General features: G+C 50.6%; 1 protein-coding gene and 1 long non-coding RNA gene across 3 annotated transcripts; one reads left to right on the top strand and one right to left on the bottom strand.

The window, feature by feature from the left end:
- Nucleotides 1-40,002: 40,002 nt before the first annotated feature.
- Nucleotides 40,003-45,882, bottom strand: LOC125161533 (uncharacterized). The gene is made up of 2 exons (XR_007150660.1): nt 45,671-45,882; nt 40,003-40,069 (listed from the first exon to the last, which is right to left on the bottom strand). It is a non-coding gene; the product is annotated as an uncharacterized LOC125161533 (long non-coding RNA).
- TFAP2C (transcription factor AP-2 gamma) lies at nt 45,117-54,761 on the top strand. Of its 2 annotated transcripts, XM_047851199.1 has the most exons (7): nt 45,117-45,410; nt 47,031-47,516; nt 47,633-47,684; nt 48,878-49,094; nt 49,656-49,774; nt 51,596-51,740; nt 53,171-54,761. In XM_047851199.1, exons 1-7 carry the CDS (start codon nt 45,363-45,365, stop codon nt 53,454-53,456), a joined length of 1,353 nt encoding a protein of 450 aa, XP_047707155.1. In that variant the 5' UTR covers nt 45,117-45,362; the 3' UTR covers nt 53,457-54,761. The 2 variants fall into 2 exon arrangements, with proteins under 2 accessions (XP_047707155.1, XP_047707154.1); XM_047851198.1 differs by lacking the exon at nt 45,117-45,410 and having other exon boundaries at nt 46,575-47,516.
- The last annotated feature ends 15,461 nt before the right edge of the window (nt 54,762-70,222 follow it).

The following is a 70,222-nucleotide window of genomic DNA, read 5'->3' as shown; positions in this document are numbered from 1 at the left end:
CTATTCAACAAATCAGAGGAAGAATATCAGAGTAAACCCAAAGAAAATGGGAAGAAGAGAATGAGAAAATAATAAAAATTAATTAGAATCAATTCTGAGTATCAACAAACCAAAAGTTGACTCTCCAAAAATAAAAACAGATAGGGGCACCCGGGTGGCTCAGTTTATTAAGCATCCGAATCTTGATGTTGGCTCAGGTCATGATCCCAGGGTTGTGGGATCGAGCCCACATTGGGCTCTGCACTGAGCATGGAGCCTGCTTAAGATTCTCTCTCTCTCTCTCTCTCTCTCTCTCTCTCTCTCTGTTCCTCTCCCCAGCTCATGCACTTTCTCTCTCTCAAAATAAATAAATAAACTTAAAAAAACACAAATAGATAAAACTTCAATGATACCATTTATTGTTTAAAAAGAAAATAGATATTTTCAAATGACATATCAGATAAAGGGTTAGTTTCCAAAATACATAAAGAACTTATCAAACTCAAGAGTCAAAAAACAAATAATCCAGTGAAGAAATGGGCAAAAGACATGAATAGACACTTCTCCAAAGAAGACATCCAGATGGCCAACCGACACATGAAAAAATGCTCCACATCACTCATCATCAGGAAAATACAAATCAAAACCACAATGAGATACCACCTCACACCTGTCAGAATGGCTCACGTTAACAACTCAGGCAACAACAGATGTTGGCGAGGATGCAGAGAAAGAGGATCTCTTTTGCACTGCTGGGGGGAATGCAAACTGGTGCAGCCGCTCTGGAAAACAGTATGGAGGTTCCTCAAAAAATTAAAAATAGAACTACCCTACGGTCCAGCAATTGCACTGCTAGGCATTTATCCACAAGATACAGGGGTGCTGTTTTGAAGGGACACATGCACCCCCCAAGTTTATAGCAGCACTATCAACAACAGCCAAAGTATGGAAAGAGCCCAATGTCCATCGATGGATGAATGGATAAAGAAGATGTGGTATATATACAACGGAGTATTACTTGGCAATCAAAAAGAACGAAATCTTGCCATTTGCAACTACGTGGATGGAACTGGAGGGTATTATGCTAAGTGAAATGAGTCAGTTAGAGAAAGACAAATATATGACTTCACTCATATGAGGACTTTAAGACACAGAACAGATGAACGTAAGGGAAGGAAAGCAAAAATAATATAAAAGCAGGGAGGGGGACAAAACAGAAGAGACTCATAAATATGGAGAACAAACTGAAGGTTACTGGAGGGGTTGTGGGAGGGGGGGATGGGCTAAATGGTTCAGGGGCACTAAGGAATCTACTCCTGAAATCATTGTTGCACTCGATGCTAACTAATTTGGATGTAAATTAAAAAAAAAAAATTAAATTAAAAAAAATTAAATGAAAAGAAAATAGAAATTTTAGGAATGAAAAAAGGAGCAGTACAGATACTCTAGGGGTTAAAAATAAGAGAACACTGTGAGTCAGACTTATACCAACACATGTGAAAATTTAGAGGAAATAGACAATTTTCTGGGAAAACAGAACCTTCTGGAATCACCTAAGAGGACTACAATAAACCTGTATCCATTACATTACTGTGTCCGTTACATTATCCATTACCGTATCCACTTGTGCCAGTAGCTTAACATCCAGCCAGTGGAGACTGCACAGGACCCCAATGATTTCCAGAGAAAGTTCTAGCAAACCCAAGATAATCCTTGTATGGCTCCAGAAGCTTAAAAAAATGAGAGAAAACTGCCCATCTCTTTTGCTGAGGCTAGATTTACCTGGATGTGACACCAGAGAAGAAACTGTAAGAAATAAAAACTATGTCCAATAGATTCAAAAATCCTACATAAAGTGTCATCGCGTCAACCGGGACTGAGGATGTAGAACATACGTGAAAATGGGTAGAGACCTCCTGCAGATGCCTTGGAACAGGGTGGGGAGGCAGCCCAGCAGGGGGTGGTGTCCACTTAAGGAGGGTGCCTGAGAGTCAGGGCCAGTGTGGTTCAGGAGATTCACTGCACACAGGGGATTGGGAAAATAAATGAATACACTGAGACCCAGGGGATCCATGTTTCTTACTATTAAGGAAAAGAGGTCCAAAATGGAGGAAAGGAATTGCTACAAAGAATCCCATGGAACTGACTTAGAACGGGGAAAGGATTAGAGTGCCTGGGTGGCTCAGTCAGTTGGGCGTCTGGCTCTTAATTCTGGCTCAGTCACGATCTCATGGTTTGTGGGTTTGAGCCCCGTGTGGGGCTCTGTGCTGACAGCCTGGAGCCTGCTTCAGATTCTGGATCTCCCTCTCTCTCTACCCCTCCTCCTCCCTTGCTCATGCTCTGTCTCTGTGTCTCTCTCAAAAATAAACATTTTTTAAAAATTAAAAAAAATAAATAAAATAAAATAAAATGAGTTGCAGGGCTCCTTCTGGAAGCTTTAGGGGAAGATCCATTTCTGTGCCCTTTCCAGCTTCTGGATGCTGCCTGCATCCTGGGCACAGGGTCCCTGCCTCCACCTTTAAAGTTACCAGCCTCTGTTTCCATCACACCTGGCTCTGACTCTGATCTCCTCCCGTAAGGATTCTTGTGATGACACCAGGCCCACCCTGGATAATCCGGGATGATCTCCCCATCTCAAAATCCTTAACTTAATCACGTCTGCAAAGTATCTTTATTCAAGGTTCCAGGGGTTTGGATGTGAATGTTTTGGGGGGGGGGGGCATGATCACGTCTACCACATTTAGTGATTTATGTTGAGTGAAATAACAAGAAACATTTTCAAATGCTTTCCTAGACTTTGATTCCACCAGAAAAACCTGTTGATCAAGCAAAACTGGGTTTATTAGACCTCCTGCAGTAAAGGACAACACTGGCTTCCACAGAGTCTCAAATTAGGAAAATGAGGGATGGTATTTATAGGGTTTTAGGGCCCTGGCTGGGGGATTTTGAAGTGGGTCTTGCACAGCAAGGAACAGGTGGGGACTGGGCAGAGTTTCTGACATAAGAGCATTGGAATGGTGGGCCAGGGAGGTGGGGTTTGGAAGTGAGAGCTGAGGCATCATCTTATCTCCCAGGAGCAGGCATTTCCTGGAACAAGCAGTGTGGTGACTTTTGCCTGATCCCAGGATTGCTTAACCAAAGGATCACGGTGGCTGCAGTTCTCACTATTCACGCTATAAAAATAGTTCTTATTTTTTGAAGCGCCTCCTGCAGGCCAGACAGCTCGGTTACCTTTCAGCAACTAAACAACCCTAAAGGCAAGCATTTCAGCCTCATGTCAGTATAGTAATCCCCTTCTTAGATCCCGGGAGTCAAAAGCTCCTGCATAAAAATCGTGGTTCGTCCACCCACTTTCCAGGGGGGATATGGACAGGTGAATTCTCTGGGCCAGGCTCCATTTCTTCATCTGTAAAATCGCGACGGTACTTCCTGCTCCGAGGACTAAGCCATGTATCCAGGGGCTCTGGCTGGGTGCACAGCGTGTGTCCGCGTGAATGTCCAGGGTCCACGCACCCCGGCTGCCTGCAGGAGACCCGGTTCACGCCTACCCTTCTGGCTTCATTATCAATAGTGCCTTGGTATGATTCTCAAAAGTGTTCTTCTGTAGATGATAAATTATACGGGCACAGGTCAGTACAATGAAGCTATGGTCATTATTTCTACTCTGTAGGTGAAAAGGGGAAGGGGCAGAGAGGTTCGGTGCCCTGCTTCCAGGTCTGAGGGGGCAGAATTTGCCCAATTAAAGGTGCATTTGTAGGTCAAGTGCCATTCTTGCTGGGAGTGATGGGTCCCCCCCCTCCCCCACGCCACACTTTGTGACTACGTATTTGTGTGGTTTTTATATTAAATCCATCTTTCCTATTCGATCAGGGGCCCCGCACGAGTGCGAAAACTGTGTCATCCTGACAGTACAGGGGTGCCCAGGGCAGCTCTTGTCCTCCCCAGATGCTTGTCATTTGCATGCAAACGTTCAGCCTGCTGCCCGGTGAGTGTTCAAAAGAAAGGGTGTAACTTAACAGGGGCAGCTCTCCCGTTAGAGACAGACCCAGCTTCAGAGGGGCCGCCCCAAAGTTCTGGGAGGGCCCACCACCCCGGCCCGGACACTCCATAGTAGACAAGAGCTGTCCCATCACCCACCAGCCGCCTCCCAGTGCGCACCCGGGAGTTGGCGAGTACCCGGCGTTGGTCGTTCGTCGCTGGGACCATCCTCCACCCGACGGGGCTCTGATAACCATCCACCCTCCACAGTCGGGTAGACACAGGAAGCAGGAGAAAAGCGCCCACACGCTGGGCTCTCTCGGGCGCGGTGTATGTGCCGGGCTGGGGCCTGACCCCAGTGTCCCCAGCAAACAGGATTTTTTCCTGTAATTACCATACCTTAGGCTTGGCCCTCACAAAGTTATCGCCGTGCAATCAGACGGGAGGTTTGGGCTCTGATAAAAGTGTCTCTCCTTAATAGTAACAGACGTTAAGGAATGCTTAATGCCTGGTCTTCCTTTGACTCCCAGGAGGAAATTAACGCGCATACGTATGCATTTATTTAGGCTAAGATAATAGACGGCTCTGGTATTGCAACTTCAACCACCGCGGAGAGTTTTTAAGCAGTCTAAGATCTGAGCAGACCCCGTGACTCGGCAGTTTCCGTCCCCGACGGTCCGCTGCAGAAACGCTCCGGACCAGCAGGTGTGCGCCAGGGCGCCCCTTTTATCTTTTATTGGTAATAACAGGAAAAACTGGAAGAACCTCAGGTCCCTTAAGGGGGGAAGGGGCTAATGACCGAACATCAGGGTATATGCACACAATGGAGGGCCTCCCCGGGGCCAAAAATAAGGAGGCCCAGGGAAGACGACGTCCCGGGCCGAGCGCAGAGAACAAAGCGAGCGTTGGCGCATTGATATTCATGGAACTGCCCCGATGAGGGCCTAGAAATGCAAATTCGCTGAATCTGTTACCTCCTCGGCAGTAACAAAAAAGATTGTATTCAGGTACGACTCGGTCACTTGAAAAACACACAGCATTGAAAGGAACGGGAAGGTGGCAACCTTAAATCGGGGGGCGGAGGGGGGCGCAGGGGGGTGGGGGGGGGGCGCTTAGCTGGGCAGCCTTCCATCCGGGGCAAATGCGGGTGTAACCAACTCGGGAGCTTCCCGGGTTCAGTTAGATGGTTTTTTGGTTTGGTTGTCGCCGTTGTCGCTGTTGTTGTTTTTCCAGGGCTAGGCGGCTGCAGAAGGAAATTAAAATTACGATAAAAATTTCACCCAGGGGCGCCTGGGTGGCTCAGTCGGTTAGGCGTCGACTTCAGCTCAGGTCATGATTTCACGGTTTGTGGGTTCCAGCCCCGTGTCGGGTTTTGTGCTGACAGCTCGGAGCCTGGAGCCTGCTACTGATTCCGTCTCCCTCTCTCTCTGCCCCTTCCCTACTTGCGCGCTCTCTCTCTCAAAAATAAACAAACAGGGGCGCCTGGGTGGCTCAGTCGGTTAGGCGTCCGACTTCAGCTCAGGTCACGATCTCGCGGTCCGTGAGTTCGAGCCCCGCGTCGGGCTCTGGGCTGATGGCTCAGAGCCTGGAGCCTGCTTCGATTCTGTGTCTCCCTCTCTCTCTCTCTCTGCCCCTCCCCCGTTCATGCTCTGTCTCTCTCTGTCTCAAAAATAAATAAAACGTTAAATAAATAAATAAATAAATAAACATTAAAAAAAAAAAAATATATATATATATATATGAACACCCGTAGTAACTAACACCGTGAGCCTGAATCGCATGCCTTTGCAGCTCAATTGCCACCTTTGCTGAAATCTGGGCACCCAGCATTCTTCTTTCCGTGGTCCACTTGTATTTCCCAACTTTTCCTTAAGGCCAAAATAAAACTGGGAAGCTGTGGGCAGTGGGCAAAGCCCTGGAAGGTATTTGAATGAGATTCTCCTGAGGGGCTGTCAGCCAGTTCTGGATTTTTCCACTTGAACAGAATTGTTTTTCAAGATCTGACCATTGCTAGAAGGGTGGTTTCTCCCTTGCCCTTGTATGAATAAGTATGGAGTGCGTGACTGTTCCCGGGACTGAGGTGATCCCTAAGGACACAGTAGTGAACCCCTTAACAGAGCCCCTCCCCGCCCCCCAGGGGCTCTTATGCTGCTGTGGAGGCCAGTGGGTGTGGGTGTTGACAGTGACCCAACAGGCAATAAGAACGTGACGAATAAAATACTGCAAATTGTAATAACTCAAATGCCTCCTGGGAGGCCCTCGAAACTCTCCTGTTGAAATGCCAGCCCATGACTGTCCCTGCCCCTCTCACCTGCCTGTCCTTCTCCTGGGTTCTTGGCAGGCTCTGATTCCCGGGTCCATGCAGACTTTTGCTGGCTTAGACTCCCACCAAGTCCCCTGACCTGCGTCCCCGAGTACAAGTGGACTGGATGAAGGAGAAAGAGATGTGGCGTTCAGACTGGGAGACAGCTGTCCAAGAGGCCCTCTTCTCCAGTGAAGGAGTCAGAACCACCGAGAAGTTCCACGAAATTCCTGGCTGGTGCCCCAGCTAACCTCTTGCTCCCTAATCCTGCTGTAAACCCTAACCCAGAGCTCCTGGAGAAGGGATTACACAGGCAGTGGGACACTATGCACCCTTTATGGGTTGTTTCAACCTTGTGTACTACAAACATATGTCTTTTTTTTTAATTACTTTTTCTTTAATGTTTATTTATTTTTGAGAGACAGAGCGCGAGCAGGGGAGGGGCAGAGAGAGAGGGAGACACAGAATCCAAAGCAGGCTCCAGGCTCTGAGCCGTCAGCACAGAGCCCGTTGCGGGGCTTGAACTCACAAACTGCGAGATCATGCCCTGAGCCGAAGTCGGATGCTCGACCGGCTGAGCCACCCAGGCGCCCCTAAATATATGTCCTTTTGGTAATAATACCGATCATTCCAGCGTTTGATCGAAAGGAACATAATGTGGTTGTTAGTAAAAGGAAAAGTAGACAACACAGTGGGGGGGTTGGTAAAGGGTAAAAGGTGTCATTTCATGTCAGTGGAGAATTGGTTATTTGAAAAGGTAATGTGGAAAGACATCAAAAAAAAAAAAAAGAAAGAAAGAAAGAAAGAAAGAAAAAGACACTTTATTCATTCGTCCCAAAGAAAGGATAGGTTGGGCAAGTTTGTAAATGCGTGATGCAAAATCGCCCTAGGAAAATGGTAGGGAGAGAAGCGATCACAGAAACACCAGGAAGGGGAAGGTAAAGGCTGACCCATTTCACCCCAGAAGGATTTCAAATGTGAAATATTTCAGGCAGGAAGCAAGACGGGGGAACGATACATAGCGTGACTTGCTGTCTGCTCAGCTCCCGGCGCACGACAGAGGCCACCCCCAAAACCCTGCGAGCTCCACAACCTACACCGTCCGCCCAGCCTTCCCGCTGCAGACTGAATTTGGAGTTTTCTTCCCCTTCCTGTTTTTGTCCTTGCGTTTCCTGCGGAGGTACTGATGCCTCTTCTGCAGGTTTTAAAATTGCTATTGGGCAGGGCGCCTGGGTGGCTCAGTCGGTTAAGCGTCCGACTTGGGCTCGGGTCATGATCTCGCAGTTCGCGGGTTGGAGCCTCGCGTCGGGCGCTGTGCTGACGGCTCGGAGCCTGGAGCCCGCTTCGGATTCTGTGTCTCCTTCTCTCTCTGCCCCTCCCCTGCTCACACTTTGTCTCTGTCTCTCAAAAAAATGAATAAACGTTAAAAAAAATAATAAAAGAAAATAAAATTGCTATAGGGGCACCTGGGTGGCTCAGTTGGTTAAGGTCTCAGCTCAGGTCATGTATCTCAGGGTTCGCGGGTTTGAGCCCCGAGTCTGGAAGTGTGGAGCCTGCTTGGAGTTCTCTCTCTCTCCTTCTCTCTCTGCTCCTTCCTCTCTCTCTCTCCCTCTGTCTCAAAATAAATAAGCTTAAAAAAAAATAAAATTGATAAAAACACTATCATATGGATATCACATTTTTACATTGAGGTAAAATTCATATAAAATCCACCATGTTAACGAGGTTAAAGTGTACGATTCTGTGGCGTGTAATACGTTCACAATGTGGGGCAACCGTCACCTCTGTCTAGTTCCAGAACATTCCGTCACCCTGAAACGGAACGCTGGGCCCATTAAGCAGTCACCCTGTGGATTTGCCTATTCTGAATATTTCCTATAAATGGAATGATAGCACAAGTGACTGGCTTCTGCCACTCGCTGTTATGTTGTTGAGGTGCATCCCTACCGTAGCCATCCTTCACGCTTCGTTTCCTTGGATAGATGTGCCACATTTTGTTTGTCCCTCCGCTGACGGTCATTTGGGTTGTTCCCACCTTTGGCTACTGGGCATAGTGCTGCTATGAACTTTTGTGTACACGTTTTTGTTTGAATGCCTGTTTTTATTTATTATTATTATTAATGTTTATTTCTTTTTAAAGAGAGAGACAGAGTGCGAGCCGGGAAGGGGCAGAGAAAGGAGAGGGAGGGAGACACAGAATCCGAAGCTGGCTCCAGACTCTGAATTGTCAGCACAGAGCCCGACGTGGGGCGCGAACCCAAGAACGGTGAGATCATGACCTGAGCCAAAGTCAGATGCTCACCCGGCTGAGCCCCCCCCACAGGCCCCTGAATGCCTGTTTGTAATTCTTTGGGGTATATACCTAAAAGCGGAATCGCTGAGTCCCATGGTGGTTCCGTGTTTGACTTTTTCAGAAGCGTCCAAGCTTTTCCACGGTGGCTGCAGTGTTCTGCGTTCCCACCAGCAGCAAGGAGGGTCCCGAAGTGTCCCGTCCTCACCGCCCTGGGGGACGCGTGCCAAGTCGTTGAAAATGTTTTTCTTAGCAACGATCTGCCTTACCAGTGTCTGTGTTCCTATGTGTGGCTTTGCCACAGAAGCACGTAAGGCCTTGATAGAGTTCGGAACGTGCCGCCCCAAAATATACTGCTTTGGCCTATTGATTCTTTTGAGCTGTCGGCACTTAAAGAATCAGATTCAGGCAGGGCTCCCTGACCTCCCCCTTCCTACCTGAAAACAGGCCGTGAAATTTCCCATAAGGAAGGTACCGTCCCTGTACTAGGAAGTCGAGAACATTCCAGAGGCTAGGAATCAGTGCCGAAATGGATCTGTTCAAACAAGCCTACTAACATCGGCTTATCTTCTGCGGGCCCCTCCTCCCCGTGTACCTCCCAGCGACTTCCTGCAGCTGGCTGGCTCGAACCTCTTTGTCTTGTCCTCTGTTCCTGACTCTATCGTTTATTGCAAAGGTATAAAAGCTTCCTGCTCTGGTCCCTTCTTAGGGGGCCTTCTTTCCCTGATGAAGACCCCCAAGGACATGGAAGAATTTACTGGAACTCTTGTGTCCGTCTCCTGATCATCTGCCTTAGGTCAGAAGGATTCTCAAGCTCAGCCGGAGACCCTCCGAAGGTGAGGAAGGTTTTCTCGTCGCCTCCAGCCTCAATAGTAGCTGGGGGTGTCGGAAGAAGCACCTGCCAGCACTGTGCCCAGCTCCCCACATACGTCACTTACACCAATTCGGTGATGCTGGTGCCCTTGTGCTCCCCATTTGACAGACGCAGTGACTGAGGCCACGATGTCAACTGGAAACTCCATTCGAAGAGACAGCCCCTGCCCCTCACTCATCAATAATCGTTTTTTTTCTCCTAAAACCCGCATCAAAGCTAAAGACTTTGTCCTAAGTTGTGTATAGGTTAATGTTGTATAATTTTTTTTTTTTTTTTTTTTAATCTGAGAGATTTGGGGAAAACAGACGCTGTCCTCAGCAGGACGTGCTCCCGGGTGGGTGATGGGACCAGCAGTGGGCGGAGTCAGCTGGGAAAAGGCAGGAACTGAGCCCTGCTGCTGGGAATTAGCCCATTGACCTGACCTGAGGACCCAGGCTGTGCGGACACTCACCCAGTACTCTCCAAGTGTACCTCTCGACAGGACAAGCCCAGGTGCTTTTCAGCACAGGTTCTGGCATGAAGTAGGTCCTTACGGAAATAAGGAAGAAGAGACCCTCTCTGTACTCAGGGAAGCTGGGGTCTAAGGGGGAGACCCAGGAGCACAAAGGTGCGTTTTCCTGCCACACCCCCCCCAAAAGTGGGAGCTTGCCTGAGTCTGAGCATGCCTGGGGCTCGGGGAAGGGCATGTGCTAAGGCCATTTCTGATGGGTTCTTATGCCCTTGTGATTGGTCTCTTTAGTCTTAGTTTTATTTTTTTTAATCTTTTTTTTTTATTAAAAAAAATTTTTTTTAATGTTTTTATTTATTTTTGAGACAGAGAGAGACAGAGCATGAGTGGGGAAGGGGCAGAGAGAGAGGGAGACACAGAATCTGAAACAGGCTCCAGGCTCTGAGCTGTCAGCACAGAGCCCGACGCAGGGCTCGAACTCATGGGCCGTGAGATGGTGACCTGAGCCGAAGTCGGACGCTTAACCAACTGAGCCACCCAGGCACCCCTAATCTTTATTTATTTTTGAGAGAGAGAGAGAGAGAGTGCAAGTGGGGGAGGAACAGAGAGAGGGAGACATAGAATCCGAAGTAGGCTCCAGGCTCCGAGCTGTCAGCACAGAGCCCGACATGGGGCTCAAACTCACAAACCGGGAGATCACGACCTGAGCTGAAGTCAGACGCTTAACCGACTGAGCCGCCCAGGTGCCCCTGGTCTTAGTTTTAATGAAATAATTGTTTTTCAGATATAAAAGCAAGATATGCCCGTGATCCAAATAAATCAAATCCAAGGGCACACAAAGGTCGAAAATAAAAGGTAAGTTCTATCCTACGTCATTCACCCCCTGATTTTATTTCCTATGATTTTGTAAATTTTCAAGTATCTTATTAGCTAATTTGCAAATGGGTGATGAACAACATCCTTATCCCCACACCCGGGCGTGAGGGAGGCTCCTTTATAAAGCTGGGTTCAAATCTCCATCAAGACTCTAGAAAGTACATTTTTTTTTTCAACATTTTTATTTATTTTTGGGACAGAGAGAGACAGAGCATGAACGGGCGAGGGGCAGAGAGAGAGGGAGACACAGAATTGGAAACAGGCTCCAGGCTCTGAGCCATCAGCCCAGAGCCTGACGCGGGGCTCGAACTCCCGGACCGCGAGATCGTGACCTGGCTGAAGTCGGACGCTCAACCGACTGCGCCACCCAGGCGCCCCTAGAAAGTACATTTAAAAATGTATCAGGGGTCACCTGGGTGGCTCAGTCGGTTAAGCGTCCGACTTCGGCTCAGGTCATGATCTCATGGTTTGTGAGTTGGAACCCCATGTCAGGCTGTGTGCTGACAGCTCGGAGCCTGGAGCCTGCTTTGGATTCTGTATCTCCCTCTCTCTCTGCCCCTCCTCTGCTCGCGCTCTGTCACTCTCTGTCTCTCAAAAATGAACACACGTTAAAAAAAGTTTTTTTAAAGAAAAAGAAAATGAGAGAGAATTTAATGTTTAAAAGGAAAGAAACAAAAATGTCATTATTCATTGATAATATGACTAAATCAAAAATCCAAGAGATTCAATAAACCATTACAACAAATAAAGATACTCAGTAAGATTACCGGAGAAAAGATTCATATTTAAAAAGCAGTGGAGCTTCTATACACAAGGAAATAAGAACTGAACTTATAGTTAAAGGTATATAAAAGCAAGAAAGGTATATAAAAGGTATATAAAATATATATAGGTATATATAAAGGTATATAGGGGCGCCTGGGTGGCGCAGTCGGTTAAGCGTCCGACTTCAGCCAGGTCACGATCTCGCGGTCTGTGAGTTTGAGCCCCGCGTCGGGCTCTGGGCTGATGGCTCGGAGCCTGGAGCCTGTTTCTGATTCTGTGTCTCCCTCTCTCTCTGCCCCTCCCTCGTTCATGCTCTGTCTCTCTCTGTCCCAAAAATAAATAAACGTTAAAAAAAAAAATTAAAAAAAAAAAAGGTATATAAAAGCAAGAAAAAAATGATAAGGAACAAATCTAATCTAACAATGTACAGTTTTTTGGATAAATGTATAGCGGTTTACTAAAAACCTATAAGGTAATTTTACATAAAGGTCAATTTTACTCAAGTTAATTTTTAAACTCACTGGAAGCTAATAAAAAAAATTAATAAAGGGTTGACCAATAAGCCTAGCAAGGATGATTTTTTTTTTTTTTTTTTTTTTTAATTTTTGGGACAGAGAGAGACAGAGCATGAACGGGGGAGGGGCAGAGAGAGAGGGAGACACAGAATCGGAAACAGTCTCCAGGCTCTGAGCCATCAGCCCAGAGCCCGACGCGGGGCTCGAACTCCCGGACCGCAAGATCGTGACCTGGCTGAAGTCGGACGCTTAACCGACTGCGCCACCCAGGCACCCCAAGGATGATTTTAAAACCCATATGCGGGGCGCCTGGGTGGCGCAGTCGGTTACGCATCCGACTTCAGCCAGGTCACGATCTTGCGGTCCGGGAGTTCGAGCCCCGCGTCGGGCTCTGGGCTGATGGCTCAGAGCCTGGAGCCAGTTTCCGATTCTGTGTCTCCCTCTCTCTCTGCCCCTCCCCCGTTCATGCTCTGTCTCTCTCTGACCCCAAAATAAATAAACGTTGAAAAAAAAAATTTAAAAAACAAACCCATATGCTCTCTATGGATTTCAGATTTTGGAGTCTGGATTTTAGACTTTGGAACTCGTCATTTTGTAAAAAAATCAGGGAAAGCCAGGATAGTTTTGCAAACTAAAATGAAAGGGGGTATACCTTAAAAGATTTTAACTGTTCCTCTAAAACGGTGGCAAGCAAAACAGTGTGGCGCCAGACCCAAGTGTTAGAAGGGAGCTCGGAGAATACCGCTGTCCCGTGGGGACGTGTGGGGCGGGGGTGGGCTGCCAACCTGCTGGAGAAGAAAGGGATCAGTCAACGAGCGGTTCTGGGAAACTGGCTATCACAAGAAGTTAAGTTAAATCCTTATTATTAGATCATCCACAAAAAGACTTTCAGATGGATGAAAGAAGTAAATGCTGGGGCGCCTGGGGGGCTCCGTCGGTGAAGCGTCCGACTTCGGCTCAGGTCATGATCTCATGGTTCATGAATTTGAGTTCTGCATCGGGCTCTGTGCTGATGGCTCAGAGCCTGGAGCCTGCTTCAGATTCTGTGTCTCCCTCTCTGTCTACCCCTCCCTCACCCACACTCTGTCTCCCTCTCTCAAAAATAAATAAACATTGAAAAAATTAAGAAAAAAAGAAGTAAGTGTGAAGACACAGTACCGAAAAGTTTTAGAAGGAAACAGGAAATAGCATCATGATATCAGGGAAGGGAAGGATGCCTAATCAAGATAAAATAACAAAACCATGAAAGAAAATGTTGATGCATTTCAAAAAAAATTTTTTAATGCTTATTTATTTTTAAAAGACAGAGAGAGACAGAGTGCAAATGGGGGAGGGGCAGAGAGAGAGAGAGGGAGACACAGAACCTGCAGCAGGCTTCAGGCTCTGAGCTGTCAGCACAGAGCCCAACGCGGAGCTCGAACCCACGAACCGTGAGATCATGACCTGAGCCGAAGTCGGATGCTTAACCGACTGCCCCACCCAGGCGCCCCTACAATGTTGTTGCATTTAACTGCATTCAAGAAAAGTTTCTTAGGGCAAAACATAAGACACTCTAAGTGAAAAGACCATCCATAGATTAAGATCAGGCAGATGCAATGCTTCAGAAGAAATTCTAGAAATTGACAAGAAAAAAGGCAAGCAATAGAACAAGATAAGCGAACAAAAATAAGCGAAAGACATGAATAGGAATTCACAGAAAAGAAAATCCCAATGTCCTGTAAAGCTTTAAAAGTGTTCAGTCTTGGGGCGCCTGGGTGGCGCAGTCGGTTAAGCGTCCGACTTCAACCAGGTCACGATCTCGCGGTCCGGGAGTTCAAGCCCCGAGTCGGGCTCTGGGCTGATGGCTCAGAGCCTGGAGCCTGTTTCCAATTCTGTGTCTCCCTCTCTCTCTGCCCCTCCCCCGTTCATGCTCTGTCTCTCTCTGTCCCAAAAATAAATAAATGTTGAAAAAAAAAATTAAAAAAAAAAAGTGTTCAGTCTTGCTGATGGTCAGGGAGATACAAATTAAAACCCAAATCTATTCCTCTCACTTACCAGATTGGCACAAACCAGTGAGCCTGAAAACCTCTACTGCTGGTCAGGACGAGGGGAAGCCAGAACTCTTACCAGGAGGGTAAACGGATACAAATAAATTAATAAGATAATTTTAGGTCATGCTTATGCTGTTAAGACTTGGAAACAGGGTGGTGGGTGGGAATGTCTGTGAAGAAGCTATTTGAGAAAAGATGGTCAAGGGAGGACCTTGTGAGATGACGGCCCCTTTGCACCCCGAATCCCAGCAACAGTGCCTGGCATGGTACCTTTGCCCGATGAATGTTATTTATTTATTTATTTATTAAAAGTTTACTTATTTATTTTGAGAGACACAGAGACATCGTGAGCAGAGGAGGGGCAGAGAGAGAGAGAGAGAGGGAGAGAGAGGATCCCAAGCAGGCTTTGTGCTGCCAATGCAGAGCCTGATGTGGGGCTCAGACTCAGGAACTTCGACATCATGACCTGAGCTGAAACCAAGAGTTGGATGCTGAGATCAAGAGTCAGACACTCAACCGACTGAGCCACCCAGGTGCCCGAGGAAGGGCATTCTAACTTTCTTTGTACTTTGACATGGTTGGTTCACAAAGTTACACTGACACAGCAACGAAGAAGCATTCCAGCCATGGGAACACCAGACAGAGCGGGCCCTCTGTTCTGCAAATCCATAAAATACGTCAACATTTTCAAATATAACCATGAGGAGGTAAATGGCTTAGGGAATGGAGAAGTCAAGCCTTTATTTTCTGCATTGCTGTGCTATTCTCATTTTTTTGGCGGGGCATGCGTATGTCTTGTTTTTATCATTAGAAATGAATTATTTTATTATGCGTAAATATATATATTTTTAAACATGAGCATTTCTAAACAAACAAACCAGGCATTTCAGACTGGCAGAAACTGCAGCCCACCTCCATGTCTGACCCGTTTCCTTGCTCCCTACACACGAGCTATACTCCGTCAGGGTCAGGGTCCTGATGTCCGAGCCAGGCACCTGAATGGGCCGCTTGCCACACAGGTCTCCCCACCGGACCTCTACGTCCTAGAGGGACCGGACCTCCAGGTGTGCAGGAGGAGGGCCCCGTACACAGCCCCTAGCACTTGGGGGCGTTCGGGAAAAGCCCGTGTAAGGAATCATCAGCCACATTTATGCAGCACCTGCTGGCTTGTCTCACGACGACTGACTTCACGAGAGCCTGTGATGTGCCGCTCGCCGCCGAGCCCGGCCTGGACGGGAAGCGGCCCGCAGAGCTCCCCTTCCAGGCGGAGCCGAGGGCTGTGAACCCGACCTTGCGTCAGAATCTCCAGGCCTCATGGGACCCCGGGCCGGTGTCCGACTCGGGGTCTAGGGTGGGGCCAAGGAACCTGCATTTCTCATGTCTTCTCAGGTGATGCGGACGCTGCCTGTGGGGAACCCTGCTTTGGGCAGCCTGCTCTGGAGTCCGGGAACAGGGCCAGTGAGGGGAGTGGGCTCAGTCCCAGCAGGAAGCGGGTGCTTAGGCTACTACTCCCCTTCCATTTTTTAAATCTTTTTTATCGTTTATTTATTTATTTATTTTATTTTGAGAGGGAGTGAGCGTGAGTGGGGGAGGGGAAGCGAGCGAGGGAGGGAGAGAGAATCCCAAGCAGGCTCCACGCTGTCGGCATGGACCCCGACACGGGGCTCGAACTCACGACCCTGAGATCGTGACCTGAGCCAAAGTCAGAGACTTAACTGACTGAGCCACCGGGGCGCCCCCCCTTTCCATTTTTAAAAATCTGAAATATCTCATATTTGAGATTTTTACGTAGTAGATCTTGTCAGCATTACCCTTCATGTCTTGGTGTTAAAGTCACGTCCACTGCTAAACTGGTGAATTCATTTCCCATTTTATACTTTTATTTTTTTTTAAATTCCTTTAGCGTTTTTATTCATTTTTTGAGAGACAGAGAGAGACAGAGCGCAAGCAGGGGAGGGGCAGAGAGAGAGAGGGAGACACAGAATCCGAAGCGGGCTCCGGGCTCAGAGCTGTCAGCACAGAGCGGGATGCGGGGCTCGAACCCATGAACCGTGAGATCGTGACCTGAGCTGAAGTTGGTCACTTAACTGACTGAGCCACCCAGGTGCCCCCCATTTTATACTTTTAATTCTTTGCTCTCCACTGTACTTGTTTTTGGAACAAAGAGTGAAGGTTTTGCTGCAAAATGCTTCATCTTTTTTATTAGTTTTTTAATGTTTATCTATTTTTGAGAGAGAGAGGGAGACACAGAATCTGAAGCAGGCTCCAGGCTCTGAGCTGTTGGTGTGGAGCCCAGTACAAGGCTGGAACGCATGCACTGTGAGATCATGACGTGAGCCAAAGTCAGAAGCTTAACTGACTGAGCCACCCAGGTGCCCTCAAATGCTTTTTTTAAATGTCACTTATGAAATACCTGGTCTCTCTCCACTGATGTGAAAGGAAACCTTTTACCCTTTACCGAACCCTCATATAATACGGGACAGGGTATGAAAGGTCTTATTCAGGTCCGTTAAGTTTTTTGATTGTCCTTGTGCCAACCCCAGATCATTTAATAGAAAATTAAGTTGCTGTTATTGTCACCGGAAGACGTTTATGGCAAAGGATGTTGGAAGGACACGTGGAGAGTGTCATTCCACGGCCACCACGGATTCCATCTCCCAGAGATGAAGGTCTAGGTTAGGGTTCACAGCAGGATTAGGGAGAGCCCAGCCCGGGTGCCCGCATTTCAAAGGCAGCTGTGCCCAGACCTTTGACCGGCAGTGGGGGGCAGGGGGGGGGGGCTCAGTCACTTCAAGCTTCTTGGGAGATCCCCACGCTCGAGCTGAAAATGGTCTACCTTTGGGGCTCGCACTCACATGAGCTGCGACTGCTATTACTTTACAGAGGACAAAAAGAAGTTCTAAGTAGTTAGTTGTCTTGTCCCAGTCGTCGTGCTGGTCCGTGGGTGACGTTCTTCAAGTTGGGTTGCACAGCAGGGCCCTTGCTATGTCTTCCTGGAGCATCTTCCTTGCTCCCTCACACTTTGACACCTTGCAGCTCTGGATACTTGACGGAGGCTGTGTGTCCCAATAGACCCGAAACCTTGTGGGGGAAGACAGGAGATCTGTTTTGTTCACTGCTCTACGCCCAATGCCTAGAATCATGGGCGGTGGAATTTGGGGGGGGGGGGATCGGTAGGGTAACCCTTAACCTACTGCCTGGCGCCTAGGAAAGGCTTAAGTCATGCTAATAATTACATTTGCGAGAGTTTCTCTTAGCAGGCAGTCTGCAGGTAGCTACCACAGCCTCCTTCCAAGGGTGTTCAAGGTTATAGCTTCATGGGGTGCATTTCAGTCTATAGACAACACTTCCCCATCCGCTTAGGTGCCACGATCCTGTCTGTACGAGTAAGTAACACGGAGTCAGTGAGTAACAGAGCATTCACCACTGTGGCTACACTTTGGTAACCAGCCAAGGTCAGCTAGACCCGGGAAGCGGGGGTGGAGGGGGTCACGTCCACACACTGGGCTCTCCCAGACACCGCTCATGTGCATTGTTCCATTGATTCACCTCGGGCTGGGCTTTCCTTTAACCACCACACATACAGGGTGAAGACTGGCTCATAGATTCACCTCCATCTGAGAAGATAAAAGTTCTAGATTCTTCTGGAATATCCTCCCAGTTACTAGAATAACAAAACTTTCAAGTCTTGGTCTTCATCCTGGGCCCCTCTATCCCCCAGAAGAAAATTATTGTTTGCATCTATTGATGAAATACTATTCTGCAGAGATTTGAAAGTAAGATCTAGCTATAGACAATGATGTAGAATGGCCTGGAATATCGCGGGGTGGTGGTTATGTGTCAAATAGTAAAGAATAAGATACGTATAAAGCTGTTCGCAGAGATCTCTCAGACACATAGAAAAGGGACTCCAAGCATCTTCTGAATCGTGGTTGCTTGTGCGGAGAAAATAAAATTCCTCAACACCGTCCCAGGGAGGGCACTGAAAAGCAGAGTCTGAGGAAGAGAACTGGTTAGCGTCAGGGCCGCTGCTTGCTTCTGGGAAAAAGCGAGGGAAAGGGACGGACATTTCTATGTCCTGTAGCTGGACATTTGTACACATGTCAGGAACATTCTAAGGCTAAAATATACCCACGCATTTCTGGGTCATTCAAAAAAGTACATTAAACTAGAAAGCCAACAGAAAGTTGTGAAGTGAGAAAAATGCAAATCCCTGTCCTCACCCTTTCTCCTGCCCGCCTCCCCCCGCCCCCCAACAGTGTGGTTCAATAGATCTGTAACTGCTCCTTGGTAAGTGAATGTTTGTGTTAAGAGAAAATATTATTAGCAGTTTTCTGCAGTAAAGTTGGTAGGTCTTGCTTTGGGTCCGGCCACAGGACAAGGGAATTAAATCACACACCATCTACAGAGAGAGAGAGAGAGAGAGAGAGAGAGAGAGTAAGTGGGGCCGGAGGGAAGAAAAGGAAAGAAAAGAAGGCGCCTGGGTGGCTCAGTCGGTTGAGTGTCTGACTTCAGCTCAGGTCAGGATCTCAAAGTTCATGGGTTTGACCCCCGCGTCGGGCTCTGTGCTGACAGCTCGGAGCCCGGAGCCTGCTTCGGATTCTGTGTCTCCCTCTCTCTCTGACCCTCCCCTGCTCATGCTTTGTCTCTCTCTCTCCCTCAAAAAATAATAAACATTAAAATTTTTTGTTAAAAAAAGAAAAGGAAAGAAAAAAGAGAAAAGAAGAGAGGAAAGAACCCGTGAAGCCAACACCTCTTTCTGAATCTGCTCCCAGGAGCTCGGACGGCAACTGCTGACCACCGGATTTTTAAATAATAATGCCGTTCATTAGAATAATACTAGAAGCTATTGTGTGCTTGGCCAGGCTTCAATCTGCCTAACAGCCCGGCTGCGCTTGAGAATGGGGCTCACATTTGATTTCCATTTTATTTGTTGTTGTTGTTATTATTATTATAGAATGTTTCAAACACATCCTTAGGGGGAGGGAATTGTCCAGCGACCCACCCTTCACCCTGGACCCTCTGCTGTTTCGGCCGCCCCTTCCCACAGCTCCAGGCCTCTCCTGCCCCCGATGTTTTATTTTATGCTGTTTTTTTTGCTTTAAACGTCTATTTATTTTTGAAGGAGAGAGAGAGAGCATGAGCAGGGGAAGGGCAGAGAGAGAGGGAGACACAGAATCCGAAGCAGGCTCCGGGCTCTGAGCTGTCAGCACAGAGCCCGACGCGGGGCTCGAACTCACGGACGGTGAGATCGTGACCTGAGCCGAAGTTGGACGCTGAACCGACTGAGCCACCAGGCGCTCCCTGCCCCCAGTGTCTTAAACCCCAGACTTCATATTATTTCACCCAGAATTACTTCAATGTGTGTCTCTAACAGATACTTTAGTTTTTAAAGTTTATTTTATTTATTTTAAGAGACAGAGCGTGCGTGCGAGAGAGAGAGAGAGAGAGAGAGAGAGAGAGAGAGCCTGAGTGGGGGAGGGGCAGAGAGAGAGGATCCCAAGCAGGCTCTGCACTGCCAGAGTGGAGCTTGACTCGGGGCTTGAACTCACAAACCGTGAGATCATGACGTGAGCCGAAATCAAGAGTCAGACGTTCACCTGACTGAGCCACCCAGGCGCCCCGAACAGATACTTTTTTGCTTGCTTATTTGTTGTTTTAACCCCTCAGGATCGTCACTCCCAGAAGAATTTAATAATTTCCTATCATCTGATAACCAGACCCGTTTCAATGGAGTGGTTCTCAAATCTTCCTGAAGGAAAACCTGAAGGAAAACCTGAAAAGCTTTGAAAAACTGGCAAATGCCATTGTCATTTAATGCCAAGCGAGATCCGGGGATTAAGGCCACCATGTCACCCAGGGAGCTTGTTAGAAAGTACAAAATCCCTGCCCCGGACCCACTGAGACCACAGTGGCCGTTTAAGGAAAACCAAGGGTAAGTAAAGTTCGAGGCTATCCGTCTACACCGCACGGAACGCAGTAGCCAGCCCACTCTGGATTAACCCACTTTTCCCCTGAGATGTAGATCCTGCTTCTCCTTCCGGTCTTTCCAACGGGGACAGCAGCCCACCATACAGCAGGCGTCCACCAGGCTCCTGGGGACAGATGTGGGGTCCCAGCGGTTCTGAGCCTCTCACACCAGGGGAAGAGACAGAGTAAGTTTGCAGATAAATAAGCTAATCTGAGTTGTGCTCACTCAGTATATCGCCTGGGTGAGACACCTCCCTTTGACGACAGATTCTGATCGCATCGGCTCCAAGGTCCTGTCCCCACCACCCCAGCACCCTGCCTGCCTCATCTTGCTTCCCTTGTTCTGTGGACCTCATCTCCAGATGTTGGAACTGGCTGTGGTTGATTTATTTGCTCATGGCTTTCCTCCCTGGCTAGGATGTGAAGTGGGGGCTAAATATTTGCTCAACGAAAGTCTACTAACATGTTTTGAACGATGGAAATACTTAATAGTGGGGCGCCTGGGTGACTCAGTCGGTTAAACTTCCCACTTCAGCTCAGGTCATGATCTCATTGTCTGTGGGTTCGAGCCCCGCGTCAGGCTCCGTGCCGACAGCTCGGAGCCCGGAACCTGCTTCGGATTCTGTGTCTCCCTCTCTCTCTGCCCCTCCCCTGCTCATGCTCTGTCTCTCTCTCTTCTCTCTGTCAAAAATAAATAAACATTGAAAAATTTAACAGAAAAAGAAAATACCGAATAGCGATCAATATGTGAAGTCGCTTTTTTTTTTTTAAATCTATTTGACCCCACTTATAGGAACAGTTACTCTGAGGAAAGGGGCTGATCCAAACAACTCCTGAACTTCAGAGAAGAAACTGCCCCTGACCCTGGAGTGGGTGCTGCCACGCCCCTGCCCCCAAGCTGTGTCAAGGTTGAAGAAGCCAGACCTTTGAGGACTCTATGCCCTTGTGGCCACACTGCAGGTCACTGGTCTGGATTTTTATGTTTATAACCTGAGGGCTCTGCATCCAGAAGCTGGTTGTGTTTTGTTTTGTTTTGTTCTGTCTCTTCTGGGCCTAAAAGTGACCTAATCTCGGTCTCATTCGTGTAACGATCCCAAGCATTGTCAAATGAGTCTATGCGTTCACAGAAATTCCACTCAAAATTAAGGCAAGATTTTTGGGGGGTGGGGAGGGGGCGGGGGGCTAGAGCCGGGGTGGGGGCTGGAGAAGAACGAAGAGACCCTGAAGCTCTTGGGCAGGATGAAGGCAGCAAGAGAAGGCGCAAGGCTGCTCACCTTGTGTACCCCTTGGTACCCGTGTAGGAATATGCCGTGTGGCCAAATGGGCAGGACAGACAGTAGAACCAGGCCTGGGAGGGAGCCTAAGAGATGATAGAGGCAGAGGTTCAAGTGGGAGGGATTTTTAAAACATATTTTTTAATGTTTATTTACAGAGAGAGAGACAGAGTGCGAGCGGGGGAGGGGCAGAGAGAGAGAGGGAGACCCAGAATCCGAAGCTCAGGCTCCAGGCTCCGAGCTGTCAGCCCAGAGCCCGACGCGGGGCTCGAACTCACGAACCGCAAAATCATGACCTGGGCCGAAGTCGGATGCTCAACCGACTGAGCCACCCAGGCGCCCCTCAAATGGGAGGGATTTTAAAATACTTGCTACTGGGGCGCCTGGGTGGTAGGGTGAGTTGAGCACCCAACTCCTGATTTCTGCTCAGGTCATGATCCCAGGGACATGGGATCGAGTCCCACGTTGGGCTCCCTGCTGAGTGTGGAGCCTGCTTAGGATTCTCTCTTTCTCTGTCCCTCTCTCTTTCGCTCTCTGCCTCTCCCTTCGCCCCTGCTCGTACTCCCTCTCTCTCCCTAACAATTTTTAAAAAATTTTAATTTGGGGCGCCTGGGTGGCGCAGTCGGTTAAGCGTCCGACTTCAGCCAGGTCACGATCTCGCGGTCCGTGAGTTCGAGCCCCGCGTCAGGCTCTGGGCTGACGCCTCGGAGCCTGGAGCCTGTTTCCGATTCTGTGTCTCCCTCTCTCTCTGCCCCTCCCCCGTTCATGCTCTGTCTCTCTCTGTCCCAAAAATAAATAAACGTTGAAAAAAAAAATTTTTTTTTAAATTTTAATTTAAAACAAAATAAACGAAAACAAAATACAATAAATGCACTGGGGCAACTGGCGGGATTCCCCGCATTCGGACGCTGCCCGCGAGTCTCCCCCTCAAACACGCACGGTCCCGTGTGGGTTCAACAGGTTCCGAGACTCGGCTCGAAACAGGCAAGAGGCTGGCGTGACAGAAACGCGGGCAGACCGCACGGCCGGGCGGCTCACAGGGGAAGTCACTAAGTCGAGAAATGCCGCCAGCTGTCGTGTCACCTCCACCATGAGACTGTGCCGAGGCCGGGAGAGATGGCTACAGACGCACGGCCCCTCGTGCAGAAAAATAGCAGAGATCGTGGTTGCGTGGTCAGTTCACGTAAAATAGCAAGCAATAAGATCTTCTTCACCAAAGCTGCGTGCAGAAGTATGGACTTAAATCTACAATACAAAGGCCTCCGAAGACACTCACCAGACTTCTTCCTCGGGCTTGCTTCTGGGGAGAAGCTGCGAAGCTGCTACTCTTTAGGATGTACCCGGTCGGCTGGCCATGGCAGGTGACCTTGTGAGGACTTGGGGCCTCTCTGCCCCGTTGGGGTGTCTAATTAAGCTTAAGCGTTTGGGGAGCCAGAAGCGTGGCTCCCGCCTCCTTGACGCACGCCTTGACTTCTCGCACTTTCGCTACCTGCGTGATTCTGCAAGTCGCATAGATCCTACGGGGGCGGGTGGGGGTGGGGGTGCGCAATCCACTAAATTCCATACCTCGGAATCTTCCAGATCCTCGTGTCACCCAGGACTTCCAAGGCCCGTGGGTGGCTTCTGCTTGGGCCACTGACTGTGTTAAAAGGTGACTCAATCAGGCAGAGTAACTAATGGTTTCGCCTTAAAACAAGTAGCTTGCCACCGGGGGTCGGATTCTCACACTCGGGCTGCAGGCCAGGCCCTGAGGGCCAGGAGTCTGAAACCTCCGTGTGCCTGGGATCCCTCAGGGGAGTCGCCCCTGAGACATCACACCCCTTCCCATCCGATCTCTTGCCTTTCCTTCTCGGTCATGCCTGACCTGTCCTAGGTGTTAGGCTCGCGGGTGTTCTGCTGTCCCCCGCCCGCCCTGGTAAGCTCTGTGGGGGGAGGGGGCTGCTCCTTTTCTTGTGCGCCACCCCCTGGCCGGACCTGGCCCCCACCCCCACCCCGGGGACACGGGCACTCCGAGCGCATCCGGGCTTGAAGGATGACCTCGTCCACCACCCATGCGGTTGAAGACCATCCTATTTTACCAAACACCCGCTGCAGGTCTACGCTTTGCTGAGTCCTGTAGATAATAGATAATAGGAGGAGTGTTTGTGGACAGCATAACTGAGCTCCCGACCCCACCTTCGCTTCCAATTCAGGACCTGGGCTCCTGCTCAGGATGTCCCAGGGCCCTGTGCTCCCTTTGCTTCCTCTAAAGATCTGTCTGTCCCGGGGCGCCTGGGTGGCCCAGTCGGTTGAGCGTCCAGCTTCGGCTCAGGTCAGGATCTCACAGTTTGTGAGTCTGAGCCCCGCATGGGGCTCTGTGCTGACAGCTCGGAGCCCGGAGCCTGTTTCGGATTCTGGGTCTCCCCTCTCTCTCTGCCCCTCCCCTGCTTGCACTCTCTCTCTCTCTCAAAAATAAACATTAAAGAAAAAGATTTTTTAAAGATCTGTCTGTCCTGCGAGACCCTCGTGAATTCAGTGTTGCCTCCTGTGGACATCTGTCCCATCCCTGGATGTGGCCAGGCTGCCGGACCTGCAGAACCCCGGTTTCTTCCAAGCACCCCCTCTGTAAATGCTTTAGTTGGCTGTGTAATCGTTTGCCAAGGTTTGTCTGCCACTGGCAACAGGAGGGCACCAAAGACAGAGATTTGGGCCTCAGTTTGGACGACCTGTGAGCTCCCCAGCAGGGAGCCTGGCACTTTGCAGGCGATCGATAAATACCTGTGGAATGAAGGAATGCGAAAGAGACAACTCCGGGCAGAGATAAGGAATCACAGGGTGGAGGGGACCTTGTGGACGCGGGTGGCTGGGAAAGGCCAGTTTGAGAAGGTGTGACCTGTATGACTGACACACCGTCCAGTTAGAGCCAGACCTTGCCGGGCGGCGATGCCACAGAGACGTGTGCACGCTGGACACCCGGCAGAGTGACCCTTTCAAGCTCCAAGCTCTCCCTTCGGGCGCTCCCCCAAGGGCTTTGCAGACACCGCTTTTCACTCCTCCTTCCCCCAGGTCCCAGGAGGTTGGGAACACCTGGCCCCTCATACCCAGTGAAGGTGTCAGCTCCCTTTGTCGCCACTGGGCGCTCTGTTCCCTCCACCGTCTGACCTGGGACCTTCCTGGTGGAATCGGGCACCAAAGCCCCCCAGTGTCACAGGTGCCATCAAGTCCTAGGACTGGGAAGTGAGGAAGTGTCCTACCCTCCTCCCCAGCCCCCATCTACAGGGAAAACTCTGCGGGGTTGGGTAGTAACCCCAGGACACTGGCCACCACGATCAGCCAGGCACCGGAGACCAGACCCCGCCTCCCCCTGCCTTCTCCCTCCTCCCCGCTGTCTGGGGGGACCGAGAAGCCGACCCCTTGTTCTCCCCAGACCTTGCTGGGTTTCCTTTCGATGGTTCCTGACCTATCTCCTCCCCTTCAGTCATATGGGAGAGCCTCAAATCGGGGTGGGGGGGTTGGGGGGAGGGGGGAGGGGCCGGCGGAACCTGGGCCTTCTACTGGAGGCCTACCCAGAGCAGGCGCAAGACAGCAGACGACCCAGAGGGTTCCTCTTGGTCTCCTTCTCCCATGTTCTTCTTCTTAGTAAAGAATCCAAGCAAAACATCGGGTAGGAGGCCGATTACTGTCCACTCACAGAGGAGGAAACTATCGAGAGAGAGAATGCTCTCCTCCCTCTCTGCTTTTCTTCCTTCTGCAGTAGATCTATCCTCAAATGTATCCAAAACCGTAACTCCTGATCCATTTACCTACTCACTTATCCTTCATGCGTTTGCTTCATCCGGCTGTAGATGAGCACCTGCTTGGTGCCTGGCCAAAGACACCTAAGGGCAGAGATTCCCAAAGTTTTGGTCGAAAGATCTCTTCACATTTTTAATTTTTTTTTAATGTTTATTTATTTTTGAGACAGAGAGAGACAGAGCATGAACAGGGGAGGGTCAGAGAGAGAGGGAGACACAGAATCCGAAGCAGGCTCCATCCAGGCTCTGAGCTGTCAGCACAGAGCCCGACTCGGGGCTCGAACTCACGGACCATGAGATCATGACCTGAGCCGAAGTCGGACGCTTCACCGACTGAGCCACCCAGGCGCCCCAACATTTTTAAAAATTATTGCACTTCTTGGGGTGCCTCAGTCGGTTAAGCGTCCGACTCCTGATTTTGGCTCAGGTCATGATCTCTCGGTTCGTGAGTTCGAGCCCCGTGTCCGGCACCTGCTTGGGATTCTCTCTCTGCCCCTTCCCCGCTCGTGTGTGCTGTGCATGTGCTCTTTCTCTCTCTCGCTCTCTCTCTCTCTCAAAAATAAATAAATAAACCTAAAAAAATTATTGAAATTCTCAAAAAGCTCTTGATGATGTGGGTTATCAATACTTACTGTATTAGGAGTTGCTGAGACATTTAAAACATGTATTTGAAGTAACAACAAGCCCATTACATATTAACCTAAAAACAATTCACGGAAAAAATAACCGAATTTTCCAAAACTACAAAAAGTTTTTTTTTTTTCATGAGAACCGTGGTATTGCGTTTTACTTTTCTGCCACTCCCCTCTCGCGTCTGCTTCTGTCTTCACTCTGTGGTATCACACATCATGTAGCCTCTGGAAAATTCCACTGCACAGAGTGAGAGCAGCAAATGACCTGTGATGAAATAGTTGTGACCTCATGACCCTCTGAGAAGGACTCGTGTGCTAAGGGGACAGGTTCCAGGAGCTTGCAGTCTGGTTTTGGGCAGGGCGGCAGGGTCAGATGGGGCTGGGGGTCCCCGACCAGCCTCAGGGGCCCCGGGGGCCTTCTCCTCAGCCTCCTCTCCATTTCTTCCCTCCTCACCTTCCTCCCCAAACTTCCTCTTTCTGTTCCTCTGCCTGACTGTATAGCCTTCCCCGGAGGCTCAATGTGTCAGCTAAGCTCAGGCTTTTCAGAACCCGAAGCTGCAGCTCCCGGTTTCATTTGGTGTGTGGCCTTGGGCAAGTTATGCAGCCTCTCTGAGCCTCGATCTACCCCCCTCTCAGTGGCCAGGGAACTGAGACCTGACTCTGGGCACACTGTAGAGCCAGAGAGATTTTATAGGAAGAGTAAACCAGTATGTATGATGTGACTAATCCCTGGCTAATCCCTGTACGCAGGGAACGCACAGACAAATTCTTTGGCCCTCAAGAATTTTACATTTTATTTTATTTTATTTATTAAAAAAATTTTTTTTAATGTTTTTATTTATTTTTGAGACAGAGAGAGACAGAGCATGAGCAGGGGAGGGGCAGAAAGAGAGGGAGACACAGAATCTGAAACAGGCTCCAGGCTCCGAGCTGTCAGCACAGAGCCCGTCGCGGGGCTCGAACCCATGAACTGTGAGATCATGACCTGAGCCAAAGTCGGACGCTCAATCCACTGAGGCACCCAGGTACCCCAAGGATTTTACATTTTAGAGAGCAGGTGAGTTTTCAGTCACAAAACAGATATTCATTAAGCACCTCTTATATGCCTGAGTAACATATGGCATATAAGAGGTGAGTAACCTCTTATATATATATATATATATAACCTCATATATATATAACCTCATATATATATATATATAAAACCTCTTATATATATATATATAACCTCTTATATATATATATATATATATATATATATATATATATATATAAAACCTCTTATATATATAACTTACATATGGCTGAGTAACATATGGAAAGCACCCAAGTTCACATTATGAAATTCTATGCAGTAGTTAAAAATGAGGCATTAGAACATGGTTAGAACTTTAAGATATATTTCTTTCTTTTTTTAAAAGTTTATTATTATTATTATTATTAATTTATTTTTTTTTAGAATCTCTACACCCAACGTCGGGCTCGAACTCATGACCCAGAGATCACAAGTTGCGTGCTCTACTGACTGAGCCCGCCAGGCATCCCCCAAGATATATTTCTGAGTGGAAAAAGCAAGTTGCAGGATGATAATATGTGGATAGGAATATGCGATACTAAAATAAGCATTTAAACACACGTACTTTTTCTCTTAAATATCTAAATTTTATTTATTTTATTTTTTTAAAATATCTAAATTTTATTTTATTTATTTTATTTTTTTTAATATCTAAATTTTAGATGTTATTTATAAATCTAATTTCCCTCATATAATTTAAACCAATAGTGTGTGTTTATCTTGTATATCTAAACATCAATTACAAATATAATTAAAGACCATGGGGCACCTGGGTGGCTCAGTCGGTTGAGCGTCTGTCTTTGGCTCAGGTCGTGATCTCACGGTCTTTGAGTTCGAGCCCCGCGTTGGGCTCTGTGCCGACAGCTCGGAGCCTGGAGCCTGTTTCGGATTCTGTGTCTCCCTCTCGCTCTCTGCCCCTCCCCCGCTCATGCTCTGTCTCTCTGTCTGTCAAAAGTAAATAAACATTAAAAAAAATTTAAAAAAAAAAAGACCTCAAGGGGCGCCTGGGTGGCTCAATCGGTTAAGCGCCCAACTTTGGCCCAAGTCATGTCTTGTGGTTGTGGGTTTGAACCCAGTATTGGGCTCTCTGCTGTCATCACAGAGCCTGCTTTGGATCCTCTGTCTCCCTCTCTCTCTCTGCTGCTTCCCCCACTCATGTGTGCACGTGCAGTCTTTCTCTCTCAAAAATAATAACGCAAAAAAAAAAAAAAAAAACCTAAAAAATCCCTAATTAAAGACCTCGAATAATTTAAGATAGACTAGGGGTGCCCGGCTGGCTCAGTCTGTAGAGCACGCAACTCCTGATCTCCAGGTCGGGGGTCATGAGTTCAAGCCCCACCTTGGGTGTAGAGCTCAAAATAAAATAAAAAAAGGAAAGAAAAGTTTAAAAGAGACTTACATAGTATATTATTTCAAATATATTATTATAAAAGTTATGATACTTATAATTAAACCTTTTCTAAAGCAGCTGTCACAAAGGGCCAATTCCCCTCCTTGTGATTTTCATACTTGCTTTATTTTCTTCCTAGGGCTCAGTTATGGGATTCGTTTCACTTTCTTTTTTTTAATTTTTTTTTTTTAACGTTTATTTATTTTTGAGACAGAGAGAGACAGAGCATGAACGGGGGAGGGTCAGAGAGAGGGAGACACAGAATCCGAAACAGGCTCCAGGCTCTGAGCTGTCAGCCCAGAGCCGACGGGGAGGCTCGAACTCACGCGAGATCACTCGAGATCTCGCGAGATCGTGAACTCACGGACCGCGAGATCGTGACCTGAGCCGAAGTCGGACGCTTAACCGACTGAGCCACCCAGGTGCCCCTTCTTTTCACTTTTAAAACATTGAGTAAAATTCAACAAAGCGCGACATCTTCGGGGTACAGCTCGATCAACATTCACAGAGTAAATGTGCTCTTGTAACCCATACCCAGGTGAGGCCCTAGAACATTCTGCCACCCCTCAAAGTCTCCTCCTGCCTTTCCTGTGCATTCGCCCCACCCGAACGCGGTCACTGTCACCACTATTCTGACTTGTACCACCATTGGATCAGTTCCCCTGTTCTTGAACTTCAGCCCCCACGGGATATACTTTTGTGTCTGCCGTCTGTTGCCTAATGTTCTGTCTGTGAGATTCGTAGCGGCTCTCGTGCCCAGTGGTAGGTCACATGCTTCTCCCTCGAGGCGTGGCAAGCGATTGTATACATATACCTCAATGTATTTATTCATCCTACTATTAACAGACATTTGGGTTATTTTCGGTTTGAGGTTATTATAAACAAAGCTGCGCAGAGCATTCTTGCGTGTCTCTTTTGATGGACGTGTGTTTTCATTTCTCTGTAGCAAATGCCCAGGTGTGGGATTGCTGGGTCATAGAAGGCCTAAGGACTCCGTGTTTCTTTCTTTTTTTTTAAATAGTTAAAAAAAATTTTTTTTAATGGTTATTTATTTTATTTTTCAAAATATTATTTATTTTGAGAGACAGAGAGACGGAGCGTGAGTGGGGGAGGGGCAGAGAGAAAGGGAGACACAGAGTCCGAAGCAGGCTCCAGGCTCCTAGCTGTCAGCACAGAGCCCGACACGGGCTCGAACTCACTGACCAGGACCTCATGACATGAGTCGAAGTTGGACGCTTAACTGACTGAGCCACCCAGGTGCTCCTTAAATAGTTTTTTAGAAAAATTTAATTAATTAATTAATTTATTTATTTATTTATTATTTTAGAGAGAGAGAACACAAGCATGAGCGAGGGATTGAGGCGGAAGGGGACAGAGAATCTTAAGCAGTCTCCATGCTCAGTGCAGAGCGTGACGTGGGGCTCGATCCCATGACCCTGGGATCATGACCTGAGCCCAAATCAAGAGTTGGTCACCAATGGACTCCGCCACTCAGGTGCCCCTGATAGTTCTTTGTTTTAATTTTATTTTTAAGTAATCTCTACACCCAACATGGGCCTCAAACTCACAACCCCAAGATCAAGAGTCACACAGTCCACGGACTGAGTCAGCCAGGTTCCCCCGCCCTGTGTTTCTTACGGGTTCTCAGACATGCAGGTAAATGCTGACACCAAGGCCACACTCACGCTGATCATCAGGTACCTCTTGAGCAGCAGGGACAAGGGAAGCAAGAGACCCGAAATTGGCAATGGTGATCCAATGGGAGAAGAGACTTATCTGTAGTCTCTCACATTTTTTAGAAGACAGATATACTCGGGGTGTCTGGGTGGCTCAGTCGGTTAAGTGTCTGACTTCAGCTCGGGTCATGATCTCACGGTTCATAGGTTCAAGCCTCACATCAGGCTCTGTGCTGACAGCTTGGAGCCTGGAGCCTCTTCAGATTCTGTGTCTCCTTCTTTCTCTTCCCCTCCCCTGCTCGTGTTCTGTCTCTCAAAAATGAATAAATGTTAAAAAAGAGAAAAGGACAAATATACTTCTTATTACTGTGACATGGAGTTTTAAAAAATCATTCAATCGCCTCACACAGTGCCTTGATCACAGAGTGGTCAAGGCTACGTGAAGAGTAACTCTACTTGAGGAGTCGATGAAGAAACGCATCATTGAGGTGACCTTCCAGCTCTCAACACCTGGAAACTGGACAAAATGTATGAACCAACTCTTTTCTGACAGTAGACATTCAGCATCCTGGACTGTGGTCCCTGAACAGGGAGGGAGCCATCTGCGCTCCAGGACCATCCTGCTTTCTGCCCAGTGGTGCCCTCTGGCCTGCAGCACAGGGCGGGCAAAGCAGAACAAGGTATTTTGAGGAGCTGGAGAGTCTGTGCCTCTTCAGCTCCTCAAAACGTGGGTGTGCGTGCGACACGTGAAGCTGCCTAGGGTCCCAAGCTTGGAAGGGCCTCGAGCTTGGGTTGATACCCTGCTATTATGATCTTGAAAATCTTAACTTTTGAACAAGGCCTGGATTTTCAGGTTGCATCAGACCTGGAAAATTCTGTAGACAGTCCAGGGAGGCAGAGACTAGGGTCAGGAAGTCCGAGTTGGGTACAATGTGAAGAACTGGAGAGAAAGGAGCAACCCCTGAGACCCCTGAAAATCTCAGGGACCCCCCGGAGTCTTTGCTTGGATGTCCTGATGGTTGATTGTATGTGTCAACTTGACCTGGCCACCCCGTGCCCAGACATTTGGTCAGATATCCTTCTAGATGGGTGTGTGAGGGTGTTTCTGGACGAGATTAGCATTTGAATGGGTAGACTAAGGAAAGGAGATGGCTCTCCATCATAGGGAGGCCCTCAAGCAATCAACTGAAGACCTCAATGACACAAAGAGGCTGAGTAGGAGGAAATTTCTCCAGCTTGACCCCCGAACTTGACTACACACTGGTCTTTTTCAGCCTTCGGGCTAGAATCCAAACAGTGATTCATCTTGGGTCTTGAGCTCCTGACTTTTGGTCTGGAACGGAGACCACTGGCTCTCCTGGGTCTCCAGCTTGCTGACTGCGGTTATGGACGCTGGCCAGCTTCCATAACATCATGTGCTAATTCTCCGTAAAATATATGTATATCTCCTGAGGCACCTGCTGGCTCAGTCAGAAGTGCATGCGACTCTTGATCTCAGGGGGTCATGAGTTTGAGCCCCACACTGAGAGTAAAGTTTCCTAAAATACACACACACACACACACACATATATACACATACAGACACATATACATATATGTATGTATGTATATATAACATATATATGTGTATTTATATAAATCCCATTAATATGTAACTATATATAAAACTATATATAACTATATATGTAACTATGTAAAACTACATGTGTAACTATATATATAACCGTGTACATAACTATAGACATAAATATATAACCCAGTAATACCAGCCCTAGGTTTTTAAGCACGAGTAATGAATATATACGTCCACACAAAGACTTGTACATGAATGTACGAAGCAGTTTTATTTGTAATAGTCCTACAACGGGCTGAATGTTTATGTCCCCCGAACTTCATACATGGAAACCTAATCCTCAGTGTGCTCTAGTAGGAGGTGGGGCCTTAGGGAGATTCTACCCTCATGACTGGGATGGGGGCCCTTATAAAAGCGGCCCCAGAGAGCTCCCTGTCTCCTTGTGACGACGCAGTGAGAAGGTGGCCACCTATGACCCAGGGACCAGGCCCTCGATAGATACTGAGTCTGTAGCAGTTTGATCTTGGACTTCCCGGCCCCCAGAGCTGTGAGAAATCAGTGTATGTCATTTACAAGCCACCTAGTCTATGGTGTTTTGTGATCGCAGCCTGAGCTAAGACAAGTCCCAACCTGGAAATAATCCAAATGTCAGTCAACAAACAGGTGAATGAATAAACAGATTGTGGACACACAATGGAATATTACTTAGCATTACAAAGGACAGAAATACTGGCACACAGACAGCATAGATAAATGCCAGAAATATGCCAAGCGAAGAAGCCAGATGTAAAAATGTACATTTTACTTGTATACATTTTATTGCTATGACACTTGAGAACTGTTTAAAATAATTTATAATGACGGAAACAGATTGACGGTCATCTGGGACTGGAGATGGGAGCGGCCACTGGCTGCAAAGGGGCAAGAGGAGACTGTCTGGGGTGATGGAAATAGTCTATATCCTGATTTTCAAAACTCATCAAAGTATACACTTAATCAGCGCATTTTATGATATGCAATTAGACCTCAGTAAAGTTGATTTAAAGCTTTAAGAAAGAAGGGGCGCTTGGGTGGCTCAGTCGGTTGAGTATCTAATGTTTTTTTTTTTAAGTTTTGTTTTTAATGTTTATTTTTGAGAGAGACAGAGAGAAAAAAAAAAACGTGAACAGAGAGGGGCAGAGAGAGAGGGGGACAGAGGATCCGAAGCAGGTTTTGCCCTGACAGCAGTGAGCCCTATGCGGGGCTCAAACTCTCGAACCCTGAGATCATGACCTGAGCTGAAGTCGGACGCTCAACCGACTGAGCCACCCAGGTGCCCCTGAGCACCCCATTCTTGATCTCGGCTTAGGTCACGATCTTACAGTTGGTGAGTTGGAGCCCCATGTCAGTCTCTGCACTGACAGAACAGATCCTGCTTGGGATTCTCTCTCTCCCTCTCTCTCTGACCACCTCCCCTCCCTCCCCCAATAAATAAATAAACTTAAAAAAAAACCTTGAGGAAAGGAAAGAATAAAATATATATATATGGCAAGAGCTAATTTCATACAAGCCATTCTGATTCCCACCCTTAGGAAGTGTACCTAAGAGGAAAGGAAGGTAGTTCAGGCAACCTGACCCTGACCCTGGGTGCTCCTTCAGCCTCACATCCGGCTGGGAGCCTTGGTGCTGCCTGGTCCCCATCCTGGGCTGCCTCCTGTGGAAGCCAGAGAAGCCCTAGGCCAGAGCTGCAGGTGAGTCATTGGGCACTGTGGCCACCTTCCGGGTTACCCGTCTGGATTCTGATTAACAAATCCAAGTAACTCAGAGTTTCTCAACCACCCTCGATGCTGTTGACATTTTGGACCAGGTATCTCTGTCCTGGGGGGCTGTCTTGTGCACTGTCCCATGTGATGTTCAGCAGCCTCCCTGGCCTCTGCCCACGAGATGCCAGGAGCACATCCTCCGGAGCTGAGACAACCAGAGATCTCTCCGGACATTGCCAAATGTCCCCTAGGGGACAAAATCACCCTGCTGAGAGCCATTGCTCTAATCAGGAGCTTTGCCTCAGGTGGTCTCCTTTTTCTTCTAGACCTAGAAGAGACCTAATCTCAGGCTTGTTGTATAAAGATGCCAGATCTTTATACATTCAGAGTAATTCCACTCAAAATTATAGCAAGATGTCTGTGTGTGTGTGTGTGTGTGTGTGTGTGTGTGTGTGTGCGCATGCGCGTGTCAGGAGGTGGGGAAGAATGTGACACGTTGACTCTAAGACTATTCTGGAAGACTTGAATCAGGGAGACAAGACAGATACGGAAATAAGGGCAAAAAATACATAATCAAAACAGAGTCTGGCATGGGCATAGGGACAGACTGTTAAAGGAAACAGATTAGGGGCAGAAAAATCCACATATGTATAGAGGTCAGCTTCTGTGATTCAAAGTGGCACTTCAGGGCCCCATCTGCACCGTGAAGTCAATCGGCTATCATCTCTCCTTCAGAAAAAGTAAAAATTAGGGGCTCTTGGGTGGATCAGTTAAGCATCTGACTCTTGGTTTAGGCTCAGGTCATGATCTCATGGCTTGTGAGTTCAAGCCCCACACTGGGCTCCATGCTGACAGTGTGGAGCCTGCTTGGGGTTCTCTCTCTTTCTCCCTCTCTCTCTCTCTCTCTGCCTCTCCCCCACTCGTGCTCTCTGTCTCTCTCCCAAAATAAATAAATAAAGCTAAAAAATTAAAATAAAATAAAAATTAGGTCGGTCTACCTTAGACCATCACTATGTGTCCCCTCACATTCACCCCTCCCCTGCCATACCAGCTGCATTAAAGATCTAAACATTAATCCTGATTTATGAAAGCAGTTGGAAAAATATCAGAGAGGGCGCCCAGGTGGCTCAGTCTGTAGAGCGTGTGACTTTGGGTCTGGGGGTGGTGAGTCTGAGCCCCACGTTGGGGGTAGAGTTTCCTTAAAAAAAAAAAAAAAAACCAAAAAAACAAAAAACAAAGCAACAGTTTAAAGAGAAAAATGAAAAATACCAGAGAAAAGATTCCTAGATAGAGAAATGGGCAAGTCGCACTAAAGGGCTACAGAGGAAGTAACACAAACGATCAACAAATATTTGAAAAGACGCAAGTCAAACGTACCATTTTATTTTGGGCCGCCTGATCGGCTCAAATGGAGGATCAGTGAGCTGCCACACCCCCCTCGCTCCCCCACGCGGTGACTTCGAGAAGTGGGCACTTTTTCTATCCTACAGACGGGGGCATAAGGGGAACGGCAGATCCTGCTGCTGACTACCCCAGCCTCAGATGCCCCGGCTCCACTGGGAAGCATCACACCCGGAAGAGGGTAGATCCGCATTTCTGCAGGCCCCAGAAAGTCTGGGACCTCACCCTGGAGGCCCCCAGGCCCTAAACAGCCTGTGGCCATGTTCTAACTGTGCCGCATGCTGTTCCAAAAGACCACCTGACTCAGCTTGTTAGGGCGTGTGTTTAGTCCCCAGGAGGTTAGCACCTCGTGTCTCATTTCCCCCACCAGTGCCACCTGCCTGGCCCCACACGGGCCTCTCAACCTCTGTGTTCCTGACTTCCTGCGGGCTCACAATGGAGACACTAATAGTCCCGACCTCAAGGAGTTCCTATGAGGATTCAAGGAGAGAATACAGGCCACAGGGCTGAGAACAGTAAGGTCCACGTGACGTCAATGTATGGTAGCTAGTAGGCATATGAAAAGAGCCAAATAAAAGAGGAAAAAAAAAAAGCCTAATGTGGAAGCTATTACAGGCATTAGGCTTCTATACGTCAGGGGTCGTTTATTTTTATTTCTTTTTTTAAGCCCAACACAGGCTCGAACTCACCACCCTGAGATCCAAGGCTGAGCTGAGGTCGAGAGTTGGACGCGTCACCCAGGCGGTCCAACTGTCTTGAATACTTTACACGCATCATCTCATTTAATTGTCATCCGCCGACCCTGGGAGGTAGGGTGATTCTCTCTATTCTGCAGATGTGAACACTGAGGTAAGCAGAGCTGGGGAATGGAAGACAGTGGGCTCCCAAACCTGCAGCCTTAACCACAGAGTAAAAGACGCCGCCGCGTGTTCCAGGAAAGGTAGACCCCAGCAGCCTTCCAGCCTGGTGGGCAAGCCTAAATGCAGCGGGGTAGCGGGGCCTTGGCCTCCCCTGCTGCCCTGCCAGACCAGGCAAGGTGACGCTTGGAGCCTGTGGCGAAGGAAAACATGTGTGCCTATACCTGTGCACAACATATCCTCCCCGTTGGACAAAAATGAACAAAAGCTTTACAATCCAAAGCAGGGCTTAGTACAAAGCCTCTGCTCATCTAGTTTGCATAGCGGCCGTCATCTCTCAACAGACACCTGGCTGGGCGCGCAGAGAGGCTTGGGACCGGGGGCCGCTTGGAAAAAACTGTTTCCACCGCACAATAACACAGGGTCATAAAACAAGCAGCCTGTCTTCAGTTACAATTCGGGTATCTTGTGCCTCAAGGATTTATTTGTGTTCATCTGAGTTTTCAGAAATCTTGCATTAAAGGGGCGCCTGGGTGGCTCAGTCGGTGGAGCGTCCGCCTTTGGCTCAGGTCATGATCTCAGGGTTCATGAATTTGAGCCCCGGGTCGGGCTCTGTTCTGACAGCTCGGAACCTGAAGCCGGCTTCGGATTCTGTGTGTGTGTGTGTGTGTGTGTGTGTGTGTGTGTGTCTGGCCCTCCCACTCATGCTTTGTGTATCTCTCTCTCTCTCTCAAAAATAAGTAAACATTAAAAAAAAATTTTTTTTAAGTTTGCATTAAAATATTGTCTTCATTACTGAGGTTTTGTTTTGGTTTTTGTGTGTATGTGTGTGTGTGTGTGTGTGTGTGTCTTAAATTTTGCTCCCTCACCTTGGTTCCAGCCCTGGTCCTTACTCTCCTGTTACTGACCTTTCCAGTAACTGACTTGTCCTTCTTTCCGGGGTCATGGAGATTCACAGGGACAGCCGCTTGGTCCAAGAGAGGGGAACCTCTGGTTTCTGACTTGTCTGAAGGATGGGGGTCCAAAAGAAGAAAGGATGATGTGCTTATTTGGATGAAATGGGGCTGGGGAAGACATGGTTTTTCCTAATCACCTCTTTTGGGGCTTCAGTATTTTCCTGAATATAAGTAAAACTTGGATTCATAAACTAACCTTGTGGTGGAAGAAGGGACATAGATAGGAAGTAATCAGATTTTTTTTTTTCCTGAGGAGCTTGAAAAAAATTTTTTTTAATGTTTATTCATTTTTGAGAGAGAGAGAGAGAGAGAGAGAGAGAGAGAGAGCATGAGTGGAGGAGGGGCAGAAAGAGAGAGAGAGACAGGGGTTGGGGGGTGGGGAGACACAGAATCGGAAGCAGGCTCCAGGCTCTGAGCTGTCAGCACAGAGCCTGACTCGGGGCTCCAACCCACAAACTGTGAGATCATGACCTGAGCCGAAGTTGGACGCTAAACCAACTGAGCCACCCAGGCGCCACTAAATAAATAAACTTAAAAAAAAGACAAATTTGTCCAAGACTACACTGTATGTTAACTAACTTGGATTTAAATAATAAAAGAAGATAAATTTGCAACAAGACTACAGAACATCACATAAAGAATTTATGCCACCTAGACCCTGAAGAAGCATAGAGGAATCCAATTTACACGGTTATGCTTTGGGAACATGCAAATTAGATTCACTGTACAGTTTCAGAGTCTCCCAGATGAACGAGGGAAGACATAAGTTCACACTTGTTTTCACAGGAATCATTCATGCCAGTGGGTCTCAGACTTCAGCACGTACGAGTGACCTGGAAACACAGGCTGCTGGCTCCACCCATGGAGCTCCAGATAGAGTGAGTCTGGCTGGGGTGGCCCCTGAGAACTGGGGGTTTTAGCACAGGTGATGCCAACGCCTAGACTCCGGGTCCTGAACTTCGCCTTGGGAATCGCTGCTTCATGCTGTGTCCAAGATTCTAATGCATGGCAACTTTGCAGCTGACACATGCATGCAGTTGGACGTGGTTGTAACTGGTCTGCTTCTGCAGTAGGAGAACATCTTGCAAAATCAACACTCATGATTGCCTAATAGGATAAACTAGGGCAGGGTCGTGTTCTGAATCTTCTTGGAGCATATCTAAGCTTCTTACAAAAAGGAAATGTTGGTACAAGACATTTTTCTTTCTTCTTCTTCTTTTTTTTTTGGAGGGGGGAGAGGCAAAGAGAGGGAGAGAGAATCTTTATGTATGTATGTATTTATTTTTAACATATATTCATTTTTGAGCAACAGAGACAGAGCGTGAGTGGGGGAGGGGCAGAGAGAGAGGGAGACACAGAATGGGAAGCAGGCTCCAGGCTCTGAGCTGTCAGCACAGAGCCCGATGCAGGGCTCGAACTCACAAACCGCAAGATCAAGACCGGAGTGGAAGTCGGACGCTTAACCGACAGAGCCACCCAGGCACCCCAAGACATTTCTAATTATTAGTTTTGGAGGCTAAAGATTTCGTTCAGGTGAGAAAAAAAAAAAATATATATATATATAGGCATTGGTCTTTAAAATTTTTTGGTTGGTGCGCCTAGTATTCAAAAGGGCTGGAAATCGCTATTTATTTTATATTATAGAGTGGATCTAAAGAATCGTATCTTTCATATCTTTTCTTTCCTTTAGGTTCTGGCTTTAATTTGGTGTTGATTTTTGCTGGCTAGGGTTTCCCTCTGAATCCCTGTGTTACCATGGTGCCATTTTGGCTTTTTAAATGTTGTTGTTGTTTTTGGGCCGAAGGCCCCACTGAAATGAGTTCTTACATGCAGAACTCGGGAGCCTGGGAGCAGGTTCAGGGAAGCCAACGTCCGTGAGCCACGTGAGGAAGTAAAGTGAAGATACCACAGCCTGGCTTGTAGGATAGGGAGGTGGGGGTGAAGGAAAAAGGGCACATGTGGCTGCCGGGACCTGAGAGCTCCCCCAAAGGGGTCCTCCTTCAGCACCCCACCAAAGGAAAGACCGGGGGCGGGGTGGGGGGGAGAGGCGGAAAACTTGCCCTGGCACCGCGTTTTCGTAATTACGCATTGTGACAGTACAGGGTGCTCCAGTTTCTGGAGTCAAGTAATCCATTTGGACAATGACAGTGGCTATTGTTTCTTTCTTAAAAAAATTTTTTTTGAGAGAGAGAGAGAGAGAGCATGAGCGGGAGAGGGGCAGAGACAGAGAGGGAGACACAGAATCCGAAGCAGGCTCCAGGCTTCGAGCTGTCCGCACAGAGCCCGACGTGGGAGTCGAACCTTGTTTTTGTTTTAAGTTTATTTCTTTATTTTGGGGGGAGGGGAGAAAGAGAGGGAGAGAGAGAGAGAGAGAGAGAGAGAGAGAGAGAATCCCAAGAAGGCTCCACGCTGTCAGCGCAGAGCTCAAGGTGGGGCTTGAGCTCATGAATGGGAGATCGTGACCTGAGTCCAAGTTGGGTGCTTAACGGACTGAGGTGCCCTTTTCTTTTCTTTTTTTAAATTTTTAAATGTTTCTTTATTTTTGAGAGAGAGAGACGCAGACTGAGAGCACGTCGCGCAGGGGAGGGGCAGAGAGAGAGAGGGAGACCCAATCTGAAACAGGGTCCAGGCTCTGAGCTGTCAGCACAGAGCCCAACTCAGGGATGGAATTCAAGAACCCTGAGATCATGATCTGAGCCGAAGTCTGAGGCTCAACTGACTGAGCCACCCAGGCGCCCTCTCCTCTCCCCTCCCCCCTCTCCTTCCTTCCCCTCCCCTCCCCTTCTCCCCTCGCCTCCCCTTCTCCCCTCCCCTCCCCTCCCCTCCCCTCCCTTCTCCTTTTTTTTTTTTTTTTCAATTATAAAGCTAAGACACAGTGACAAAAGCAACACAGAAGACCAGAAACGTAACAACAACATACCTGGATTAAATTCGGAAATAAACTCAGGATGTTAACAGTGATTAGTGTGTTCATTTTAAAAAATAATGAAGGGGCGCCTGGCTGGCTCAGTCCAGGATGCTAGCGACTCTTGATCCCGGGGTCATGAGTTCGAGCCCCACGTTGGGTGTAGAGATTACTTAAATGAGAAAGCTAAAAAAAAATTGAAAAAAACAATAAAAACAACACACATTAATCACACCCCTCCCCAAAGGAAAACAAAACCCCAACCATAAAGAAGGAAAGTCCTTTCTCTCTCCACACCCCTCCCCCCAGCCCCACCCTGTTGCCCAGTTGCAGCTACCCCAAAACTGTGGCCTGTGGCCTTCTAGCTATTTCTATAGCAGGACCAAAACGGCACAGCATGTGTTGATCTTAGAAAATCCTAGTTACATGTTCAACCAAGCTCAGTTTCCCTGTAGTTTTGTATTCTAAGCTGCAGTAGCAAAGAATAGCAGTTTAAACCCCTTCCCACGAAACTGTGGCTGTGCTTATATCAGCTTTTGTTTTGAGAAGGGTAAAAATATCTCCATGGATGGTTCCAGCAGTAAACATCTCTTGGTGCATTTAAGAAACTGTGCCTTTGAAACTAATTGGGAAACAGAGAAACTGGAAGAGTTTACCAGTAGGTGGGGTTGAAACCTGCAGGTTTTCAGCCTTGGTTGTTGTTGTTGTTGTGTTTTTTTTCCCCTCCCCCTTCCTTTCTTCTAAAGGCACATGGAGAAGAATCTTGGATAAGTTTTCAACTCACCTCCCTGGGAAAAAAAAAAAGCTTTTTGGGTTGCCTGGGCAGGTTCTGTGTGCAAACCATCAAGGACCCAGGTAAGGAGGGGGACAATTGGTTCTTTGCAAATCCAATTTCTCCTCCTGCTGGCCCTGGGGATCTCAGGGGTGCCCGTGATGTTCCAAGAGCAGATCCAGCCAACACAGGGCATTTACTTTTGGGTCGACAGTGTTCCTTAAGAAAATTGGATTTTACGGGGCTCCCCGCTGTTTTTTGGTTTATGCTTTGTTTTGTTTTTGTTTGTTTTGTAACCCACAGCACTCCAGCTGCGTTCTTAAGGTGAATAGCATGAACGGCCTAGGTGCAAGCAAATGTCCCAGGCACCAAAGGAACACACCCCCCCACCCCCAAATCCAGCCACCTCCTTCTCCCCCCACCCCACCTCCCCACCCCCGGAATCCACTGCCCCTGGTTCAGTTTTAGCTGAAGTCAGATCAAAGCTGGAAGTGACGGCCTAGAGTTCACGGAAATGCTAATAGATCTGGATTTGCGGACGAAATAGATCTCAAATGTCCTTTGCCAGCAAGCTGTGGGCTACATTTGCGATAATTTCGTGATGGAAGCAGCCGTCCCTCGGTCTGCCTGTCACAGACGCGCAAAGATCGCTCAAAACCCCAAGGAAGACCCTTTTCAATTGGCGAGTTTACAGTTTCCAAGGGGAGGAGGGCAGGGGAGGAGTAACGACGACCTTTTCAGGTGTGTCTTCCAATCGCGATAGCCGGTTTTGGCTGTGAATCGAAAGCCCCCTCCCTACTTCCCCCTTCCGTTAATTAAATAAACCTCAGAGCACTTTGCGGCACGCGACTCGGCCCTTGGGGAGCGCTTGCAGCCCGGCTCCCATTCCTAAGCTCAACTCGCAGAGGCTGAAGAGCTGGCGACATGAATTTCCAGCTCCTGAGGGTGAGAAAGGAGGTGTCGGGCGGAGGGCAGGCCGGCAGGGAGGAGAGGCGTGCGGGAGGATGCCCTCGGGGTGGGGAGGGCGCCGCTGGGGCTGCGGGGTGGCTCCCGGGCGCTGCCACTTCTGGCGCCGGCAGCCGAGCCCGCGTCGCCGGGCGCCTGGCCACAGTGGGCCTCCTCGTCGCCTGGAGGCGACCAGAGAAACGCGTTAAGGCCGCCGGGCTCGGTTGGCCTGCAGGGGTGTGGTGTTCCTGGACGCCGAGCGGAGAAGGCCTCCGGGGACACCGGGCTGGAGCCTGAGTCCTCCCGCCTGCGCTCCGAGCGCTTAGGCTGCGCGCGAATGGGCCCTGGGACACAGTGGAGAAGTGACAGGCATTCTGCGGCCAAGCGTGGCCTCCGGAGGGCGGGGGTCCCCCCGGGGCAGGGGAGGCGAGAGCCGAGCTTGTCTCTAACAGGTCTCCAAGAGCAGCTAGGGAGGTCGCCTCGAATAGCAGGCATGTTTGTGGCTTTGAGGTAGTTGGACGGCCCAAAATCCCCCGACGCCTGCTGAGAAATGGGGCTGCGGTGGTCGAGTTAGAGACTGTACCCACGACCTCTGCGCTTGGCGGGCGCCCTTCGAATGAGCGCGCGGACTCGACCCGGGACAGACACGGACCCGGGCCCTCCCCGCCCCGCCCCGCCCCGCCCCGAGCCTGGGTCCTCCAGGCTCCCTCAGCTCCGCGGCTCTCTGTCCATCTGTAAAAAGCAGGTTTTGCGAGGAAAAGCTACAGGCCGCGAAGCCCCTCCCTTCAAGCCCCGGGCCTGGAGCCGCGCGCGCTTAGAAGGAGCCGTAAATGGAGTCGGGTTGGACCCTGGGTCAAGCAAGCCAAGAAGCATCCGTGTGTGCGCGGCTGTCGCTCTGCGCACCATCAAAACAATCTGCTATTTTTATACTATTGCTGTTATTTTGGAGTGGCTGTGAAATGATGCAGTGGCGCCCCAGGGCGTGCACCTTAGCGGGCTTAGACAGTCGCAGTACTCTTCGGTGCCAAGTGTCTGGCCCTCGGGGTGACGATGCCGCGATGGGAGACTGTGGGATAGAGGGGCACCCCCCTCGATTGCTGCAGGCCCCGGCTTTTCGGCTCTGCTTAACCCGGCTGGCCACTTCACCGCGGTCTCTGCCGGCGCTCACGCGGTTCCAAGGGGGCGGGACAGACACCTTGCGCGCTGCGCGGCGTTCCCTGAGGGCGCTCGGGGGCCTCCACCTGCCGCTTTCGCGCCCCCTCCCTGGGGCGGGAAAAGAAGTCGCAGGCCAACCCCGTTCCAGCTCGACCTGCCCGGGCGCCTTCCTTGGTTTGCGGGGGTGGGAAGTTGGAGGCGGCGGTCTCCGTCTGCGCCTCTACCCAGACGCCTCCTCGCCTCCAGACTCCGGTTTCTTGGGCCACCGGAGCGGGATGGGGGCCCGGGTCCAGGCTTCCAGTGTGTGTGAGCGTAGGCTCCCTAGGGGGCGACAGAGGGGAGCCGCGCGCCACCCTCCACCCCCTATCCCGGATTTTGCGTGGCGTGCAGTGAAGCTTGTCCCCGGGATCCTCTCGTTCTGTTTACAGTTAGGCGGCTGCGAAGCCTCGGAGGGTCCTGAGGGGGCACCCTTTCCCGAGCGGTGGCCGTCCCAGGGCGCGGCCTCCAGATTCCGGTCTTCATGCGGCGAGGGGCCTGGGCTTTGGAGGGAGGTCTGTCCCGGGTGCAGGAGCCATCCTCTCCCTGCTTTCCGCAGAGAGAGGAAAAGTGGAGCTCGAGGAAGGGCTGAGGCTTCCGGCACGCCGACGGGGGCGCGCGCGTGCCGGGGCTCCGGCCCCGAAGCCGAGGGTGTGCGTATTTGGGCCGGGTCTCTCTGGCTGGGAAGATTGAGGACTTCTTCCACCCGCCTTCCATCCAGGGCGCGGAAGTCGCGCTCTAGCTTGAACGCGTGTCCCTGGGAGAGGGGGCAGCGCGCCGGTGTCCGGGGAGCTGCCCTGGGAATGAACGCCCCTTGCTAAGCGGTTCGGAAACATCTAGGCCCCTGGGGCTCCCAGAACGGAGGCGCGCAGACCCTCAGGGCCCATCGGCTCCCTTTTGCCTCTGCCCCCGGGCTGGGAGGAATCTCTGTCCCTTCGGGTTGCCTCGGCCACAGCTCTGCTGCGGGAAGGAAGGACAGCCAGGCCCTGGGGTGGGGGATTGGCCCGTTCCTGCCCTGCCGGGGGTTCCAAACCTGCCTACGGGTAAAGTTGCCGGCGTGAATGAGACAACTTGTTCCGGCTGCACTCCAGGCGGGGTCTTTGAGTCAAACCCGAGTCTGGAAGGCCCAGCGTGGCGAAGGCCCCTCGTCACCGCCCTGGGGTCTGGAACGCCCCGAAGGGGGTGCCACAGCCTCCCTCTGGGGTGTGTGCGTGTGCCTGGGACCCTAACCTTCCACGTCCTGCTGTGCAGGTGTCCCGTTCTTGCGTGGCACAGGTGTCCCCCTTCCTGTCCCCCCGCCCCCCAATATCAGGTACGCTGCTGCTCCTGTTCTTTTCTTTGAGCCCCGGATCCTGGTATTTTGGAAGCAAGGCATCACTTCTTAGTGCAAAGTCCTGAAAAGCCCCCAGGTTTTGTTCTCACATTTGGTAGGAGTATCCCCTTGGCTCTACCTCCTCTAAGGCAAGAGAGGACGTTTCGCTTGGAGGACGCCTATTTTTGTTCCAGTTCTTAATTTTATTTTAGGTCCACCTGGGTCTAGAGAAATGCCAAAGCCCAAATAAACCCGAGAAGGAGCAGGAAGGCGGTGTGTGCAGTCGTTCTGTAGATGGGGGGTAGCGTCCACTCCCGGGCCCAGGCCCCGGGCACTGCACTGATGGGCATTAATTACTGCAGAATCGGATTCGGAATCAGATGGAAGGCGTCCCCTTCTCCGATTCTCTCGGCATGTTTAAATTCCGATCCCGGAGCCAGCTGGGACGTCCCAGCAAAATTCGCCCTTGAAAATTAGCGACTTTCCCCTTGCAGTGAAAAAGATCAATTACAGTCATTGGGCCAATGGATTTCGTTTCTTTAAAATTTTTAAACAACTGCGCATTGCATTCAAGTTTGGGTGGCGAATAAATCCTGGGGCGAGAGGAGGCAGCGTTTATATTCGAGTTTCGTTTTCGTCTGCGTCTGCAGAACGGGGGGTACTCACCCCTCCAGCGGGGGGTCCCCCTCTGGCCCCTCCCTCCTCTCCCACCTTCTCCCTGCCCCCCCTGCCCCCCCCCCCCCCCCCCCCGCGCGTGGCGCTCGGGTTGTCTCCCGCCCCGCACCTCTTTCCCCGGGTGAGTTGAGGCTTCTGAGCGTCCGGCTCGTCGGAGGCATCTGCCGAGCCGGCGCTCTGGGCAGGGCTGGGCAGGGCTGGGCAGGGCTGGGCGAGGGAGCGCGGGTGACCCCCGGCCGCAGTCTGCGGCGGAGATGCAGCTCCGGGCGATGGCAGCCGGACGCCGTTGTCCCAGACTTTGCGGCTGGTGGAGGCCCGCCCGCCCCCTGGCGCTCGGGGCAGACTCCCCAGAAGGCCTTCCCTCCTCCAGCCCCTCGGAGGAATGGGCCGGCGCTGTGACCGCGGAGAGAGAAGGAAGGGGAGGCGTCTCGCGGAGGGCTTGGGGCTCCGGCTGCGAGGTCCCAGCCCAATTTAAGTCTCTGTGAGTGGGTGGGTGAGGCATTTCAGGCTCCAAGGGGGACCCCAGCTGCTGAGATGCCCGGAACGCGAGGTCTCTTAACCGCAGGTGACCACGTCTTTCGGAGGATGGGGGAGGGCGCTTCAGGAGAAATAGGGGGGCTCTTAGGTATTTGCAGCCGGGGCCCCAGCGCTGCCAGTCTCAGGTGTGGGCCTGGGGGGGGGGGGGTGACCGACGGAAGGCGCGGCGGGGGACCCCGACCTAGCAGGTCCGCGGCTGTCAGAGAGGTGCCCACGCCCGCTCGCCTCCCCCTCCTCGCCCCCCGCGGCGCGGGTCTCGGCGCGGCGCCCCGCCGGGGTGCAGGGCGGAGCTAGGCTGGGACTGGCTGGGGGCTGCCCCGCCCGGCGCCGGGGCCTTCGTGCCGGCCCCCGGGGAGGAGTTATGATAATTTCCTTCTCATTAAGGCGCCCGGGTCCCCCGGCTATTGCCGGGACACACAGTGCGGGCGCGGCTTCCCGGGTCCCCGGCAGCGGCTTCTACGCGCGCGGCGGCCGCATCTACGCTCGCGGAGCCGCCGATGCGCGTCCAGTGACCGGGACAGCGAGGCCCTCGCGTGGCGGGGGCGGCGGCGGACGCCCAGCCACCGTGACCCCCATTTTGGATTTACCGCTCGGGGGGTGGGGGGAGCCTGGATTTAACTGGCGACTGTTTTGGGGGACGCCGGACGCCATGTTGTGGAAAATAACCGATAATGTCAAGTATGAAGAAGACTGCGAGGTGAGCTGGGTGCAGGGGCGCAGCCCGGCCCCGCCCGAGTCCAGCCCGGGAGGCGGGGACCCACCGACCGCGGTCCGGGCGCGGGCGCGGGCGCAGCGAGCAGGCACCAGCCTCTGCCCCTCGAGGGGACGGGGTCCGCTTTTGCGGACGCCCCTTAGTCCGTTTCTCCCGGGCCCTCTTCCTGAATCGGGCCCTTCCCCAAACCACCCTCCGGAACAGGGCCTGGAAGGAGACCGGCAGATCCCACCCACAGAGCTTACCGGTCGGTTTCGTGCGAAGCAAAACAGCGCTTCTTTCCCTTTTCTCGGAAGAGCGCCCCGTCTACAACGCCTAGACGTGGCCTTTACGCACGAGATCTCCGTCCCGAGGGGTCAGATGAGGCGACCTGCCGGCGACACCTTTGCAGAGTCCCCTCCGCGGCGGGCTTGTCACCTGGCCCGCTAACTCCTCGGGGAAACCAGAAAACAACCGAAGTTTGGCTCTCCAGTGAAGTGGGGGCTGGGGAGCGCCGGGGGGGGGGGGGGGCGAGGCCAGATGGGGCCGTAAGCGCTCGGGAGTGCTCCAGCCAGTCCGACAGGTTGAGCTAGAGTTTCGGAGAGTGGGAGGGAGGCAGGCGGCGAGCGGGAAGAGGAAGACGCGGGCGGCGGGAGGTGTGCGCCCGGGCGCTGGCAGAGGGGAGCCCGGGCTGGGGGGCGACGGGGGCGGGGGGCCGCGCGCCCGCGGGACCTCCTGGGGCTGCCCCTGTTGGCGGGCCCGGGCACTTCCGCTAGGGGGCGACAGCGCCCGTTTCTCCTAGTTCCCCGCCACCCCTGTGACCCCGCGAACCCGGGGAGACGAGTCCTTGAAGAATTAGGTCGGACAGCCTCGAGGCGAGGGACGTGCGCAGGCGAGGTTGCCCAATATTTGGGGTCCTTAGTTCTCCCCCTCTGCCCCGGTTTGTGGGGATCCTGACCGTGGCCCGGCAGGATGGCCCCACTGGGTGTTCCCCGCTCGGTCTGGACCCAGCTAGCTGGGGCGGAGTGGGGTGGGGAGCAGCCCTGGCCGCGAGGCGTTCCTCCCCGAGTTCCTCGGGCGGCCTTGGGTGGCCGGCCTGCCGGGGAGCGTCACTTGCCCGGAGGTCTTTGTCCTGAGGGCGTGGAAGGGAGGGTCCCTGGGGCGGGGAAGATGCGCACTTCCCGCTTCGTGCGCTTTATCCGCGTCTGCAGCTTCCCCACGTTCTTTTCGTCCGGCGCCGCTGACATGTGCGGGCTAGTGAGTGAGCGCAGTCCTCACGGTGCCTACAGCATGCCGACTTCCTCCCCGGGCCCGGGCCTCAGCTACTCCTGGCCCAAGACGTGGGGCTCGGATCCGGCTCTTCAGAGCGCCCCGGGCGTCCGACCTCCCAGGCCTTCGCCGCCGGGCTTTGAGAGCGAGTTCCCCCAGGTCTTTCGAAGCCTCTTTCCTCCGCGGGCTGGCAGTTCGCAACGAATCCTCCGGCGCACGGCGCCTCTGGGTGCTCTCTGGGCGGAGGGCAGGCCCCACGAGTCGGGTCCCCGGGGACGCACGGCTCAGCGCAGCGGCTGCAGCCACTTCGCAGTAGCGGGGTTTCGTACTAGCGGGGTCTCTGCTTCTCTCACCCAGGATCGCCACGACGCGAGCAGCAATGGGAACCCGCGCCTCCCCCACCTGTCCTCCGCGGGGCAGCACCTCTACAGCCCCGCGCCGCCCCTCTCTCATACCGGAGTCGCCGAGTACCAGCCACCACCCTACTTTCCACCGCCCTACCAGCAGTTGGCTTACTCGCAGTCGGCCGACCCCTACTCGCATCTGGGAGAAGCTTACGCCGCTGCCATCAACCCCCTGCACCAGCCGGCGCCCACCGGCAGCCAGCAGCAGGCCTGGCCGGGTCGCCAGAGCCAGGAGGGGGCTGGCCTGCCCTCGCACCACGGGCGCCCGGCCAGCCTGCTACCCCATCTCTCCGGGCTGGAGGGTGGCGCCATGAGCGCCCGCAGGGATGCCTACCGTCGCTCCGACCTGCTGTTGCCCCACGCGCACGCCCTGGACGCCGCGGGCCTGGCCGAGAACCTGGGGCTCCACGACATGGCGCACCAGATGGAGGAGGTGCAGGTGAGCGGCGCCTCGGCTCTTGCCCCTCCTGCCCGGACCTGTTTGCCCCCCAGCCTCTCCTCTCCCCTGCCCGGCCTCCCCGGAACTTAAGGGAAACTTTGTCGTTTCTCCCCCAGAATGTCGACGACCAGCACCTGCTCCTGCATGATCAGACTGTTATTCGCAAAGGTAGGCATCGAGAGCAAACTTTTTTCCTCCCTGGGCCGCACCTAGCCTGGCGAGGTTGGGGGCATTTGGTGGCCACCTTGGGACAGTTGTGGTAGGGAAGGGGCCGATGGAGGAGGGGGTGGGGTTTGGCTGGAGGAACATAGGCTTTTAGGAGAAAGAAGAGGGCATCGCTTTTGGAGCTAAATGAAAAGGGATGATGGTAAAACTCTTAGGATTTGTTACTCCATAGTGTTCTCTTGGAGACTAGGGCCCCTTGAATTTCATGGTGTTTTTACAGTGTTAGTCTTCCAGAGTGAGTTTTAACACTGACTTAATTTGGAAAAAAATCAGACCACACACCTTAGTTGGGTGGTTGATGCCGTGGCAGTTGTTGAGTGGATGATTGAATTTCCCGTTTCATAAATGCATGTGGCAAGGATCCCCAATTCTGACCCGCAAGAAGAGGTTTTGAAACAGTTTGGCCTACCAGATAGACAGCCTTCAAAGGACCGGAGTGGGACGATCTGCCAGAGTCTGGGTTTATGCAAGATAGTGGGGGAGGGGATTTGGAAAATTGGATGGGGGGGAGGGGGGAGTGTCTCAAGAAATTAAGTTACAGACTGAGGGATTGCCAGTTTGGCTGTTTTGAAGATGGAGTGGCCCTAAATGAAAGGGAGTTGTGGTCTGCTACTTGAAGTTACACTCCTTGAAATCAGTTGGGAAATGGTTTTTGAAGAACAGCTCAGAAAATAAACCGAATTTCCCAGGAAACTTGGAACAGGGCAGGTTTGTTTGTATTTTTAAATTTACCGTGATCAGCTGCACCGAAAGTTTTCCGCAAAGGATCCGCGCGTGCCGGGTGATTTTGGTGGTTCTTAGACAGAGGAAGGAAAAAATCCCCGTGTATGTAGGGTTGAAGCAGTCTTCTGAAAACCAGTGTTCTAATTAAACACATTTTAACAGTGGCTAGAAAATGAAAACCCTCCACGCTTGGGGTCATGACTAATTAGCTTTGCAAGGTGTTAACTTGTGAATTTCAGATTCGATTATCTTTGAAGAATTGGACTTAAAAAAAATGTGCTTGCAGTTTATGTAGCCCAACACACAACGCTGTTTGCTTAAAGAGCTCTTTCAGCTCGGGTTAGAGGTTTGAAAAGGTCCCTTTCTCGTAAACGCAGCTCTCGGGGACTGCCACGTCTAATCTTCGTTCACAGGTCCCATTTCAATGACCAAGAATCCGCTGAGTCTCCCTTGTCAGAAGGAGCTGGTAGGGGCTGTGATGAATCCCAGCGAGGTCTTCTGCTCGGTCCCTGGAAGACTGTCCCTCCTCAGCTCCACGTCTAAATACAAAGTGACAGTTGCTGAGGTCCAGAGGCGATTGTCCCCGCCTGAGTGCTTAAACGCCTCGTTACTGGGAGGTGTTCTCAGAAGGTACATGGGGGCACATTCTGGGCACGGTGGTTGGGTTGGTGTACAACCCAAAAGAACCAAGGAGGTATTTTTAACATTTATGTAACTTTCATACCTAACACTGAATTCTAATCGGCTCAGAGTTTTAGTACATTCCTTCTCTTTTAGAAAGTGCCAGATGCAGAAGGAAGTGCTAAAACACGCCAGCAAATTATCATTTGGTTAGAATTTGATTCCTTTATGAGATGGTGGCGTCCCTCTTAGGGGGAGAGGAGCTCCATGGGGTTTGCTACCCCAGGGGACTTGGGAGGCTGCCACAGGTTTTAGAAGTGAACGTTTATCTGCTCCAGCATCCTTTGCAATGTTCTGTGACGGGGGGGGGGGGGGGGATGTTGCTGTTACGAAAGATGTTTGAATTTTACAGGCATTAATTAAATGAGGGACTCCCTGTTTCACTTGATTGCGACCCACATAATGTAGATACTCTTGGACAGATTTCAGTTTTGGCAGCATTTGAAGGATGGAGAATATGAAAGTGTGATTTCTAGAGAAGAGCCACAGTTCACTTTTCTTTTGACTCAGAGCCAAATCTAAAAATGGAGGCCGGTCCTTGCGGGAGAAGTTGGACAAGATTGGGTTGAATCTTCCCGCCGGGAGACGGAAAGCTGCCCACGTTACCCTCCTGACGTCCTTGGTAGAAGGTCGGTGGGGTTTTGCTTTTGTTTGGTGATGTTTTAATATGTTGCTAGGTTGTTTGTGTCTTTAATGCTACTCTGAAGAAAAGCTTAAAAACAGCCCTGTCACCAGTTGAGAGATGAAAGTGATTTGTCCCGAGTTCGTTGCAATGAATCACAGTAATTTTTATCAAAGAAGTTAACATTTAAATACCTGCCTGCTTAGCCATCCTGTTCTGGGTTCTCCAGCAAATCATTATTAAATAGAAATGGGTTTCCCAGACCGAAGAATTCACACCGTAGGGTGTTGGGACATTTCCTACAAGTGAACCAGTTTTTGAAAGATGCAATCGATCAACGGGTACACCTTTCAAAAGCTGGTTGGTTATGTATTGGTGGGAAGAAGCCCCGTTTCTAGCTTTGGTAGCTGGGGAATATCAGGATTGTGGTCGGTGAAGAGAAAAGCCTTTGCATACGCAATTCACAAGTCCTTTGTTCATTTCCCCCATGGGAAAAAAAAAAATTAGTGGGGCCCCTCTCCCCCGACCTAAAATAGTAGGATGTAACATTTTCACTTCTTGAATGGGCCCCTACCCCCAATCTGGAAGGGAGCCAAGAATGCAATTACAGCCTTTAAAAAATAAAGGGGAGGGGGCAAGGGAAAAGTGAAATATATATATTTTTTAGAAAAACCAGCTCATTGTTGCCCAGTGGAACGTGGGGAGGCTTCTCCCGAAGCCTGGAGCAGCCTCCAGCCCTTGCCCAATCAGCAGGGCGCTGGGCTCCGGCTAAGGGCAGGGGGAGCCAATGAGGGGTGGTCTCCCGGCAGCCAGGCAATCTTTTGAACACTGTCTGTCCCTGGTCTCATGGCGCGACTGCGGTGCCGAAAGCGACTTGGCAGAGCCCCGCTCTACCTTTTTACGGGTGTCTTTGGGGGTCAGGGCCAGGAGAAAGGAGCTGCCTGCTAGCTGCCTGTTGGAGAACAGCTGTCCTGCATGGAGAATGGTGGGTTCTGCGTGCGTGGCGCCTAAATAGGGCTCCGCTAGGTTTTCTGACCAGCCGGGCGCGGGTGCTTGAATGAGAAAGTGTGTGCCAGAACAATGGTTCTCAGATTCTGATTTAGTAAGTCTGGGGAGGCAGGTGGAAGCCTGGGGGTGGGGGTGGGAGGGGTGCCACTATCTGGGTTTCTGCAAAGCTCTTGCCAGCCGCCCACGGGGCAGCCAGGACCTGGCATCTCTGGTCAGAGATGAGCCCCCTTGGTTTTTCCTCTCCCTCTCTTCGTCCCATGATTGGGACAAAAGGGGGTGAGTAGTCCAAATCGGTAGTTGGGGCCCGAAACGTTTCCAATGGAAACGCATGCCTTTCTTTTCTTAAACATTCTAGAGACTTGCCTCCTTCAGGAATGGGGCACCCTAAGTTAAAAAGAAGGTTCTACGTCAAAGACTTCATCCCAGTTTCATAAAGAGAAGTGCCCCATCGGGCTTTTGTCAGAGATGCCTGTCTTTAGCATTTCCCGTCCCTTATGTCCACAATGAGAGCTTTTATAATCCAGAGAAAGCATGGGTGTGTCAAGAATCTGAGTTGGGTCGAAGACTGGTTAGCACTGTTGGAGGGCAGTGAAGAAATTCAGGGTCTTTTTCCCCCCCACACATGGTAGGATTTCCTCCTCAGTTCCTAGGGGAGTGAACCCACTGAAAGTACCCAGGGAGTTCTACTTTCTCGCTGGATTGTTTTCCTGATGTGTAATCTCATTTTAAAATGCAGAGGGACTGGGGGGCCGGGCCGTCTGGGTTAGCAGAAGAGGAAAGGGAGACCTCCTAAGTCTGTTGCCATTGCCGATTATTCTAGGGGAGGCTGTGCATTTGGCTCGGGACTTTGCCTATGTCTGTGAAGCCGAATTCCCCAGTAAACCAGTGGCGGAGTATCTAACCAGACCTCATCTTGGAGGGCGGAATGAGATGGCCGCGAGGAAGAACATGCTTCTGGCGGCACAGTGAGTATCCAGACTCGAAAGCGATGGCTGGATGCCCTCATGTTGAAGTTGGGGGGCCAGTGTAGTCCCCGGGGCTTGGGAAAGGAACCCGCACTTAAGTAAGGGTGTGGAGCGAAAGGAACTGACAAGAGGGCTTTTTTGGACACGTCAGATGGGTTAACTCTTCGGGAGGATTTGGAAGAATAAATAAAATGAATGTGTTGATTAGTAGTGGCTGTTTGGAGCTGCTCAGTTATTCAGCTCAAAGTAGTTACACTACCCGTTCATTATGGTGTCTCCATATCTTACAAAAATGTGTTGAAAACAATTTGTTTTGTCACATCCAGTGAAGATTGGGTGCCTTCTGCCTCCTGATAGGATTTTTTTATGCTTAAAAAAAAATTTTTTTTTAACGTTTATTTATTTTTTGAGACAGAGAGACTGTGAGTGGGGAAGGGGCAGAGAGAGGGAGACACAGAATCCGAGGCAGGCTTCAGGCTCCGAGCTGTCAGCACAGAGCCCGACACGGGGTCGGAACTCAGACGGAGATCATGACCTGAGGCGAAGTCGGAAGCTTAACCGACTGAGCCACCCAGGCGCCCCTTCTGTTTTTTACATGTCATGATCCAGTTGGACTTGGAGACGTGTGGACAAACTTTGTCTCAAACCCTGCTTCATGCAGCTGCAAGCTTTCTCCTAGAAAGCCGACAGTGAATGGATTTTAAAATGACGGTAAAAGGAGCCCCTGGGTGGCTCAGTCTGTTAGCGTCCGACTTCGGCTCAGGTCATGATCTTGCGGTTCATGGGTTCGAGCCCCGTGTGGGGCTCTGTGCTGATAGCTCGGATCCTGGAGCCTGCTTCGGATTCTGTGTCCTCCCCACCGTCTCTGCCTCCCCCCCCCCCCCCCCCCCCCCCCGGCTTGTGCTCTGTCTCTGTCTTTCAAAAATGAATAAACATAAAAATGAATCCATAAAATGACGGTAAATGAAGCAGAAATCGTACAGTCAGGAAATGGGGCAACGGTGAACCAGGGTGCGCAAAGGGCGAGTTTCGGGGCAACGTGATTCTCCGTGTTCTTGAAGAAACTGGTACCGAGCTGCACCAAATAAAGGGCTATCCCGATACCTCTGGGCTGGAAATCCGGGCTCCACCTCTTTCAGTAGTCCCGGTGACCTTGGCGTTTTGACGGGGGTTAATCCTGTTACCTTTCCTAATTGCAGTGAGGATTAAAGAAGATAGTGCTTGATGGAGTTTAGCTCCGGGCCTGGCACAAAATAGGTGCTAAGTACAATTTAGCTCCACTGTTAGTATCAACGTCTGTCTGTTTCTCTGGTGCGGCCACGTGTTCTGATTGCCTCCTGGGGTGTCCTCCTTAGGGCGATTTGGCTCTGTCCCCTTTACCTGTCAAGAGCCAGAGTGAGCTCACAGGTATGCGCTGACTGTCTTCACAGGCAAGTGTGTAAAGAGTTCACAGACCTTCTCAATCAAGACCGAACGCCCAACGGGAACAACCGACCCACCCCGGTCTTGGAGACGAACATCCAGAACTGCCTGTCTCATTTCAGCCTGATTACCCACGGGTTTGGCAGCCAGGCGATCTGTGCCGCTGTGTCTGCCGTGCAGAACTACATAAAAGAAGCCCTGATAGTCCTAGACAAATCCTATATGAACCCCGGGGACCAGAGTCCGGCTGATTCCAGCAAAACCCTGGAGAAAATGGAGAAGCTCCGGAAGTAAGACGGGAGTGAGCCACGGGGCCGAAGAGTCTGGAGGGAAAAAGGCCTCCAAAGGCGTTCTCGACCCGGACAGACTGGGAACCCCTCTTGCCTGGGGACAGTTGGTTACCCACCTTCCCATTAAAAAGGCCTCCAGTGATTCCTGGATCGTTTACGTGCCCTCCTGGATTCCTTAGTGTTATTTCTGTAGCGCTGAAGTGTGCGTCTCCTTGACTCTGGACAAGTCACTGGAAGGTGACAAGTATCGTTTGATTCTTTTGAGACCCATTGTTTTCTCTGAAAGTGGTGCTACAAGTTTTAGAACCTTTTAAATCCGTTCCCCGGGCTCACGAGAAAACCCACACGCGTAGCTGTTCAAATATCTGATCAATGGCCATTCACATCAACGGTAACTTGCAGTGTTAAGGTAATGGTTGGCTTCTGGCGTCCACTAAAGATTTATCTAAACAAAGTATTTATCCGGCTTCTAGCTTCTTGAGATGTCAAATCCTGCATACAGTAGGAAGCAAAGATCCTCTCTGCTCAGCAACCAGCTTATTAATAGCTGGTATTGGACACACAAACCCCTTGTTTACAAGGGGCTCTTTGGGTTTTTACGAAACTTGTAGAAATGAAGCCTGCTGATGATTTTGTGTTTTCTTTTGCTGTCTTTTTTTCTTTTTCTTTTTTTTTTTTAACTCAGAGAGTTAACTCTTCAAATGGGAGACTCGGAAATGACATGTTCCTTTAAGGTACTGAAGCTTTATTTGCATATTTATTTCACATTTTGGTGTTTTGAGTAAACTTGAAAAGGGTAGGCATGAAGCGTTTTTTTGTTTTGTTTTGTTTTGTTTTTTGTTTTTTGTTTTTTTGGCTGCCCGCCACCACCATGTCCCATAGGAGGCTCTGTATTTTGAGAAAACTGCGTTGAGTGTACAGATGTTATTTATGCGTAATTTAATGGGGTCTGTAAATATGGGTGCACTTCCTGAGACTTTTTGACAAATGGGTTCGATTTTAATATTAACTTTGAAAGGTGATGGGATAATCTAAAACACTAATTTAGGCTTTATTCATAGGTACGCAGGGTATTAAGAATTAAGAGGGTCTGGGCTCTGTTCTTGATGCGGAAGAGTCTATTTAATTGAAACTGTTCAAAAGCAATAACTTTGGGTCTCATTCCCATCATGCTGAACCGGAAGATGGGTGTGCGGTACCGTGTGTGGGGGTGGAATGGAGGTTTGGAATTGAACTCCACGTCTGTAAACGTCCCCCAGATAATTATTGTGTATACGATACCTGTATAATAAAAAGTATTCTCGATAGAAGCCGTGAAAGTCGGGTTACAACTTGGTTGTTGTTGTTGTCTTTTAAGTCTCTAGGATGAGTAGAATAGTGGCAGAGCTAATTTATGGTTGGCTGCGGCTCGCGGCTTAGTTCATGGGACTGAGCAGGGAAGGTGTGTGCCAAGGGAAGGCTGCAGAAGTTTCATTTTCTGTCCCTTGCAAGGCAAGACGGCTCAGCCGCGCTAGGTCTTACGGTCTTAACGCCCATGGGCGGCTCACAACTTTGTGTAGTACCTCCCTCCTGCCACTAGGGCGGCCGGGCCGTGCGAGAGTCCACAGTTTTTGGAATACCAGCTCTTGTATAAAGTGACCCTGTTAAGAAACACTATGGTGGAGTCGCCACCCCAGAATTTGGAGATGGAACCGAAACTGACGGTAGGTCATCTTGGGCGCGGATCCTTCTTGGGAGGATTTTTGCATTCGGTCAAACTCAAGCAATGGAAACTGTAGGCTTTTCGTTTTCGGTTCAGTGAAATTCTCCATCTTGGCAACAGGACTGCGTGCATCTATCCAAAGCGCCCCAATCATTTGGTCCGCCTGGTGCGTCGGAGGTTGGGTCTCCGCACTCCACTTGGGGAGCAGAAGAGGCTGGCTGAGCTTGTGTACTTGCTGGATGTTTGTGAGGATCTTGAATGTACTCCGCGGGTCCTTGATTTCAAGTTGAAGTGGCCTGGCGTTTCCTCCAGGAAGTGAGATGTTTATAGTTTGGCAGGAGAGGCCGGCCTTCAAAGGGAAGTTGGGAGCGAAAGCATTTTCCACGTTGGATTAGGCTGTTTCTTCAACTCCTGCTTCATAATCCTTGATTTATAACTCCCTACCAAATGCTCAGCAATTCCTGATTTAGTGCTGGCATTGGACGTTAAGTCATTTAAACTCTGCCAACCTAATACTTTGCTCTTGGCAGCTTGTCCTTGGCCACTGAACGTTCCCATTAAGTTGGATTTATCTGGTTGATATGTCAAGTTCACAATTGCTTTGCTTTAGAGGAGTAAAAAGAGGTCTTGGGTTGGCAGTTACTTTCTCCATCAAGATGTGAGACCTTGGGTGTTAAAAGGAAATTATGGGGCAAAGGGCTGAAGGGGAAGGGACTATTTTCTTTTCGACATCTTAACCTGCTTTTGGACTAGAGTCTGGCTTTTAGGAGCCCTGCCCAATCGCAGTGCAGACAATGTTCTGGAAACGCCCCAAAGTCAACCAAGGATTGAAGTGAGTCATAAGCAGGGCTTGTGCCTGGCTCACTGCTCAATCGTCCTTTATCCTGGTTCCCACCGGAGCCCACAGATGGCCACTGGGTCCCCTGGGTCCAGGACACCTAATAACAGGTTTTTCTTTCAACACCTCTGAGCTGATGCCATGCCAAACAGCTAAGTCTGTCTCCCCAACAGGTCCCTATGGAAACTGTGGCTGCCTCAGCTTTGCCCTCAAGCTCCTGTTTGTGAGAGGAAGGGCGCCCTGCCCTTGGACTTCCAGATCCAATGGTAGACCGTTGCTCCTTACAGGCTGGGGTGGTTTTGCTGCAAGCCCCATGACCGTGAGGATCACATTTCCTTCTCCTGTTCTTCTCCCTGTGGCTGTCTGGCTGACAGATTGAGCTTGCTTTTACGAAGGCACACGATGCTGCAAAGTCTGCCTTCTGGGAGAAAAAATGAAGATGCTTTTCTCCCCTGTCGTTGTCTGAAGGCACGCTCCTGTCGAGCGTTCCACGTGTGACAGACTTCTTAGCCGGACCGTGTGTCTGGTGGCTGGAGACTTGCCCATCCAGGTGTCTGGGGCCGTGACGCCCTCCTGCCTTGCAGACCGCGCATTTACAAGTTCTGTGGAAGGAAGGTCAGAGAGAGGGTGTTTTCAATTGGACTTCACGGTTGTCTTATCTTCCGTGTGCGCGCAGTTGAAGTTGTGGGTTAGGAGAGGGACGAATTAGTCTGTTTCTCATTTGAAACGATTCCATCACAATGACCATCATTATTTTCTGTTCGGGGGCGGGGCGGGGGGGGTAGGTCTAGCGTCAGGGTAAATTCTGAGACCTTAAGTTCCTGTATTTCAGTGTTGAGAAACAAAACAAGCGAGGGTCATGGATGGGTGACAGATAAACTCCTCAGGGCTTGGCAGTGGTGGGATTCCGGGGCCCCACTGCCTAGTTCCCCCCCCACCCCGGGGGACATGTCAGTTTCCAGCCGTTGTGAATTCCTGTAGCGGTTCTGTTACTTTTGAGGATTGCTGAGCATTTCTGCAGTCTTTCCCTTTTGCTGGGGGTGCAGGCGGGGTGGTGAGGCGGCGGAATTTGTCTCCTTGACAAGCAGGTGGAGAACCGGGGAGGTCGAGCTACTGTCGGCCACCGGGGGAGGGAAGAACAGGCTGAGGTTCCTTTAAGTGTGTTTTCCAGGTGAGGGAGCTCTTTTAGCCCTGGCATGGCAGCGTTCTTGGCCAATGTATTCACTAGCCCCCTGAGCCCAGTGGGCGGGGAGGGTTTTCTCCTAAGTTGGGAGATAAGACTTGCTTTTGAAATTTCAGTGCCGCAATGCGCAGGTGGCTTTTCTCAGGGGTAGCTGTTCCCGGATGATGTGAGAACTGTTGACTTCCCTTTCAAAGATCCCATTTGCCCTGGAGTATTTCTTTTCCACTCGATAGGCTTCATTTGTTTCTCTGAAGACCACAGGCCACCACATAGGGAGGTGCCATCAAGATCTGATCCCCCTCCTGGTTCTGCTGACCCAGGCTGATCCAGGCAGTGCTCAAGGTCCACTGATGCAAGGTGTATCGCGACCTTGAACGTCTTTTGTCTGCTAGTAACATGGAGCAGCGTCTTCCCGAGGAACCAACTTGACCTCAGGACTTTTAAAAATCATTGTGTGCTGGAGTCCACAGTTCCGTGGAATGCTTGGTTATTTTTGGCATCATCATAAACGCTAATTTCCCTGCCTCTTTGGGATAACATCTTGATGGGGGAGACGGGGGGGAAGAAAAGCATGGAAACTGAGTAGAGTTGAAAGGCCTAATTCCAGGGACCTGTTCAAAGGAACAACTTGGTGAAGAGTGTTTCCAAGGTCAAATCTCAGCATTTTTTTCTCATGACGCCTGGAGCAGTGCTTGCTTCTCCACATTTTCCACGGAGGATCCCGATCTTGAGGAGTGACCCTCCTAGGTGAGTGTCAGAGGTGGATGGATTGAAGGCATCCTGGCCACTTGCTCAGACTGGAAGGCTTTTGGGACTCCCTGCGCGTTCTGGGTTGAGACTGTGCTTCCCCAAAAAGTATGTCCGCGTCCTATCCCCGTACTTTCAGAATGTGACCTTATTTGGAAATAGAGTTATTGTTCGTAATTAAATTAAGATGAGGCCCCAGAAAAACCAAAATAAAACCAAACAAAGATGAGGTCCTATTGGAGCAGAGTGGCCCGTAATCCAACGTGGCTTGTGTCTTCCTAAGAAGAGAAGAGGCGAACACGGACACAGGAAGGGGAGCACAGGTGCCAAAGGAGGCGGAGACCTGAGAGCGAGAGCTCTGAGCCAAGGACTGCCGGCCACCAGCAGCCAGAAGAGGCAAAAAACCCCCACAAAACTGCCCTGCAGATTTCAGAAGGAACATGACCCTCCTAACACCTTGATTTTGGACTTCTAGCATTCAGAATTTTGAGCCCATAAACTGTCCAGTTTGTGGCCCTAGGAAACGGACACAGTGGGGAAGTCCTTCCTTTGTCCTCCGCCTCCCCTCCCCCCCCCCCCCCCCCCGTTGATCTTCCTGTGGGTTCCTTTTTTTTAAAAAATTATTTCTTAATGTTTATTTTTGAGACCGAGAGTGAGTAGAGGGGAGGGGCCGAGAGAGAGGGAGACCCAGAGTCCGAAGCAGGCTCCAGGCTCCGAGCTGCCAGCACAGAGCCCGATGCGGGGCTCAAACTCATGACCTGAGCCAAGGTTGGACGCTTCACCCAGCGAGCCACCCAGGCGCCCCGTCTGTGGCTTCCTTTCTGCACATGGTGTCATCTCTGCCTGGAGTATCGGCCGCCCCCCTCTGTGGCCCTAGCCCTGGGTCAGGTCCATCTAACAGCATGGGGGCCCTTCACTGTTAAATGAAACGCGATTTTCCTGCGTGTTCTCTACAGCTGTGTTGCTGAGTGGGGCTGCTTCCTGGTGGCAACATTAGCCAGCTCTCCTTTTTTGGCTTTTCGGGGAGAAGTCACCCCGGCGTCTCCGTCCAAAGCAAATCCCAAACTCCCGGAGGCCCCTTTCACTTCTCCTTTCTTCTTGTTTCATGTAACTGGGCCCCTCTGGGCATCCCAGCATTGACCCCTGAGACCAGTGGCTGTTAAGCCAGAGCTACTGGAAGGATTACTGATGCGCTTCTGCTGCCTTTGACCCCGCTGCGTCCAGGATCCGGGGGTCATTTTTATTAAACACAGACTTCTCTCGGTGATCCTGATGGTGAGCCGAGTTTGGGAACACCTGCCGTCTAGCATCTTGTAGCTCTAAAGTTTTATTGAGTCACATCTGGGATCCCTGGGAACCCGTCTCTCCCTGCTCTCCCTCCCAGCCAGGCTGGGGTTCAGGAGAATCCACTTTAACCGGCTGGGTTTAGATGTTCCTTCTCCCCCAGCAGCAGGTGGGGCTGCCTGCAGGGAGGCCAGTCAGGAGGCTGGGACGTTAGAGGACACGGAGTGGGCAGGCGGGGGGGTGGGGGGGGTGGAGGGGAGGGAAGGAGCTTGGGTGCCGATGTGTTTTACTGGTGGAACCGACAAGACTCAGTGCCAGACTGCACCAAGGCACCTTGAGCACTTTTCAAGCAACCATAAGCTACAAAGTAGCTTCTGGAATTAGGCAGTCCTCCTGGATTCTGCGGACCAGAGAGGGAGGGTCTGCGGCCTTATGTCAGTGGAATGGCCAGCCAGTCTCGTTGGTCAAACACTCTGCAGGAGAAAAGGGTGGGGACGGATGAACACCAAACTACCACGTCATTCTGGTCCCCATGACTCACCCCGCAAGACTCCCCCTTTTCTCCTCTCCCCTCAGGAGGTGTGGGGTGATGGCCCAGATTGGGGGCTCCGTTTCATCAAAACTTGCCTCCGTGGTTCCTTTTCATGAACCAGGAGGAATCCTGTTTGGGCCTCCTGAGGAAGGAGGAGAAGAAAAAGGTGCGACTTTCCCCCAGACAGACATTTGCAGAGTCTGGAGACATTTTTGGTTGTCACAACCGGGGGAGGGAAGACTGCCCCTGGTTATTAGTGAGCAGGTTGGTGCTAAACCCCCACCAGTGCACAAGACTGCCCCTCCCCGCCCCCGTATGCCCCCCCTGCCCCCGGTAACACGGAATGATCTGCTGGAACGTGGAATGATCCGGTCCGAAATGGCAAGAGTCCAAAGGTGGGGAAGTACTCCTCTAAACATAGGAAAACTCCAGACGCACCACTTAGGCCATTAGCAGAATTTACTTCTGCACAGTGGATTACTTTTTGCCTCATACGACCCTATACAGTCTCAAATTTTAAAAACAAGTATTCCTGGGGCGCCTGGGTGGCGCAGTCGGTTAAGCGTCCGACTTCAGCCAGGTCACGATCTCGCGGTCCGTGAGTTCACGATCTCGCGAGATCTCGAGTGATCTCGCGTGAGTTCGAGCCCCGCGTCGGGCTCTGGGCTGATGGCTCAGAGCCTGGAGCCTGTTTCCGATTCTGTGTCTCCCTCTCTCTCTGCCCCTCCCCCGTTCATGCTCTGTCTCTCTCTGTCCCAAAAATAAATTAAAAAAACAAAACAAAACAAAACAAAAAAAAACAAGTATTCCTTTCATAAATAAACCTGGCATAATGTTTACATAAATGAACGCATGTTGAGTGAATGCATAAGTGGATGTTTACTCTGTTTTTGTTATTTTAAAGTTTATTTACTTGGAGTATGAGCAGGGTAGGGACAGAGGGAGAGAGGATCCCAAGCAGGCTCCACGCTGGCAGTGCAGAGCTGGATGCAGGGCTCGATCTCACGAAGGGTGAGATGGTGACCTGAGCTGAAATCAAGAGCCACGCAGGTGCCCCATAAGTCAATGTTTACATCGGCGAATAAAGGAAGCAAAGATCCCGGGAGGAAGAAAGATGTGCACCTGTTTGTCACTGTTTCCTAACTTTGGATTTGGGGTTGTGGTTATTCACCAGAAGCCCTTTTCCCGGGGCAGGTGAGGGAAGAGAGGGTGCCCCCCCACCCCATCCCCCCTCCCCACCCCCACCGCAGAGATGGGGTCTCCCTTCCCTCCTCTTTTTGACATTGTTTCACCTCTGACATCTGTTAATATCCTTTTCCCACAAGACAGAAAAAAACGCAGTGGTGGAAGGCACCAGCCATTTAAGAAAAATCTTCAGAAAGAATGTTCTCAACGGTTTCCTTTTAATTGTTTGCTCTGCCCATTGTTGCAAAGTAGTTCAAGCTGACAACAGAACGAATTGAAGGGTCACAAACCGTTTCTTTCGTGTTGTGGGCCGAAGTAATTCATGTTACTGCTGCTACCCCCACCCACTTGGAACATCTTTGGGGGGTTGGGGGGCGGGGTGGACAGAGCCTGCTGCGAGGTTCCTCTGGGCAGGGGCTGGGGTGGGAGGGACACGCATCTTTCACTCTGTGTCATTTTGTCCAGTTGGAGTGTTTTATGGGGCATCCGGGTGGCTTAGTTGGTTAAGCGTCTGACTCGGGATCTCAGGTCAGATCTTGATCTCAGGGTCACGAGTTCAAGCCCCGTGCTAGGCTCCGCATCCAGCGGAGAAAAAACAGAACAACCACCCCAAACACCCAAATGAAACGGGCTCTCAGATTTAGAAAAACACTAGGTTTAGCAAAAACACGGGAAGACTGAAAAATGCTTCTGTGAAACAAAGGACCCACGGAAGAAGAGAAAACGCCCGTGCCTTCCGTTATTTCCTTCCCTGGTAAACCTATTTTAGCCCACTTTACAGAGAGGCTCAGACACAGGTAAGCAGTTGCTGAAACTCATCCAGCAAGGAAGCGTGGGAGCCAGCCCCAGAGCCGGTCTGGCTGCCTCCGGGGGCTGTGAATATGGCCGGGTGCTGTCGTGCCCCCGAAGGTGAGAACTTACGTTATTGAGCGCTTATTATGTGCCAGCCACCGTTTTAGACAGTTTTCATATTAAATAAATTTACTCTTCCCAACAACTGTGGGAAGTATAACACCCCTTCTATAGATGAGGAAACGGAGACACAGAGCCACGAGCTGCCTGTCCAAGGTCTCTCACTTGGTGACTGGGATAGCCCAGACTTGGTGAATGGGATAGCCCAGACGAGAGCTGCAGCTTGAGTGTTTCCTGGGAGGGACGGTCTGTGTCTTGTGTTTCAAGGGAGGGGCTAGAAACAAGACAGAAGTATTCTGAGTGATAAGTGCAAAGTGCTTGGCTCAGTGCCTGGTACATGTAAGTGTTCAATTAGAGTGTCAGCTTTTTTTTTTTTTATGTTTATTTATTTTGAGAGAGAGAGAGAGAGCAGGAGCGGGGAAGGGGCAGAGAGAGAGGGAGAGAGAGAATCCCAAGCAGCCTCCTCACCGCCGGCACAGAGCCTGATGTGGGGCTCGAACTCATGACCTGAGCCAAAATCAAGAGTTGGATGCCTAACCCACTGAGCCACCCAGGCGCCCCAAGTGTCAGCTTTTTTGAATGCAACAACCTGTGGTCAAAGAGAAAACGAAGGGAGAGAGAGAGGAGAGGGGAGGTGAGCAGGGAAGAAAGTGCAGAGGGGACAGGCAAAAGAAGAAAGGCAGGAGGCCCCCTCCTCCTTTGCAGAGCGGTGGGAGTGTGGGGCTCCTGCCAGCACGATCAGGGGCTCTGCTGGGTCTCCAGCGTGGCGCCGACTCAACTTTCAAGGCTCCTTTTGCCATCACCATTGGCCTTTCCCAACGCTCAGCCTTCCCTCTACCTCCTGCCACCTCACTTGCTTGCCTCCTTCTCAGCCCCAGTCTCCCCCTGGACAGCACCTCCTCCTGGAGCCTTCCCAAGCTTACGCTGACTTGGGCGTCCCCTCGGCTTCCATCACACTTCTTGTCACACGGGGTGGTACCCAGCTGTGTAGTGTTGTATCACCTTCCAGATCCTGCCACCGAGGGAGTCACTGTGGCCTGTTCGTAGCTGAACCCCGGTATGCAGCTGGCAATCTGGCTTTTGGTAGATGCTCAATAAATATCCCCAGGCTGAACGAATAAATTCATTTATACCAAAAGGTCAGGATTTGCTGAGGTGGTGAATATCAAGACAATTCATGCATTCTCCCATCCATCCACCCACCATCCATCCATCCATCCACCCACCCACCTATCTTCCTTCCTTCCTTCCTTCCTTCCTTCCATCTATAGTGCTAGTCCCTGGATATCTACCAATAAGCTAAAGCTGCCTGGACCCCGCCTTGTGGAGCCCACAGTCCGTTAGGGGAGCCACACATCAGTCCCTCAATCCCATATACCTATGAACTACCAACCTGGTGTGCTGTTGGGACCCAGCAGAACTGTTGCTACCCCAGTAGTTTCTGTAATAGAAAGGCTTGAAAGGGTGAAGTTCCCTGCATTCTGCAGCAGCTGGGAGACATTTTTTCATTTTTATTTTGGGCCTGGGGCAGTGTTACCGCCATCCACGAAATTGGGAGTACTCAGCTTAAAAGTTCCATCCTTCAGAGACAAGCTGCGTGCTCTCAGAAGACACTGGAAGGAGAAGACCAGCAAATAAACAATCAAGACCATGTCAGGGTGGTGGGCATCTATTATTATTACTATTATTTTGTGTAAGCTGGGGCCCGGGGAAGAAATGCAAATGGCACAGGTGATATATAGACATGAGAGTGTGTTCCTCCCACCCTGTCTCCCAGCCACCCAGGTTCAGGGTGGAGACAAATCTCATTACCAATTAGGTGTAGACAAAGATATTTCAGGCATGTACACATAATTACATGTATTTCTTTTTGAACTCTCATTTTGTACACACAGTCTGGCACCTCACTCTTTTCGCTTGATGTATCACGTTGATGGCTCCTTACCAGTTCGTACAGAGCTGCCTTTTTTTTGCAAGGTGGCCTTTTGGGTGTGATGTACAGATTATCCGTCCTTTCCCGGTGGGGTTTAGGATGTTTCCGACCCCCTGCTGGTATAAACAGGCTACGGTGAGTGAGCTTGCTCAGGGGTCGTTTCCCACAGCTCCTTCTGGGTGGATTCCCGGCCATGGAATTGCCTTTCCAGTTTTTGTAGACCCCGCCATGTTGCCTTCCTCAAGACATTCCCCGCCCCCCCCCCCCCCCACACCCCGGGAGTCTACATGAACTGGCCTGTTGGGGAGGCGGTGAGGGAAAGTATTACTTGGGACCTTCAGGAGTCCCCCTGAGGAGGTGATATTTGGGTTGATGGGTGAGAAAAAGCCAGTTGTGCATAGCCAGAAACAGCTCTCTTGCCAGAAGGACCGGTGTGGCCGGAGGAGGTGAGGCTGGAGAGAGAGAGAGAGAGAGAGCCAGAGCCAGATCTGTACAGGCTTGGAAAGGCACTGGGATTCAAATGGGAAGCCATTTGAGGATTCTGAGCAAATCAATCAACCAGTCAATCAATCAACCAATGCATGTGGAGAATGAAGCACAGGGGGTAGGAATGAAGCTAGGAGACCACAGAGGCACCGAGGCAAGATTTGGTGGTGGCTTGCCAGCTGGTGGGAGCTGGGACAAAGAGAGCTGGGGCATTCTGAAAGTAGAGCTGACAGAACTTGCTGATGAGTTGCAGGAGCCTGGGCACGGAGGGAAGAGTTGGGAGGGATCGCGTGGAACTTTCAGGGTTGGGCTTCAGCAAAATTGACCAAGTTGGGGAAGAGTCCGTATACCAGCTTTGGGCAAGTAAGACCCATAAGCTCAGCCACAGGGAAGGAAAACCCCACGGAAGTTGTCCTCAGCTTCTTGGAGCGGGGACCCGAGTGATTTAGGGTGCCTGTGGCCGGTCCGTTCATGGAAGTGGCCGGTGTTGGTGCCCCAAAGCTGATGTCCTGGCCACAATGGCGTCACCAGGATGGGCTCCATATTGGTTCTGAAACCCGATGCCTCCAGATATCTGGACACACTAGGACAAGAGGTCAGAGCAATCTGCCCACCCACTGGGTTGGGCTGATGTTGTCTAGCTCTTGGAATTAAAGATTCCTCAGGTTTATGTGACCAGCAGAGGTGGGGTAGGGTGAGCCCAAGGGCAGGGCTCATTAGAACTTTATTGACTGTCAATACTGGAAGGAATCTTAGAGGTCATGGGTTAAACCACTGATTTGGAAAGAAGAGATTGTTTGAATGCTGGATTATTTTTATGCTCTTTATCAATAGTGATTTCGAAGAATTAAAATAACAACATTGTTTATGTGCACTGGTTATGCACCAAGGCCTAGGCCAGATGTTTTACATTCATTATTTCTTTTTTTTTCTTCCTATGTATTCGTTTATTTGAAAGACGGAAGGGGAGAGCGAGAGCAGGGGAGAGGCAGAGAGAGAGAAGCTTAAGCAGGTTCCACATCCAGCACAGAGCCCGACACAGGGCTCGGATCTCATGGCCATGAGATTATGACCTGAGCTGAAATCAGGAGTCAGACTTTTAACCAACTGAGCCACTCAGGCACCCCTTTCCTTCCAATTAAAAAAAAAGAAATCGAGCAGGAGCACCTGGGTGGCTCAGTCAGTGAAGCGTCTGGCTTCGACTCAGGCCGTGATCTCGAGGTTTGTGAGTTTGAACCCAGCATTGGGCTGCCTGCTGACAGCACAGAACCCGCTTTGTATCCTCTGCCTCCCTTTCTCTCTGTCTCTCCCCCCCTCGCTCTGTCTTTCAAAAATAAACATAAAATTTTTTTTTTTTTAAATGAGTGTAGTTTGCACATAATGTTACATGAGTTTACATACATTCTTTCATTTCAGTCTTCCAGGGAGATGCTGTCATTATCTGTGGAGTCGCTGAGGCTGGGGGTGGCGGCCCAAAGTCCCCTGGCCGAGGTGGGGGCCCCTGCTGCCTGTCTCGGACCCCTGGCAATGCGATTGGAACCTGCCAGGGGCATTTGTGTTTTCAACCCTCTGTTGCCGGCTGACAAGTTGAGACCCAGGGAGGAGGACGCATTGTGTGACCAAGAGACAAGTTAAGAAGAAGTTAAGGATCTTGGAAGTACAAGTCTTGGCCCGAGAGGGTGCGCTTGTCTCTAAGGCTTTGACGATTCTGCCCGCCATATTGGCCCCAGAGAAAATGACCCAAGAAACATGAGCCACCAGCATGATCGAAGGGCTGGCTCTCCAGTTGTTTGTCCAATTGGAGTATTATATTCTTTAAAATGTTTTTTTAATGTTTATTTTTGAGAGAGAGAGAGAGAGAGAGAGAGAGAGAGAGAAAGTGGGGGAGGGGCAGAGAGAGAGGGAGATGCAGAATCTGAAGCAGGCTCCAGGCCCCGAGCTGTCAACAGAGAGCCTGATGCGAGGCTCCAACTCATGAACAGTGAGATCATGACCTGAGTAGAAGTCGGATGCTCAACCGACTAAGCCACCCAGACCCCCCCTGGAGTATTATATTCTTAATTTTTGCTGGTCTGATAGACAGGAAAACATCCCATTGTTACAATAAATACATTTTATAGAAACGTATCAAATAATTGGGCTACACTCACCTCCTCCCCAATAATCTGTAATGATGGGGCTTTGGGTTCTGGATTCCCTCTTTTATTTTTAGCATAAATTCACTCACTTATTCATTCCACACGTCTGTGAACTCGATGGAGTGTCTGTTACATGCCAGGTACTGTTCTAAGCTCTCGGGACACATCAGAAAGAGATCTGCCCTCCTCTGGTGCCTTCTGGTGGGCGACCGAGACCCCGAACACAGTAGATACGTAAAATACATTCAGCGTTCGATGGTGAGAAGTGCTTTGGAGAAAGATGAGGAAGGGACAGGACAGAAGCATTCCTGTGGCTGGAGAAGGGTTGCGTGGAGAAGGCGAGGGAGCAGGCTGTGGGGGGAATCGAGGTCTAGGGAGAGGACACAGCAGGTGCCAAGGCTCACAGTGGGGGATCATGCCTGGCATGTTGAAGGAGCAGCAGGAAAGAGGGAGACTGGGGAGCAGTGACTGGGGGAGGAGGGCAGAGGCTCTCGCGTCCTCCGTAAGGACATTTTGCTCCCGACGGGGCAGAGCCTTCGATGGTTTCCCCAGAGGAGCGCTTTGGCTGCTGTATTGTACTTGGACCGTAGGGGGTCAAGGTCAGAAACTTACAGATAGTTTGGAGGCTATAGCAAGAGGTGGTGACTTAGTGTAATGGGTTGAACAGTGTCCCTCGAAATTCATGTCTCCCTGCAACCTCAGAATGTGACTTGTTTGGATATGGAGTCTTTGTAGATGTACATTCACCTTTGGGGGGGGGCGGTTCCTAAATCCAAGGGCCGCTGCTCTTATGAAAAGGACACAGAGAGAGACACACAGGGAAGGGAATGTGAAGACGGGAGATTTTGCAGGGACAGTGACACAGGTGGCTCCGAAGCCACCAGAAGCAGGGGAAGCAAAGAAAGATTCGCCCCAGAACCTTCGGCGGGAACTCGGCCTTGCTGGCATTTCAATACAACACTTCTGGTCTCCTGAACCCTGAAAGGACACGTGTCTGTTGTTTTTAGCCAGGTTTGTGGCGGTTTGTCACAGCAGCCAGGAGCTTGAAGGTCAGTCAGAGTTGGGCTATATTTTGAAGACAGAACCGAGGGGATTTGCCGATGGCTGGGATGTGAGGCGTCAGAGAAAAGGAGCCCAGGCTGGTCCAAGGTCTTTGTTCTTTGTGACTGGAAGGGCGACTGGGAGGCAGGAGGGCTAGAGAGGAGCTGGTTTAGGAGAGAAGATTCCAGATGTCCCCTGGAGCGCACTGAATGAGAGATGTCTATCACACAACCGAGTGGGGGCCAACCACACATCCTCATTCGCCCTTTAATTTGGTCTGTTTGCTTTTTTTTTTTTTTTTTTTAAGTTTATTTGTTTATTTTGAGGGAGAGAGAGAGAGAGAGAGAGAGAGAGAGCACAGAAGGGGCGGGGGGTGGAGAGAGAGAATCCCAAGCAGGCTCCACACCATCAGTGCAGAGCCCGATGCGGGGCTGGAACTCCCAAATCGTGAGATCATGACCTGAGCCAAAGTCCAACGCTTAAGCGACCGAGCCACCCAGGCCCCCCAAGGATATTTCTTGAAGATGTCTTCACGTCGAAACGTACAGAAACGCTTCATTTTTCGTAGCTGTGTAGTAGTCCAGGGCGTGAAAGGACCATTCATGTAACCGGAATGGGGCGTGTTTTTGAACGATCAGACGAGTAAGACTACTTACAGTGGTTCTTCCACGGCAGTCAGGGTTACTTTTTTCACGGCAGTTCTGTTTCGAGTGTTGTTTGGGTGGCCGTGCCCGAGGACTAACTTCATGAGAGAGGTACATGGGTGCAGGGGGTAGGGCTGCAGCTTTGGCTCTGGCACCCTCCGCGGTGGGGTGCAGGGGGGTGTTGTCAGCCAAAGAGAAAACCAAGCAAAGCCCCAAGCGCAGTATTTTGGAGCCAGTGCCCCCCACCACACAGTATCGTCTGCTACCATTTCTCACACATTCGTGTTCAACGGCCAGAGGCGTGCGGGCTATTTTACGGACACCAGCCCCCTCTTCCGAGAACAGTGGCTTCTGTGGTCCAGCAGCTCCCTTTGGAGAGTCATGGTCCTTGTTAGCTCACCAAAGGCTCTGAGAAAGTCTGCAGCAAGGGAATGTTTGTTTAACCCAGGTTGCTCAAATGTATTTGAGGACCTCGCTCGATCCCTCCTCCAACCCCTAATTGCTGAGGACATCTCCGGGGCCCAGAGACCGACAGCCTGAGAAATGTTGGCTTTGGTTGACGCATCGGAGTTCAGAAAAAAGATCACAAAAACCAGATTTGTGCTGTTTAAACAAACATTAAAAAAAGAAACAAGCATTGTGTCAGCTTTGCGGTGAGTGATGCCTCTTTTAGATGGAAACTCTTGTTCTTTTGATTCTCAAGGTTTTTTATTAAAAATTTTTTTTAATGTTGTATTTATTATTGAGAGACAGACATAGAGCGTGAGCAGGGGAGGGGCAGAGAGAGGGGGAGACATAGAATCCGAAGCAGGCTCCAGGTTCCGAGCCGTCAGCACAGAGCCCGGCGTGGGGCTCGAACTCACAAACTGCGAGATCATGACCTGAGCCGAAGTCGGTCGCTTAACCGACTGAGCCACCCAGATGCCCCCCCTCGTCAATTTTTTTTTTTAATGTTTATTCTCGAGACAGAGAGGGACAGAGCATGAACGGGGGAGGGGCAGAGAGAGAGGGAGACACAGAATCCAAAGCCGCTCCGGACTCCGAGCTGTCAGCACAGAGCCCGAACCGGGACTTGAACCCACGAACTGTGAGATCATGACCTGAGCTGAAGTCAGACGCTCAACCGACTGAGCCACCCAGGCGCCCCGATTCTCAAGGTTTAAGGTTTAACCTCCGGGAGTCACACGCTAACAGTGAACGGCTCAGAAAAATTCTGCACGCAGGGACCATCTTAGGGCGATGGGATGTTCTAAACCTGAATACGGGCCATGATTCCACATCTCCAGAAGTCACCGAAAGTCTCAGAGCTTTGGGCCGTCAATGGGTGAATTTGGGGGTAAGTTACACCTTAATAAAGCTGTTTCAAAAAAGGCAAGGGAGAAAGAGCCAGCACCCCTGCCCCGAGGAGGCCTCCTCTGCCCCAGCCAATCTCCCTCCTGGCTTCCTGCGGCCAGAGTGTGTGGCCCACTAACGCATCATCGGTGGGCGCGAGAGAGGGTTCTGGGTTTCCCCCTGCGAATGGACGAACTCACGGTTTAGGTGGTGGGAGCATCTGAGCAGATCGGACGCCCTTCCTGCAAAGGGCACCGTCCCCAGCGGCCAGAGGCACCGACGGGCGGCCCTTCGCCCTGTGATTTGTGCCTGGCTCTGGTTGGCAGTGGTTTCCGAGGAAGGACAATTATATTAACTGAGCCTTTCAGGAAATGGTCCCTGAAGAGAGGTGAGAAGACCTTAATAAGGGTCTGCTTGCCAGTTAGAGTGAGATCCCACGTTTGTGACCCAAGAGCGTCTCCACGGACTTCTGCTGCTCCCTCACCTTGAGCTTCCAGAAAATATACAAGGAGCCAGGGGTTCCAGAATTTATGGTAGAGACTCTCTGCTGTGTCTAGTTTCTTTTGGAATCATTTCGCGGCCTTTGCTTAAAAAATTACCGTGACAGGGGGCGCCTGGGTGGCTCAGTTGGTTCAGCATCCGACTTTGGCTCAGGTCATGACCTTGTGGTCCATGGGTTCGAGCCCCGCGTCCGGCTCTTTGCTGACAGCTCAGATCCTGGAGCCTGCTTCGGATTCTGTGTCTCCCTCTCTCTCTGCCCCTCCCCCGCTCATGCTCCGTCTCTCTCTCTCTCTCTCTCTCTCTCAAACATAA

The sequence above is a fragment of the Prionailurus viverrinus genome, chromosome A3 (genome assembly GCF_022837055.1).
Source record: "Prionailurus viverrinus isolate Anna chromosome A3, UM_Priviv_1.0, whole genome shotgun sequence".
In the NCBI taxonomy this organism is placed as follows: Eukaryota; Metazoa; Chordata; class Mammalia; order Carnivora; family Felidae; genus Prionailurus; species Prionailurus viverrinus.
This window is presented reverse-complemented; position numbering and strand designations above follow the sequence as displayed.

Coding starts and splice junctions, on each gene's coding strand:
- TFAP2C (XM_047851198.1), top strand. CDS start 46,575: ATGCGCACTTCCCGCTTCGTGCGCTTTATCCGCGTCTGCAGCTTCCCC. Junction 47,517..47,632: donor ACCAGATGGAGGAGGTGCAG/GTGAGCGGCGCC, acceptor TTTCTCCCCCAG/AATGTCGACGACCAGCACCT. Junction 47,685..48,877: donor TCAGACTGTTATTCGCAAAG/GTAGGCATCGAG, acceptor CTTCGTTCACAG/GTCCCATTTCAATGACCAAG.